The following is a 72,089-nucleotide window of genomic DNA, read 5'->3' on the forward strand; positions in this document are numbered from 1 at the left end:
TATAACTGCTTTCAGCCCCAAAAGACTACAGGCCCCAGAAAGGCACTTTTAGCTGAGTGAAGACTGCTTTGATCCAGATGGAGTGTTGAATACAGAGAACTGGTGCGGTCTGTCCTTCTGCATTTGAGGTGAGGGTGGCCACAGGCCATTCTGCAGGACTTGGCAGGCTGCATTTTATTTCACCCATAGGCCTCCCACTGGTTATCCTTGTGTCCAGGGCCGGCTCCAGGCACCAGCCCACCAAGCTTGTGCTTGGGGCGGCACCTGGAGGGGGGCGGCACGGTGCTCCGGCTCCGGCCGCCGGGGAGAGTGGAGCTACAGTGGGCTCGCCGCCCTCCCCCGGCACTCTGGCCGCTGGGGAGAGCGGAGCCGCGGCGGGCTCGCCGCCCTCCCCCCTGCGCTCCGGCCGGTCGGGGAGAGCGGCCCGCGGCCAGGCTCCGCACCCTCCCCTGCCGCGCTCGGGGGGGGGGGGGGGGGGCGGTGGGAGGCTTTTTTGCCTGGGGCGGCAAAAAAGCCAGAGCCGGCCCTGTTTGTGTCGGAACTTTCTTGCAGACTTTGAACTGATTATGGCCTCAAAACATTGTTTAAACTTTATTGCAATGAAACCAGCTTGTAGTTAAATTCAAACTGACCTTGGTTCAGGTGGGTATATGGTGGGGATCAAGTGAGAATAAATGAAAGAGATGAAGTTTCCAACTCTGACCCCATTTACCACAATGTAATTCTGGGGTAGCCCCACTGGCACTCCTGGATTTCCCCCAGTGGGACAGAGACCAGAATATTAAAAGAACCCTCCAAGTACCTCAGTGTCATCCTCTTTTGAAATTCATGGCGACCTAATTAACATTTCAAAATCGGACCGATTCCTGCAGTCTGTCCAGGTTTATCAACCAGACTCCTGTTCTTATCAGCGCCATGCAGCGTGAATAGCTAGCTCTCCTCTTGGAGCTTGTCTTCTGTCTCTGATGATTTAAAGGCCTAGCTGTCCAAACACCACTGGTTCAACAGTCCAATCTAATCACTGTGGGAGCACAGAGTCCGGGAACCTCTCTCTCTGATAAACATGGGGCATGAATGCTTGCTGTGGCATTTGTTATGGGGGAGAACATATTCTCTACTCTAGCTGGGGTGCACCTGCTTGGATTTACCAAGAGATCCAGGTATGATAATAAAAGTGAACTGAAAAACTATATTCCAAGTGCACAGCATTTTGCATTGTTTGCTGTTTTAAAAGTTTTTTTTTTAAATGGTGTTGAGTCTTTAAAAAAAAACTGTACATCTAACAGCGCAAACGTTTAACTGAAAGTCATTTATGGGGTGTAACTCTGAGGCAAATTAAATTCCTAGCATTCAAGCAAACGCCTCAGCAAGACAGAGCTGAGGAAGCCCTGCCCAAATGGCCCTGGGCTTTCAGCTACAGAAAAAAAATGTTTATTTTGCACAGTGGCAACAAAGACACTACTCTGCCTACAGCGGAAACAAGAGAGAACCATCTATCTCCTAAAGGGATTTCGCCCTCTAATATGGCACAGAAAAGACCCTTAATAAAGGCAATCGGGAATAAAGGCAATCGGGAGGCACGGTGATCAGGCAGTGGTAGCTGAACCTCAAAGGGCCCGATGCTCAGGTTGGATGAGTTGACATGGTTCCCCAACAGAGCTACTCCAGGTTACATCGACTGAGGATCTGACCCAACGTGTTCAGAGATTCCTGATTTTCATAGATTCATAGATTCTAGGACTGGCAGGGACCTCGAGAGGTCATTGAGTCCAGTCCCCTGCCCTCATGGCAGGACTAATTTACCTCTATGTAAAGTGGAAAGGAGAGTCATTCCACCGAAGTAACTGGAGCTAGTGCTAGAACCAGGCCTAGTAACACAGGTACTGCTCCAATTACTTCTATAGTGTTACTCCTCATTTACACCTGTTTCAGGTGACTCATCTTGCATACACTGGTACAAATCAGGAGTAGCTTCAGACATCAGTAGAATTGTACAAGTGAAAAGCTGGTTTAAGTAATAGGAGAATCAGGCCCAATAGTTGGACAAACACCACAAAACCTGAGTACTCATCCAAAACTTCTTCCCACTTAGAGGGCAAGATACTCTACGAGTGCTCACATGTAACCCAGGCGATCCAGGCTTGGTTCCTTCCCTCCACAAATTGACTGTGTGACCTTGGGCAAGTCACTTCTTCTCCCATCTATGGAAAGGAAAAATACATTAAGGACTGTGAGATATTCAGATGCTACAGCAATAAGTACTTAAGACAGAGAAAACTTCTGGGTTCGCTGTTGCCCTGTGGCCCTTTTGCACTAGCTAGGTTATTAATGGTTGTATCGTGCTCTGAGAACCTTGGATAGAAGAGTACAAAGTCTTATTATTATTAAGGTTTAGATTGACACTCAGACGATGCACCACACACTAAAAAGAATTCCCACTTACACCCCTATGCCGGCTACCCAGACTTGGGTCCAGACGTGTAGGACTAAGTTGGACCACTCATGTGCTTACTCCCCCCGAGGAAGCAGGTGAGGAACTGTGACTTAGAGGTGTATATCTAAGGCCATGTCTACACTAGTACCGATGCAGCTGTGCCACTGTAAGATCGCTCATGTAACCATTTTATGCCACTGGGAGAGAGCTCTCCCACTGACATAGCGCTGTGCACACTTCCACTTATGCTGGTGAAACTTATGTCACTAAGGGGTGTGTTTTTTCACACCCCTCCACGACATAAGTTTTGCTGGCATAAATGCTAGTGTAGACATGGCCTCCGACACAATCTGTCCTGGGTCTACTCCCAAGGTGGAGCTGCCTACAGAGCAGCCTTCACTCAGGGCTGTGCCCAGAGTCAGAATCTAGCTCAATTGTTTTAGTAGGAAATAGAAATTCTAGTAAACAGGTGCTTGTGCCTATTCAGAGTGGATGTTTGCTCTTCAGCTTCTGCTCCGGTATCAACCACATGTTGTAACATGTGTGATGTTACAGTACAAATTACCATATTATATTGGAAACGCATTAAATTCTTCCCCATTCCTTCCTCCCAGTAATTAGATGGTGAGTGTCTTATCTGGGACACTTGGAGCAGGATGAAGCGCTACTGAAATAAATTAAAATGCATGCCCCACCTAATAGCCACAGTCTTCAACATAGCAGAATTAGAATGACTTTGCATGTACCTTGTCCGTACAGATTTGTGGTACAGATAAGGAGCTATTTGCCAACAAGCTTTTTCTTAAAAAACGTATTCAAAACAAATATCGTTTCCTTCACTTAGGAGGTGCTATATGCATTGGTAGTGTGCCAGTCTTGTGGAATGAGAAGACTCAACAGAGCTTTAGTTAAAGCACACGGAAAATTGGTTCCTATAAAATACTATTGTTATTTGTATTACAATAGTACAAAAAGGGCACCCACTCAGAACAGGTCCCATAGTAGATGTATGTATAACGCTGACAGACCCCAGTAGTGAGGATCGATCCTGAGACCTCTGAAGCTTAGTGTATGAGCCTCTACTGCATGAGTTAAAAGCCACATGACTCTTAATGAAGGCTGGAGCAGACTCATTAATCTCTAGATAGTCTAGGTGCCACCACAGGGAGACAGAGCACCATACCAAGCCAGCAAGGGTTTCATATGCATACAGGGAGACAGTCTGAGCTCCAAAGAACTTACAGTTTAAATAGACAACAGACAGGAGAAAGGAAGTATTATCCCCATTTTACAGATGGGGAACTGATACCCAGAGAGGTTAAGTAACTTGCCCAAGGTCATCCAGGAAGTCTGTGGGTGAGCCAAGAACTGTAGGTCTCCTGAGATGTAGGCCAGTGCCTTAGCCACAAGAACATCCTTTTACTCTAGAGACAAAAAAAAAAAAAAAAAAAATTAATATGACTGGAGGTTGTACAACATCAAATGGGCTTTTGGACTAGTCTGCTATGCAAGCACTCTAATCAAATAAGCGAAAATGCCTTTATATTTTGGCATTTGATTGTGAAGGGGGAAATCATGATCAGCATTTGTGAAGCTGTCCAATAAATAAATAGTATGAGACAGTGATGCACTCCAGTCTAATCAGCATTGCACAGCTTTGTTAGTTCATGAATTACAGCGACAACCTCTTCTAAGGCTAAGTTTTGAAGTTCTTTCTCAGCATGTACTCGGGCAAAACTCCTAATGAAGTAAACTGCCATTGAAATCAATGGGTCAAATCCCAAGATTCCTACTCGGGTAGATTACCATCGGTAAAAGCCGAGTCAAATCTAATTCAGGATTTGGTCCAAAGGGAACTTTGCCTGAGTAAGGATGTCAGGATACAGACCATGGTGAAATCATTGATGTCACAGAACAGCTTCACAATGGGCCTGATCCTGCACACTGCTGCATGCACTCAGCTTCAGTGGGAGCTGAGACTGCACAGACTCTCAGGTGCTGTTTCAGCTCCCCGCAGGACTGGGTCTGATTAGCAGTCAGCATTGCAGTTTGCTCACTTTGCTGTATTGAAATGATGTGGGATTTTCATCATATTTCTAAAGAAGCTCATGCGGTGCAAAACTCAGGTGTTTCACTTCACAGGGGTCCCTTGCAAATGTTCTCCTTAGTGCTCATCCATGGAGCTTTGCACCCGCTCCCATGTTTCAATCTGAAGGGAAAAAAATCAGTTGAACCTGCCTAGCTTTTCACTGTATTGCCTAGCTTTCCACTGAAACCATACAGAACTGCAAATTGTCCAGGCTTTGGTTGCAAAGCCATAAATCAGCAAGGTTTGCTTAACTGGCCCTCGAAAGATTCATGAATCTTGGTGAACCTTGGAATGAATTTGGTCTGACTGGTAAGTTAATGACAAAACTTAGAACCAGCTGAATTGCAAGGGGCAGCTGTAATCAATGCAGTTTCATGACAGCAAACTATATCCAAGTTCTATACAAATGGGTTTCCCTGTTGCATTTCTCTCCTGATATTTGCTCTGTGCAAAACACAAAGGGTTTAGCTGCTCTTGGATCTAGTTCCACTGATGTTCATGAAGTTATGCCAAGGATGAATTTGGCTCAAATTACTCTTTTACAAACATTTTATGTGCAAGATGCTTACAATCCAGGGCTCATCCTAGAGAGACAAACACCGCATGAATTCTCAAAATCCAAACCTGAACCCGTCTACAAACTTTGAAACTGGCCTTGATATCTATAATGGCAAACCCAGATCCAAACACCACCCAACTTTGGAGTGTTCAAACTACAGGTTGGGATCTGAATTCTGTGGCTTAAATCCATCTCTAATCCAGCTGGCAATTGGCCAACCAAAACCATTTCGGCATAAGAAAATGACACATAAAAGTGACATTTTCTTTTGGCACATTAGTTTCTAATTTTATTTGTAACTTTGCCCCAAGAAGTGATCAGAACTAAGGAGCTTTCCTTTCAGCCTAAAATCTCTTTTTCATGCACTGGCTGTCAGTGCCCCCGAAAAGATTAAATAAGGCATATATAATGTAGATTTAAAGGATTTTCCAGCTGAAGTGCCAAAGCACTTTGAACTGAAGAAGAAAGAGGTTGCTGTGCAAGGACTTCTTGATATGTTGGGAAAGACTATGTGGCATTGTTTTGCACACTGTATTAAAGTAAATATTCCATGTCTTTGGAGTTGCATGCATGGGAAAAGTGCCATTAACTCCTTAGTGTGGTGCCATTAGCACAGTATGTCTGAACAGTGAGATTCTCAAGGAATGCTAGGGAAGGCCAACAGAGTGGGACATGTTCAGGAACATACACCCAGAAAGGGAGGTAAAATACACGACATACACATTAAGAGCAAACTCTGTATAGAAATTCATCCTCACAAGTCATTTGAGTCTCTTTCACTAGCACAGCACTTCTCACTTTCAGCAGCATTTTAGAAACTTAGGACCAGCTTCTCCACCACACTGTGGCTGCATTGGGTCCGGGCAAAGTGTCTGTAAACCTGGTGGATCCAATGGAGGATAACTCCTGCTTAGGAAAACTACCAAAGGCACCTACATTCCTTCTTCTGGCTCCTAGCATATTGGATGTGTCTGGGGTGTCCCTCTGCCCCTGCGATCCCCAGTTGCTATAATGGCAACCGTGAAGGCTGTTGGCAAATGGCACAAAACACAGCAGCCCTAAGGCTGGGCTGTTTCACACTAGCCAGCTAGCCCTGTGGTCGGAGGGGTATGAAGGTGACTTAAAGCTATCTGTGCCTACAGTCCTGAGCTGCAGCAAGCCAGCTTGGAGGCAGCCTACAGTTGGCCAGGTTTCTACTGGATCCTGTGAAGCAGGGTCCTGGCAGTGGGAAATCTGCTTGGGAGGAGGATGTAGGCTTAAAAGTGGAAAGCAGCTGCAACCTGCCTATTGCCAAGGCAGCCAGTGAAATCCCCATAAAGGGTGGGACTGGCTTTGGACAAGGAGTTGTCAGGGTGATGCACTGATTCAGTGCATCCCTTCAGCCGCCACCACTTGATTATAATCCAGAGCTTCACCCATCATCAGAACACCTCAAAGGACAGCAACTGTGTCAACTGTACCTATCTGATCTTCATTGGGGTGATCTCCTTGTATCTCCCTGCATCAGCACTGGGGAATAGGACATAGCATTTCTACTGTACAACTTGAACATAGGAATGACTATAATGGCTAGACCAGTGATCTATTATTGTGTCTCTGACAGTAGCAGCTACCAGGTGCCTCAGAGGAAAATGCAAGAAACTGTGTAGGGGATATTGATGGAGTAACCTGCTTAATAACCTTTCACGCAAGAATTTATTACCTTTTGGCTGGGAAGAAGATCTAATAAATAATAATACTTTGCACTTCTGTCACACTCTTTCTTTCAAGGATCTAGTGGAGCTTAACTGACAGTAATGCCTACAACACCAATGGGAGGTAGAGAAGAGTTATACCCATTTTGCAGATTGGCAAACTGGGGCTCAGAGAATAAATCAATGGCCTATGATCACACCATGGAATTGCTAGAAAGAGAACCCAGGAGTTCCAAATTCCACTTCTCTTTTCCCTCCTACCTGTAGATCACACACTCAAATGAGGTTAGGTGTTATAATGAGGGCTAGATTGTCTTGAGTCCTTAGCACCCAGCAGCCCCCATTGTGGCACTTAGGGCCAGACCCAATGAGCTGAGATCCGCTAAGTCTGGCCTGATTGTGGGTACTGAAGATGTGAAAATTCTGGCCTTTAAAGCAAAACCCAGCCCAAGAGGTACATAAAACAGATACATATAACAAACTGATATGGTGTGTATTTAAAATACATACATATTTAGATTGTTCTAATCTCCTTCGTATGTTCCTTGTCTCTGGGGGACGTAGCAGCACCCTGATAGCTTTGTATGTTGTGCCCAATCCCCTTCCTCCTTTGTCTGTTCCCGGTCTATTTATCTTGTAAGCTCTTTGAGATAGGGACTGTCTTTTGTACAGTGCCTAGTGCAACGGGGCCCAGGTTCTTACTGGGATCTCTGGACACTACTGCAATACAAATCACCAATAGCAAATAATAATAGTTTTAAGGCACCAAGTGCCTGATTTGCAGAGGTGCTGAGCACCTGCAGATCTCATTGACTTTAACTGGCATTGTGGGTGCTCTGCAGTTCTGAAAAATCAGCCCCCCCAAATACCATAGACCCAGTCCTCCTCAATGAATGCAAATTGGGGTTAGCTTCACTGCGGTCAATAGAGTTAGACTGTGCAAGGGAAAGGATCGTGCCTCTTGTGTGAAATGAAATCTCTGGTCCAAACTTGCAAGGCAGGGTGAATTACAACTTGTGCTGGACTGCAATTTCTCACAAGGCACCTGTGAACAGATATTCATATCCTGCTTTTGCTGCGTCATCCCTCTGCTCCCCGCTCCCCCCCAGATCCACCATAGACACTAACTTTCCTTCTCTCCTGACAAAATAATCCACAGATTCATAGATTCTAGGACTGGAAGGGACCTCGAGAGGTCATCGAGTCCAGTCCCCTGCCCGCATGGCAGGACCAAATACTGTCTAGACCATCCCTGATAGACATTTATCTAACCTACTCTTAAATAAAATTCAATAGGACAGTTCGCTCTTGTTCTCTTTTTTGGTGTTGAATTTTTGACAAGCTTTAACTCGGGGCGGGGGGGGGGGGGGGGAGAAAAGAGCAGCCCAGCCCCTGGGTTTCACTGCATCCTGCTGCAGTGCCCATTTTACATGGTACAAAGGTCATTTAGCATAGCATGAAGCCCTCAGCAAGTTGCATAAGGCAATTTCAGCTGATCCATGATGGAATTTCACTCAGCCAAAGTCCTCATTATTATGCATTTTTTACACATTAGGATTTGCCTTTTGTTGGCAGCCGGATCTGTTCACGAGGTGTTAAAAAGTGCAGAGGGGCTTTCTGCTCCACTTTGGCCAGCTAATCCTGCTTTTAAGGATAGGATAACTGTTTCATTCCAGGACTGGCTCAGCTTTAGAACCTGGTGACATCTGTTGACAAGGTTCTCAGAAATCAGTATGAAGCTCTTAAAAGGAAGAAACCCCATAGCTGTCTATTCCAGGATGACTGGGTCCCCTGAAGGGCTGAGGGTTCTCTACAGATTGACTGTAACTTTTCTTTTTAAGTGCTAGCCCCTCGTTTTCTAAATATTTTCTAAGCTGGAAAACCTTTGATGACTCATTTGCCCCTGTTAAAAGCAATCCTCCCGCTTTGATTGATTAGATGTTCCTTTTGTTCAAGAGAAGCAAGCTGCAAACCCTTTTTTTCTTTTAAATTCTTCTAGTTAAATACACAGATACCCACAACTCTGAGCTGAACAATGTCACAGGCAGAGCAGATAACTGCTTCACGCCAATCACTCCTGATTGGTTAGAAAAGACATTTTATTATCATCTTGATCTTTCTCTTTCCTGAAGTAGTAATTAAATCATACTTGAGTCTAGAAAATTGATAGCTTCCCCCCTCCCCATAACTATCATGAGGTACATTATCAGAGATCCTGAGGCATTCTTTGTGGAAAAAAACCTGTTTTTGGTTAATGAAAAATTTCAATAATGATTCTGAAATCTATTTTGATGAAAATATCAATAAACATGTTTTGGAAAATTTGAAAAAAAAACATGGAAAATTGCAGTCATTTTGACAATCTTTTGTTAAAAATGTTTTCCTTGGGTAAAAGCCATTTTTCAATTAAAAACAAAAAACAAAAAAACAGTGTGAGGAAAACTCTGACCAGTGCTATTTGTAAGGAAGGCAAAGGCAAGTAAACAGTGTCATAGAAAGAACAGGAGTACCCGTGGCATCTTAGAGACTAACAAGTGTATTTGAGCATAAGCTTTTGTGGGCTACAGTCCACTTCTTTGGATGCATAGACTGGAACATACAGTCTATGCATCCGATGAAGTGGGCTGTAGCCCACGAAAGCTTATGCTCAAATAAATTTGTTAGTCTCTAAGGGCTACTCTACACTACCCGCCCGGATCGGCGGGTAGAAATCGATCTCTCGGGGATCGATTTATCGCGTCTCATCTAGACGGATAAATCGATCCCCAAATTGACTCGCATACTCTCACCTCGTCAGGAGGAGTAAGCGCTGTCGACGGGGGAGCCGCGGTGGTCGATTTGCTGCCATCCTCACAGCGGGGTAAATCGAATAGGATACGTCGAATTCAGCTACGCTATTCACGTAGCTGAATTTGCGTATCTTAAATTGATCCCCGCCCCCAGTGTAGACCTAGCCTAAGGTGCCACAAGTACTCCTGTTCTTTTTGCGGATACAGACTAACACGGCTGCTACTCTGAAAAGTGTCATAGAAATGAAGTGACTTGCTCAGCTAATATAGGAAGCAAGCAGCAGAACCAGGAATGGTGCTCAGTCTTTGGTTTGAATCCCAAGGCTAACTTTCTTCCCTAATCTGTAGCAAATCAGGAGAAAAGCTATACAGGGCAACTAAGGTCCTGTAATCTTTGACGCAAAACTTCCATTTTTCAAGCAGTAAACAGATACTTTATTAAGTAGTGAAAGAACAATTAGAATTTGCAGTCTACCCAATGGGGGTTAGAGGTGTCTCACCAATGGGCGGCCCAGGGCATGGATTGGGACCTGGCTTGCTCCATGCTCAACTCTGTCCCAGGCCACTACTGCTGTTTCTTGTCAGACTGGCCAGGAAAGGGGGTGGCTCTGACAATGTGGCAATTAGGAGCCCTCGCCTAGTCTACCCCACAGCAGCTCCTGCAGGCTAGGGTGACCGGACAGCAAGGGTGAAAAGTCGGGACAGCAAGAGAGGTGTAATAGGAGCCTATATAAGAAAAAGACCCAAAAATCGGTACAGTCCCTATAAAATTGGGACATTTGGTCACCCTACTGCAGGCCCAGTGGAGATACTTCTGCGGCAGCTAGTGAGGAGCTATGAAAATTCTGAGGAGGGCTAGTGGTCCCCAGTGCCCCGTAGCAAATGATGCTCCTGGCAGTCAAGGAAGCGTGAAATCTAAATTAACATAGGCCTGGTCTACACCTACAACTTATGTCAATGAAGCTACACACCCCATAGCGCCAGTGCTATGCCAACCTAACTCTCGATATAGACACAGCTAAGTCAATGGAAGAATGCTTCCCTTGACCTAGCTCCTGTCACTCAGGGAGGTGGAGTTCCTACAGTGATGGGAAAATGCCTTCTGTTGCTGTAGTCTGTGTAACTCTGAGGTTACAGTGGCATAGCTACAGCATCATAGCTATGCACCTGTAGTGCAGACTGGCCAGAGTGGTAGGGCTCTTTAAGAAGGCTAGATTTTCCCCTAGCACATTTCTTAAGGAGCCTGTTTGAGTTAGACCTATTGTCTTTACATGAGAATAATTTATTACCTTCATACCACAGCCTTAAAGAGTTTACAGTCTAAACAAACAAACCAAAGGGTGGGAGGGGAAACAGAGGCACAGTGAAGTGAAGTGACTTGCCCAAGGTCACAGAGCAGCTCAGTGCCAGAGCCAGGAATAGGACCCAGGTCTCCCTGACTCTCCATCCAATCTTAATCTTAAAAGTATATTTGTATCAGTGGTGTAAGTGAGGAAGGACTGTAAAGGGGCATGACTTATTGCATGCTGGTGGCCAGGTCCTTCAGAGACACTCCAGCACAGATATGTTTAATAAAAACCTGGTCACTTACTAGTTGTTGTAGTCCTAGCTAAGGTGTACATGGGATTTCTCTACTACCTTTCCCTTGATCAGAACATATATTCCTCTACATCTGTGCAGAGTGAGCATAAAACACTGCCAGGTCAAAATGGTAACATTGTCCACCCACTCTTCACTCACTTTACACACATGTATAGCACTGTACAAGGTGCCAGGCAGTGGAAATTCAGGCCCAATATGTGTAGTTTAATAAATATGTTTCTGTTAAAAGGCCATCCTGGTCCAAATCCTGTTTGGGTGAGAGTTTCTCGTGTTCTATACCAAATCGTCTCATCCTTTTTGTAGGAGAAAATCGTGGGTCTGATTCTGATCTTACTTACACCAGTGTAATTCAGGAATATCCCTGGTGACGCCAATGGAATTACAGTGGTGTACGATCAGCGTGAGTGAGAAGCGATTACAGCCTGCTAGGGTTAGTTGCAGTTACCTTTTTACTGAGTCATTGATGGCTTTGTAATAATAGAGCATTTCCCTTGAGATAACTTTCACATCTTGTTTTTCTGGTTTCTCAGGTACGTGTCCAACTATTTATTTTTTTACAATCAAGAACAAACTGGTCCCCCCTCAGTATAATAAAAGCAAAGAAAAATAATGTAAATAGTTACCAATGAAACAAACAAGAAAAGTAAACAGAGAATGACGCCTCTGAATAGTGTTCACCAGGCTAGTAACACTGGGTACCGCACCTGCAGCCTAGCAACCAAAATATGCATCAAAGTCAGTCAATATTATATATTCTTTGCTGGACAACCCCCTCCCACCTCTGTTACAACACACTGCTCTTGCTTCTTTTTTCACAATTCAATTGTTAACTATGCTACACCTGTGAGATCTGAGTCAGTCCTCAGACTGGACACTAAATGATAACCAGATAGCAACGTAGTCATTGTGCTAATACAATCCCAGAAGCACAAACTGATCACTGAACTAACTGTTTTATTGTACCTGTTACAATGAGGAGTCAAGTTCATCCTTGGTGCAATTCCATTGACCTCAATGGAGTCACACCAGAGAGGAATTTGACTCATAATCATCGATATTATTTGCCACTAGTTGTATTTATGAGGTTCAGGTCTGGCGTGGACTCAAGTTTGGGATAAGAATGTCTAGACTCACACAAATGGATAGCTAGTTTTGAGAGACACAATAGTAGCTTCAAATGTAGTTAGAAAAAAGCATTATAATGTAGTTAAAACAAGAAGTAATTCAGGGAAGTTCTGTGGCCTGTGTTATACAGAAGGTCAGATTAGAACAGTGATTTTCAAACTTTTTTCATTTGTGGATCGCTAAAAAATATCAAATGGAGGTGCAAATCCCTTTGAAAATCTTAGACTAAGGGTACATCTACACTTACCGGAGGGTCCGGCGGCAGGCAATCGATGTTCTGGGATCGATTTATCGCGTCTGGTTTAGACGCGATAAATCGATCCCGGAAGTGCTCGCCGTCGACGCCGGTACTCCAGCTCGGTGAGAGGAGTACGCGGAATCGACGGGGGAGCCTCCCTGCCGCGTCTGGACCCGCGGTAAGTTCGGACTAAGTTACTTCGAATTCAGCTACGTTATTAACGTAGCTGAATTTGCGTACCATAGTCCGAAGTGGGGGGTTAGTGGGGACCAGGCCATAGTCTGCCAACCCCCAGGGGTCTGGGGACTACAGGTTGAAAACCACTGGAATTAGATGCTTTCTTCTGGCTTTATAATTTATACAGGATCAAACTCGATGGGAAATCCACAGTATAGCCTTGACAATACCAAAGGGAAGGGGACCCCTAGGGAGGGGCTTGAGTCAAAGTTTAGAGAAGGAATTTGATCCAAATCCTAAATTCAGTGGGCTTTGGATCAGGTTCTTAGGCCCAACTCATGAAATTTGGATCCAGGTCTGGGTCCAGATGTCCCCAACGTTCAAGGAGTCCAGAGCCAGTCCTCTGGTTTGGAGTCACCCCTCTCTGGAAACTTATTCTCTGTTATAGAGAATCATAGTTATATTTTGTATTTTTTGCAGTGTTGTTGTAACAGAGTTGGTCCCAGGATATGAGCAGTCAACTGCATAAATGAAGTCTAAAAGCATTAAATCAAAATGACCTCTCTCTGACAGTTGTATGGCCCTGCCCACATCACCATGGTCTCTGAGCACTTCAATAACTTTAATTCATTTAGCCTCATCGTGGAAGTGTCCTCTCATTGCAGGCTGGGTTGGTGTGGCAGCTCTCCTGCTCCTTTGGCACGTTGTGCCGACAGCCACTCAGGCCCTGTGGTAGTCTCTTCCCAGTAATTGGCTCTCTGGTGAGGTCATTTTTAGTCCTTCTGGGGAAACCTAAGTCCAACAGACCACTGGCCTGGTGGTGGCGTCACACCAGTGGTTTGGCCCAACTTCATGCCGGCCAGTTTTTAGCTCTGGGTTCTCCATGCCCTCCAAGGGCTAGTAGAGGAACCCAGGCCCACCCCATCCAGGGCCCCTTATGAAGCAGATGAGGTTGGTCTGTTCAGACCCTCTTCTGTATTCCTGGGCTACTTCCTACTGTGACCTGCAGCTAGGCGTCTCACAGCCTCTTCCTTGGCTGATTCCTTTGCAGGTCCCAAAACAAAGGTGAGTCAAACTAGTTGAGGAACAAAAGAAATAGAAAGGTTCTGCACCAGGCCCACCTGTGCTGCCTCTTAGGAGTCTCTCGTTAGCTCTAGCCCCAGATGATCATTCCTTGAAAGCTGCTTCAAGGCTGTCTCTGGTTAGGCTTTAGCCCCAGCCAGGCTTATGTTCACAGCGCTAGCTCAAGACGTCTTCTCCCTCTTCCAGTCACCTACTACTGAGCTGGGCTTTTCCTCTTATCTCCTCCTTCCAGGCTTGATACCTTGCACTAGTAATGAGGTGGGGCTGACTGGGCCTCATGAACTCTTCTTGGTCTGTGTGGGGTCACCCCACCACCATATCTCTGTGAGGTAGGGAAGTGCTATTATCCTTATTTTACCGGTGGGGAACCGAGGCACAGAGAGTCTAAGAGACTTGCCCAAGGCCACACAGGAAGTTTGTTGCAGAGCATGGTATTTTGCCCAGGACTCCCAAGTCCCAGGCTAGAGCATCCTTCCTCTCAAATTAATGATGCCAAGGGAACTCTTGTGGAATATCCAGCAATACTTTTTGTGGTGTGGCTTTATTGGAACGAGTGTGCACTGGTGCTGCAGAATTCACAGATAGCAAAGCCACAGATAAGATCTGAAGGCTTTCATTTAAGTGTTTAAATCTGGATGTCGGCATCTAACTCTGAGGACCCATATGTGAACATGTTTGCCTCAGTTCCTTTGAAGTTTCTGGATGGGGTGTATTAGTACTTTTTATTTGTGTTACTGTCACACCTTGCAGCCCTAGTCATAGACCAGGGCTCCTTTGTGCTAAGTGAAGAACAAAAACATAGCCCTCTTTCCAAGAATATACTTGGATCAACTGCTTTGTAAATGCTGACAACAGACAGACATCTTCTGTAAAGCAAACCCACATCAATCAGTGCAGCACACCTCATTGAATTAACTTAAATCGTAGCATGAGGAGAAACATTGTATTTTATTTAAAAATGTGATGAAAAATGAAATTGTGATGAAGCTAACAACTGGACAGCTACAAGAAGATAAACAAACACTGATGTTTTAGATGTGCATGCGGCATAAAAACTGTCCACTCGAGGAGGAGAATGTGGAATTAATCTAGCAATGATTGAAGGATACTAACCTTTTAGTCCCATTGATCTTCAGAATAATGCATTTAATTGAAACAATCTTCCACAGCACACAGTATATGGAGCAGCATAACGGCATAAGTGAATCTCCTATTGAATGTATGTGGCGATAAATGTCATATAAATTGCTTAGTTATTAGGCTGTTGCAGAAACATTGATTGGTACGTGAGGTGCTTTTTCTTTTTGTCCCAGAAATGTCCTTTCTGCTTTTGTACTTCACTTAAAAAAAAGTTTCTTTGTGAGTAGAAAACCACAAATTAAATCAGCCGGCAGTTTTGAGTTTATGCCACAAACTTGATATTATTTAAACATGTCAATTTTCTTTTAAACAGAAAAAAGAAACCCTCCCGGAAAGTTATGAAACGTATCATTTTATGAGATTGGGCTCTGGCGGAGAGAGAAGGGAAAAGAATAGGAGGAAGGAGAGAGATTAATATAGAGAAGGGAGAAGTTTGACAGAGGGAAGAGAAAAGGAAAACAGAAGTAAGGAATAAAAAATGAGAGATGGTTAAAATGGTCAAATTCAGATCCATTTCTGGGGCCTGATTTACCACTGTACCACTATCGTTTCGCACACTATTGATTTTACAGTTCAAGTTGGTGTGTAGTCACATCTGAGTTTCTGTTTCAGCCCATTATGGAGACAGAGCCCACTGACAACATTCAGATCAAACTCTGGATTGGGGTTTTGAGCACCCCCAAAGCCTGGGTGTGTTCAGATGCTGAGTTTTGATGTGAGAACATTTTAAATCAAATATACAGTATATCTGAACTAAGGCTAAATCAAAGTGCCATAGGCATGCCAATCCCAACCTCCACACTCCTGCGTGATACAATCCTAGATATGCTGTTGCTTCCCTTCTTAGCAATTAAAAAAAAAAAAAAAAACGTGCGTGACTGTGTTGCATCCTGTAATGGACTCCTCCTTGCCCTACTCTCACACACCATGGGTTACATGATCTTTGTTAGCTGCTGTGTTTGCTTGTCGCTTTCCTACAAAGTTGGCTCTCCTGCAACCACAGTTCTTGTGTCCCCCACGCTCAAGAGATGGGGTGCCAGAACCCAAGTTCTTCCTCAGTGACCTCTTGCCCATGAGAACATCCATCATCTAGCTTAGGTGCGATGGGGTCCCACAGCAAGGAATGATCCCTTCCCTTTCACTGCTCTGACCTTGCATGGGCTTTATGGCCTTGATCATCATAGGATCTAGGCATGCGCTTAGTTTTAAGCATGCTAGTAAGTCCCACTGGTTTCAATGCAACATTTTTGGTGACCATTTCCCCATTGCCAGTCATTTGTTATTGTTCTCACCCCAGACACTGTGTCCTGGGGGACAGGGTCCTTAAGCACAGTTCCTGGGGCATGGGTTATATATATGGACACCAGAAACTGTGAACCTCAGCTTGCAAAGATACAGGCTTAGATCAACAGGCATGACTACAGCATGCTCAGGTAAGCTGTTTCCCTACGGTAACGTTTGTCTACAGACCATCAGTCTGTCAGTCTGTCAATACACAAAGGAATAGGGGCCGTATTTAGGTCTGGATCAGGATTTGATTTAGGCTGATTGGTCAGGTTCAAAGCTGAACCCATGTGGTGCTCCTGAGAGGAAGGGAAGGAACTGCTGGGGCATTGTACCCAAAAAGCTCCCCAAGGGGGTGCAAAGGGAGGAGCAGAAGTGGGTCTGGCTAGCACCTTGGTGCACTGCCGGTAGTGGCTCTTTCTTTCTCCTTCCTGAACGATTCATCATCTTCCACTGGACAATTTTAATTAGATTAGATCATCTACTCTGCCTTTTTCCAAACCCAGTTTGGATTTGACAGCACCAAAGTCCTGATATCTGTTCTCATGAGATTCCAGCTCTCTAAGGTGCCACAAGTACTCCTGTTCTTTCTGCGGATACAGACTAACACAGCTACTACTCTGAAACCGACATAGTGAGCGGCTACTGCAAGATTTCCTGACATCTACAGTCCAGGAGGTTTTCAGCTACATCCAAACTAGAACCAGAAAATACATCCCTTCTGGTTTGGGATTTGACTTGAAACCAAAAACAAACAGGGTAGATTTAGACTGCCAAAATCCAAAGAGTCTAGACTGGAGGTTCCAGTTTGGTCATATATTTATAAATGAAAAATATTAGATCCTTTGTCAATGGAGATTTAGTGAAAGCAAACTGAAAAATGGCTAATAAAAGTATTACTGAAACATGACTGCCTGCTTCTAGATGATTATTTCAGAGAGCTTAAAAAAGTAATGCTAGTGAAATGTATTTAAACATGAATATCAGTTTGAGACTTCAGTTCTGATCACGCTAGATGACACTTAATAACCATGACCAACCTCTCCTCAAATCATTACCATTCGTATGGCCACAAAAGGCAAACTTGATGAGAGAATGCGGAGCTAGTAGGAGTCTCAGGCTAAGCATACAACGGTGGGATAGCTATAAATGAACCTTTTCAACCATAAATTACATGTGGCCAGTAATTCCCTTTTCTCTCTCCCCTCCTCCCCTCTTCCACTCTGAAAACCTCAGGACAAAGGCTTGCCTCTCTGAAGGATGCCTTTCTGGAGGATTAAGCAGCTTTTGTTGACAAAATACAAATTACAACTCCTTTACTTAGTGTCCCGCCTTCTCAGCTGGGCTCCCGTCCCTGAGGGACAGGCTCTATTACCCCTGTGTAGATGAAGAGCTCAGAATGGGCAGATGTAATTATTAACACCATTCAATGGGGTGTCTTTCTGAATTATCAATTAAAAATCTTGACTGTTTTTCCTTGCACTCAATAGAATGGTGATGCCAGATAATCTATTGCACAGTTCAGCATTATATGCATATTTAAACAGCGTGCTTCTTCGCTTTTTATTCCACGGGCAGTGTGGGGGTGAGGAGGACTCCTGGGAGGCTGCACAAAGAGCCCCTGTCATTCGTTTGAGCCAAAATTCTTTGGGAAAATATTGTCGCCTTCCACCCTTGCAAACAGGTCCTGTAGCGATAGCCAAACAGGCAAGATGTGCCTAATATCTCCTAAAGTGACAAACGAGCATTCGCGAGAGTGCATCGAAATGGCTCTTTTGATGTGGCACCATTAAATGATGTGGTTGCATTAGAGCTTTCATAGGCAACAGACACATGAGCATAGAATAAAAACAAAACTTAAACAATGTGATTAAAATTAAACAGCAATATGCAAGTGGTGCCGAGAGTTGTCATGTCTGGACTGAAGGAGAAGAGGGATAAATCAAGCTGTTGGGGGAAGGGATTGGGTTCATTAGAACAATGATACACAGGGTTCAGAGTTAGAGTTCTGTTAACCATGCCTCTTGAATCTGTATACTTGTACTTACAGTCTTGCAAGACTATTCTTTCTTGGGAGCTTGCTAGAATATACTGCTCCAGTTGCATCTGAAACCCAAAAATACACAATTATGTGAGTATGGGTGTATGCAGGGCCGGCTCTGGCTTTCTGGCCGCCCCAAGCAAAAAAAAAAAAAAAACTGCGGCGTGGCCGGAGCGCGGATGCAGGGGGACTCCCTGCCCTGCAGATGTGCCCCGGCTAGCGGGGGGAGGGGGAGGGAGTGGGGGGAGAGAGAGCAGGGGGGCGGCCAGGGCTTCAGTGGGGCGCTGTCATGCAGCCCCTCCCGCCGTGCCCCCTGCCAGGAGGGAAGGACGCGGGCTGCCCTGCTGGGCTTGCTGCAGCGTGCTCCCGTCCTCTGCGCTGCCGCCCCCTACAGGGCGACTGGAGCGGAACAACAACAACAAAAAAGCAGCCGTGCCGCCCTAGGATTGGGCGGAATGCCGCCTCCTACAAGCTGCTGCCCCAAGCACCAGCTTGCTCGGCTGGTGCCTGGAGCCAGCCCTGGTTTATGTGTGGGGGAAACCTTATCCAAACATTTTAGAATAATTTAAAAAAAAAAAGCGTCAGGCCCAAGCCAGTCATATTGTTCTTAATTCTTGTCTCGTTGACAACAGTTTAATGTGGGCCAGATCCTCATCTGCTGTAAATGGGCCTTATTCTCCATTCACAGTATCTGGCCTATTGACTTCAACAGAATTATTCCTGATTCACACAGGCATAGCATCCGAAGAAGTGGGCTGTAGTCCACGAAAGCTTATGCTCTAATAAATTTGTTAGTCTCTAAGCGCCACAAGTACTCCTGTTCTTCTTTTTACAGGCATAGCTGAGATCAGAATCTGGCCCAGGATGCGTATGCTTGTGTAGGATATTTTATTCTCAACTTATGCATCAGTCAGTGACTAATGGGCATTGTCCATTCCAATCCAGTTAGTGTAAAGAAAATAGAGGTTTTCAAATGATCCTCTGAAAGATGACACTTTCCAGGCAGGGGGAATCGCCACTCACCAGTTTTGCTTTCAAAAACAGAGCAGATCAAAAACCAGCCAGAAATACTGGGAGCAGGGAGGCTGAGCTGAAAATGCAGCATCAGACAAAGAAATAACTGCTGGGCAATTGGAAAGCCTTGTGGGCTGGACATGCGCCTTCAGCCGTTTAGGAGCTTATTTTATTAGCACTTAAGGCCTAGAAGTAGCAACTGAACTCTTGACATGCTGGACTCCTTCCATCCATTGCCTAATACAATCCCAGTTCTCTCCCCTCCGCTTTCCAGAATCATGCTTATTGAATAGTAGGCAATACCTAAACCCCTGTTTTGTTTGTGTTATTCTACCCCAACCTTGTAAAAGCTTGCCGACCATAATAGACGTCTGAGTGCTTTTAAGCTGCATCGCTCAACTCCAAAGACTTTCTCCAAGATGAATAGCAATTGAACTTTATCCAATATTTTTTTTAATGTGGTATGTGCCCTTTACTTACTCCATCATTTATATCTCACTCCATTTAAAATATTCACAGTTTGTTTTCAATACTATCTGGCTGGGCTTCAATCTGGGTTTAACAAATGTTAGATGTTATATTCACTTGCATACTTCAGTTTTTATCCTGGGGGGAAAAAATTGCCTGCACAGTGATTTAAATAATATGTCCATGGCCTTTATTTTTTATTCATTTATTTTTTGTTTTAAATGCCTTCATCTCTTGACCTTATAAGGTGCAGACTGTCTTTCACTGAACTCTAGCTGGGTGGCCTGACTCAGCCAACAGCCCTGCAAGCTCATCCCATTAAAGTCATTATGTTTATTTCTTATTTCAACAAACCAACCTGGATTTCAAGGCAGGAAAAAAAAAAGGGCGGGGGGGGGGGGGAGAATGGCTGGGTGGAAGGATGCACTGCAGGTCCATTTGGCCACCACGCTAACATTTTCATATTTAATGCATGCAAGTTCCATTTGCAGATATGCTGCAAAGCAGGAGCCGTCTGCGTTCCTTGTTGAGAATGTGTTTCTCCGAACTTGTAGGGGCTGTTCTTTTTCTTATGTAATTTGGGAAACATTTATTTGGGTTAAAAAGAGATTAAAAGGGACGGCTGTATCCAAGATGGCTTCACATTATCAACACCACCACCCCATCCTGCAAACTCTGACAGTATTTCTCCTACAGGCAACTGGTCTCATTCTCTTCAGAAGAACATGTGAACAAACATGATGATCATACTTGGCTCTTACTTAGCACTCTTCATTTGTAGATGTCAAAACACTTTCCACAGTAAGGTAAATTGTCATTTCCCTCATTTGATAGGTGAAGAAACTGAGGCATGAAGACTTGTGTTAACTTGGCCCCAAGCCCATTGCCCTAAACACTGGCACACATTAAGGATGACTTCCATGACTCAGGGCAAGGTTTTTTCTTTAAAATTCCACTCACACCCATGGCAACATAGAAATAGTAAATAACAACAATCATCCTACACAGGGCACCATTGGCATGCATGGTGCTTTACAGACATCACAAGACAAGGACCTTGCCTCAAGGGGTTTAATGCCTCAATCTAATGCAGAAAGTGGACACAATGAATAAAAGGTAACAGAGCATCAGGGTGGGAGAAGTGGTAGAAAACAAACAGTGGAAAACGAATATAGCCGGTAGGAGAACTTAATGGGAGAAATTGCTTGGTCCAGTGGATAGGGCACTGCCCTGGGACTCAAGAGACACACCTATGCTTTGTTCACAGCTTTGCCATTGACCAGGGCTGTGACCTTGGGCAAGTCATGTAAACTCTATGTTTGCCTGTCACTTCATCTGTCCTGTCTATTTAAGCCAGTGGTTCTCAAACTTTTGTACTGGTGACCCCTTTCACATAGCAAGCCTCTGAGTGCGACCCCCCTTATAAATTAAAAACACTTTTTAATATATTTGACACCATTATAAATGCTGGCTGCAAAGCGGGGTTTGGGGTGGAGGCTGACAGCTCGTGACCTCCCACGTAATAACCTCTTGACCCCCTGAGGGGTCCCAACCCCCAGTTTGAGAACCCCTGATTTAAGCCATGTAAGCTCTTCAGGGCATGAACCGCCTCTTATAAAGTTGTACAGTACCAAGCACAATGGGCTCTGACCTGGTCAGCCAGTAGGCTGTACAGTAATACAAATGAAAACAATAATACAAATCCTGCTTATGTAATCCACATACCTTCTGGGTGTGGTGTTCTGACCCAACTAGTGGCTGGAGAGAGGGAGAGAGAGCACGTGAGAGCGATTAATGAGTCTGTTCTACAGCCTTAGCTAACAGCCAGATGGCTTTTAGCTCATGCAGTAGAGGCTCATGCACTGAAGTCCCAGGTTCGATCCCACCCACCAATGACCGGGCTCTGTCGGCGTTACACTTACAGCTATGGTAAATTGTGATGGTTGAGCTATGTCCCTCTTCAAACCCCATACTGCTATGTGTCTTTTTTCCTAGGCCAATGATTGTATGCCCCCCTTTGAGTTAAGCAGATCAATAAAAAGAAAGGTCAAGGGGTGACTTGATTACAGTGTATGCGTATCTTCAAGGGGAGAAAATATTGGGTACTAAAAGGCTCTTTAATCTGGCAGAGAAAGGCACAGCCAGAACCAGAGACTGGAAATTAAAGCTAGACACATTCAAAATAGATGTAAGGCACACATTTTTAACAGTGAGCATGATTCATCATGGAACAAACTACCAGAGAAAGTGGAGGATTCTCCATCTCTGAAGTCAAGACTGGATGCCTTTCTGGGAAGAGATGCTTTAGTCAAACACAGGTTATTTGGCTTCATATTGGAGTAACTGGGTGAAATTCTATGTGGCCTGTGATATACAGGAGGTCAGACTAGATGACCTAATGGTGTCTTGTGGCCTTAAAATCGGTGAATTCTCTCTAGCTCTGTATTATTACGTTTTTTGATGTACACAGTCCTACCAGTTGCACAGTGAGAAGTGCCAGCACTGGCCTGACATGTCACACAGGGAGTGTTCTCCTTTTGTTTCTAGTAAATGTTTTTCTCATTTTCTGAATGTTCACAGAGACAAACAAACAAGCCAAGCTAGTGCGACTCACTCACCAGAATTCAAGAACAATGCCAGTCAATGTCTGGAGAAAGGGGTGCATCAGGCCAAAGCACAGAGAGACTGGGAATTGCTTAGCAAACCTTATTAGACTGAGTGGCAAAGAAGCAAATGCAAATGGTTGAACTGGTTAAACTGAGACATCCCTAAATAAATGTCTGTAAAATGGATACACTCTGCCAGATACAAGTGCTGTCAACTGTAGCATGTTTATCACCACTCGGGAGTGGATATAGTCTGAGTTCCTGTTGGCCCCAGTTACAAGAGACGGTCAGGATGAGTTGCAACAGGGAGCTTAGTACTCAAGGGACATATTCCTCACTGGGGGGTTCTCTAGTTGCTGCTTAAAGCATGGTACTTTGTGTTTGTGTGCTCATGTAATGTGGTGGTGTCAAAAGTGAGTGAATCCCTTTAAAGGAAAGAAAAGAGGCCCCCAGATTGGTGAGTGAGTGGGGGAAATGGAAAATCAGGGAGGAGACCTGTTATAGGCAGTGTGTAATGGAAGCTGGGGGAGGCTAAGCCACCCCAAACCTCATGCTGCCAGGGGGGTGTCAGGGGCAGATTATGGCATGGGGCCCCTGGCCAATTTGGGGCCACCAGAAAAATCTCCCCCCCGCCACAGCCCTGGGGCTGGAGGAGCTCTCGCTTCCCTCTGCAGCCGGCACAGAGCTTTTACAGTCTCTGAGCTTCAGTGGTGGTGGTGGGGGGAGGGTGGAAAGGAATGAGTGGGGACAGGGCCTTGGAGGGCAGAGGTGGAGTTGGGGTGGAATGAGGGCAGGGCCCAGGGGAAGCTAGGGTTACCATACGTCCGGATTTTCCCGGACATGTCCGGCTTTTGGGGGCTCAAATCCCCGTCCGGGGGGAAATCCCCAAAAGCCGGGCATGTCCGGGAAAATCGGGAGGTCAGCCGGGCTGGCGGGGAGCCGGTCAGCCGGGCCGGCGGGGAGCCGGGTCAGCCGGGCCCGCGGGGAGCCGGGTCAGCCGGGCCGGCGGGGAGCCGGGCCCGCGGGGAGCCGGGTCAGCCGGGCCCGCGGGGAGCCGGGTCAGCCGGGGAGCCGGGTCAGCCGGGCCGGCGGGGAGCCGGGTCAGCCGGGCCGGCGGGGAGCCGGGTCAGCCGGGCCCGCGGGGAGCCGGGAGCCGGGGGGTGCGCCGGGCCGCCGGGGGCCGGCAGTGCTGGGCGGGCCGGGGGTGGTCGGCCGGGGCCGGCACCCCAGGGCCCGAGCTGACCCAGGCTGGAGACGCCGGGGGGCCAGCCTGGGCCGCGCCTCCTCCCCCCACACCCCCCTTTCCTGCTTCAGGCTTCCCGCGAATCAAATATTCGCGGGAAGCAGGGGAGGGGGCGGAGACTTTGGGGGGCGGGGTTGGGCGGGGCTGGGGGCGGGGCCGGGGCCGTGGAGTGTCCTCCATTTGGAGGCACACAATATGGTAACCCTAGGGAAGCGGCAGAATGGGGTGGGGTCATGGGTGGGGTGGTGGTCATGGGGTGGCACTGCAGTCCTGTCTGGGGCTGAGAGCTCAACCCTGGATGGGGTTGAGCTCTCAGCCCCTCCTCCGTAGCCCCGACTGAGTTCTCAGCCCCTCTGCCCCCACTGCCCTGATTCGGAAGAGGCGGGACAAGGGGCTAGCCTCCCCAATAGGGAGGTTTCAGAGTAGCAGCCGTGTTAGTCTGTATCCGCAAAAAGAAGAACAGGAGTACTTGTGGCACCTTAGAGACTAACAAATTTATTAGAGCATAAGCTTTCGTGGACTACAGCCCACTATGCATCCGAAGAAGTGGGCTGTAGTCCACGAAAGCTTATGCTCTAATAAATTTGTTAGTCTCTAAGGTGCCACAAGTACTCCTGTTCTTCTTTTTCCCAATAGGAAGCTTCACCCACTGCCCATGAGACCTGTGACAATTGCAGCAGGAAGGAGGCAGAGCCCTGTCTCCGTGCAGCAATGGAGCTCTGTTAGAGAAGTTTAGTTTTGGGAACTCAGGACTTGCTGGATCTGGAGAATTGAGTAATTCTAGATGGCTTCTGGTTTGACAGAGGAAGCAGGTAAATGCCCTGATATTTGCCATATCTGATGCTACTGCTGATACCCCTCTCTGATGAGGAAAAGGAAGAATACTCCAAATTGAAAGAAGGTTTTGGTGCCCTTGTCATAGACAGACGGAATATTATATATGAAAGGGTCAAATGTAACAGCAGGTGCCAGGAACAAAGGGAAACAGCTGAGATTTATTACTGCAGTTCATTGTCTTGCTGAACATCGCAAATACGGAATGTTAAAGGAAGAACTAATAAGAGTCAGGATAGATGTTGGTATAAGAGACACCAATTTATCAGCACCGCTTCAGTTAGAGCCAGATCTCTCACTAGAAAAAGTGAGACTGCGAGAAACTATAAAGAAGCGGTAACGTGGCTAAGGGTTTGTCCACACTGATACTTCGTCGGCAAAACTTTTGTCATTCAGGGGTATTAAACCCCTCCCCTCCCACGACAAAAGTTTTACTCACGAAAAGCGCCGGTGTGCACAGTGCTTTGTCAGCAGGACCACTCTCCTGCCGACAAAGCTGCTGCTGCTTGTGGTGGGATAGAAGTTTTTTGTTGGCAGGAGAGCTCTCTCCTGCCGACAAACAGCAGCTACACTGCGAGCCTTTTAGCGGCACAGCTGTAGTGGCACAGTCGTGTTGCTAAAAGCCTTGTAGTGTAGCCACAGCTTTACATGCTAGCAGCATAGGGGAGACTGTGTCAAACATTATTGACGCAGTAAAGAGAGAAGTCATAAATGTAAAAGGAGCAGACAGACCAAATTTACCACATAGGAACAGTGCACTGCTAGAGAATGGGAGAGCAAAGAACCTTAATAGGAGGGAAGCTTGGAAAAGCAGTGGAAGATGTGGCAAGACCCAAACCACTGCTAGCAACAAAGTCCAGCAGAAGAGGTGCCACACAATGGGATATTTTACAATAGCATGCTGGTCACAAAGAGTAGGGGAAACAATCCAAGATAGTGTGTTATCAGATGACAAATGAATCCAAACTTCCAGGAACTATATATCCTCAATAGAACAGACAATATCTTGGCCCACAAGCATGAATCTAAATGGTCAAAACCTTACATCTAAAATTAATACTGAAGCAGCAGTCACTGCAATCCGCATCCCCCCACAAGAGTATAATCAATCCTGGGATAGAGCTCTGCAAACACCAAATACGATTCTATTGGGGCTAGTAACAACATATTGGAGATTGGTGGCCAGTTCCCTGGGAAACTGGAGAAAGGACAAAGTTCTTCGACAAGTAATATATATAATACAAGGACTGACAACTCCCCAATCAGGGTTGCCAGCATACAAAGACTATACCTAGTAGAGAAACTGGAATCTGTTTAATAGCAAAAAGCAAACTGTACAAGAGATGGATTCACATCTCTTCACAGGCCTAGGGTGTATGGGTTAGATCACAGAAACCCCCTTGGGAGCTGCCAACCGATGTGCCAAGACGACTTCTGTCCAGGGTCGGTGGAAGGATGTTTCGCACCCTAGGCGAAACTTCCACCTTGCGCCCCACCGTCCCCAAGCCCCCGCCCTGAGGCGCCGCCCCCCCGCGGCAGCTCCCCACCCTGAGGCACCCCCCTACCCCAGCTCACCCTTCTGCTCCGCCTCCTCCCTGAGCATGCCGTTGCTGCTTCACTTCTCCCACCTCCCAGGCTTGCGGCGCCAATCAGCTTAGGCGCTGCAAGCCTGGGAGGCGGGAGAAGTGAAGCAGCCACGGCGTGCTCGGGGAGGAGGCGGGGTAGGGGTGAGCTGGGGCGGGGAGTTCCCCTGTGTGCTGCCCCCCCCCTTGCTGCAGGCGACCCTCCCCGCGCTCCACTGCCCCAGCTCCCTCCGCCTAAATGCCAGCGGCGACCAGGGCGGGCGAAGATCCAGCCGCCGCGGTCGCTGCCGAAGAAAATGGAGCCCCCCAAATCCTAGTGCCCTAGGCGACCGCCTAGGTTGCCTAAATGGTTGCACCGGCCCTGCTTCTGTCCCTGTTTTCCCTGCCAGCTCAGGACTCCAGCACCCTGTCTTGCTGAGCCAGACACACCCGTTTGCTTCAACACAGACCCAGGGTCTGCATTATTTGCCCCAAAGCTGCAGACTTGACTGAAAGCAGCTTACAGAAGTGTTCTTGTCTTTAACACCCAGATGTCCAACTCCCAATGGGTCTAAACCCCAAATAAATCCGTTTTACCCTGTATAAAGCTTATACAAGGTAAACTCATAAATTGTTTGCCCCCTATAACACTGATAGAGAGATATACACAGCTGTTTGCCCCCCCAGGTATTAATACATACTCTGGGTTAATAAATAAGTAAAAAGTGATTTTATTAAATACAGAAAGTAGGATTTAAGTGGTTCTAACTAGTAACAGACAGAACAAAGTGGTTTACCAAGCAAAATAAAATAAAACACACAAATCTAAGCCTAATACGGTAATACAATTGAGTACATATAATATCTTACCCTGAAAGATGTTTCAATACACTTCTTTTACAGACTGGATGCCTTCCTAGTCTGGGTACAATCCTTTCACCTGGTACAGCCCTTGTTCCAGCTCAGGTGGTAGCTAGGGGATTCCTCATGATGGCTCCTCACTTTGGTTTGTTCCACCCATTTATATAGCTTTGCATAAGGCGGGAATCCTTTGTCCCTCTCTGGGTTCCCATCCCCTCCTTCTCAATGGAAAGACACCTGGTTAAAGATGGATTCCCGTTCAGGTGACATGATCACATGTCACTGCAAGACTTCATTACCCACTTGCTAGCACACACGTATACAGGAAGACTCACAGGTAAAACACAGCCATCTGCAGTCAATTGTCCTGGTTAATGGGGGTCATTAAGATTTCAAACCATCATTAATGGCCCACACTTTGCATAATTACAATAGGCCCTCAGAGTTATATTTCATATTTCTAGTTTCAGATACAAGGGTGGTACATTTATACAAATAGGATGATCACTCTGTAGATTATAAGCTTTGTAATGATACCTTACAAGAGACCTTTTTTATGAAGCATATTCCTGTTACATTAGCATATTTTTATAAAATCATATAGAGTGCAACAGCAAAAAGAAAACTGTACAAGAGATGTATTCACAACTCTTCACAGGCCTAGGGAATCTGTCAGGGGAGTAAAAAATAAAACTGGTTCCACCAGTAATTCCTTTTGCTTTCACAGCCCCATGCCACATTCCCATGCCTTGCTTGGGAAAGTCAAAGAAGAATGAAAGAGAAGGGAAGATATGGGGGTTATTTCTCAGATAGAAGAGCTCACTGACTGGTGTGCGGAGATGGTTTTAGTACCAAAAACCAATGTCAAAATCCAGATTTTTGTGGACCTTACACAACTTAATAAAAGCATGTGCAGAAAAAGACACATGCTTCCTGCAATTGACCAGACATTAGCTCAGTTATCAGAAGCCAAAGTCTTCTCAAAATCATACGCTACAGCAGACTTCTGGCAAATCCGCCCTGCTAAAGAACCTATACCATAAACATATTCATCATCCTCTTTGGAAAGAACTGTTTCAATTGTCTTCCATTTGGCATATCTTCAACCCCAGAACATTTCCAAAAGAGAATCTCTCTTATTGTGTTTGGTTTACCTGGCATCCTTTGGCATGCAGATGATGTGTTGGTATATGACAGAGATAAAAATGAACATGATGTATGACTATATGCAGTTTTGAGATGCTTCCAACAAGCAGGTCTCACTCGGAATGAGAAATGTGAATTTGGAAAGGAACAGATCAAATTTGTAGGACACCGTTCAGAAGCAGGGAATTCAGCTGGATTCAGACAAACTGACGGCACTATTCACCTTACCTGAACCCAAAGATCTTTCTGTTTTAAGAACATTCCGAGGAATGACCAAACATTTTTTGAAATTCTTACCAAATGTAGCTCATTTAAGAAAAGCCTTAACTGATCTTCTTATTGGTCACAATATGTGGATCTGGGGGAGCACACAATGAAAATAAGAATTACTGACATCTCCACCTGTTTTGGCACAATATTCAATAAAATATCCAACGAACAGTAGCAGATGGATCTTAGGAAGCAGCCAGAAGGAGATCAGAGATCTGTTGCCTTCAGATCAAGAAGCCTCACACAAACAGAGCAGTGGTATACTCAAGATGAAAAGGAAGCTCTAGTAGTCACTTGGGCCTATGCGTATGTGTTTGGCTTGAATTTTATCACAGAAACAGACCGCAAGCCTTTAGCGGGTATTATTGGGTTCCAAACCACGGGATGAGCTTCCACCTAGGATTTAAAGATTTCAACAAAGGCTGAGGCAATTTTCTTTCAACACTGAACCTATACCAAGAAAAGCACTAGTAGCAGCAGACTATCTAGAGCCCCAATTGAGCAGCCATCAATGGAAGAAGAAAAGGCTGAAGAGAAAGATGTCAAAGTCTACACTGACCGCGTTGTGGTAGCAATTCTAGCATCTGCCAGCCAACTTCAGCAAATTAGAGATGAACCACTAAAAGACAAGACTTGTCAGAAACTGACTCCGCTCTGCCAAAGAGGGTGGGGGTGGGGTGGCTTCAAAAGAGTCAACTTCCAACAGACATACCAAATTTAGACATACCATATAGGCAGGACTGAAATGACCTTCCCATGGCTGATGGCCTGCTTTTGAAAGGACAATGATTTCTTACACCTATGGTACTTTGGGAAGAGATGCTCTCCAAAATCCATCAGGGAGACCAAGGTATAAACAAGTGCAGGGCATGAGCACAACAACCGGTATGGTGGCACAAGTAGGGAAATTCAGACTTTAGGAGAAGGCAGTGAGATATATAATGAGGAAAAAATATCACCAGAACCATTATTCTCTACAAAGCTACCTGACAGACGTTGGCAGCAGGTAGCCACAGATTATTTTTTTCTGGAAAAAATACACCAACATCATTGTACTCGATTATTTCTCCAGATGTATTGACTTGGCTATATTGATACAGACTTCATCAACACAGGTCATCCAGAAACTAAATGGCAAAATTTCCAAGACATGGAGTTCCTGAAGTCCACATATCTGATAATGGGCCTCAATTTACCTCTGAAACATTCCTGGCATTTGCACAGAACTTTGATTTTGAACTTCATACCAGTGGTCCACGTTACCAGCAGGAAATAGGGAGGTGGAGAAAGGAGTACAGACTTGAAAAAGACTTCTGCAAAAATCAGTGGACCAATGTAAAGCACTCATTGCACATGGGTGAACACTGCTTGTGTCTGGACTATCTCCAGCAGAATGTCTGATGGCAAGATGACTAAGGGCAACTTTATCTGTAACACTGATACAGCTTAAACCTAAGTGGCCCAACCTAAAGGAGTTTTGAAAACAGGATGTTGAAATAACAATTTGGCAGCAACAAAACTTCAATGTTTGGCACATAACAAAAGCACTACCTGAACTCAGACCAGGGAACAAAATTTGGCTCAAAAGCTCCCAGACATTTGGAACTGTTTGGAAATTGGCAGAAACTCCCAGATCCTACCTAGCGAAGACTCCAAAAAGACTTCTCTGGACTGGAGGAATTGTGTTTATCTTCAGTATTTCCCAACACAATGAAGAGAGAATCTGGGACTTGCAGCTGCTCTGTCAAGAAGTGAGCCCTCTCCACAGGCAACTCCATGCACACATTCAACAGAGTGAGAACATAGCCTAGAACATTGATCAGACCCCCCCGCCCCTATGCCCCAAAAGATCTGATCTTTAAATATTGCTCACGACTTTAAATGAAATTGATAAGGGAACATACCAGTGTAAATAGTTTTAAGGAATTTGAAGTTTATTTTGAATTGTTGTGTGTACATACATTGGTTGTTAATTTAATCCTTTATTATAAAGAAAGGGAGATGTGTAGTGGGTATAGAATTCCTGGACCTTCACAGTTAATGGGGGAGACCAGGTTGTGTTGCATCAGGGAGCTTAATAAATATGGAAACTTCCTGGTTGGGGAGTTCTCTGCTTGCTGCTTAAAGCCTGGCTCTTTGTGTTTATGTCCTCACACAGCAAACATCATTTTGGCCCTTGTTGCAGGCAGTCTTGTGATGATATAAAAAGCTCCAACCTTCATATGCAGAGAGCAACTCTTTCCCTGTAGTCTAGGGGAAGGTGGACTAAGCTGCAAGCCCAGAGACGGGGACAGTTCTCATTCTAGCTTTTTCACACATTAGAGTAAATGCTTCTCAGAATTCTTAAGAACCATGGCCTCATGCTCCTAGCGTGTAAGAACCATGATCTTCTCATAGATAACTGATAGCTTGCTTAAGGTGACTTCAGACAGAGCTTGGAATAGCCGGTAGATTTCTAATACAAAATATCACCAAATCTCATCCAATTGGCTACACAGTTTTTCAGAAAGAGTCTGCCAGATTAGGTGCTGTTGAGGCCCACGCTAACACACTATGGCTCTGTCACCCTCTAAGAGTTATGCCACACTTTGCACTAGAGTGTAGTCTCTTTTGGTCAAAGACTGTCATTTACTATGTGTTTGTACAGCATCTAACGTGACAGAACCCTGATCTCAGCTGAAACTTCTAGCAAGAGCTCCAACCGCAGACGCCAAAACTGCTTCACTCACTATACATTTGCAAATGGTGTCAAACAGTACACTTGTTACACACACATTAAGGGATGGGCGGGGAGGGGAGATACAAATATAGAAGACAGGCAGAAAATCCTAATGGTTGGGGAAGGGGGAGTCTAACTCATGATTTCTGAACTTTTGGGGTTGGTAATAGTGACACCCTGAGCTGGCAGAAATCAGTGTATCTCCAGTGTTGTCACTGGTGCTATGTCAATGACGTGCATCAGCTGAGGATCAGAAGCAATAAGGACTAGTTTACAGAGCAAGGGTGGGCAAACTTTTTGGGCCGAGGGCCACATCTGGGTGGGGAAACTGTATGCAGGGCCAGGGAAGGGGGTTGGGATGCGGGAGGGGGTGTGGTGTGCAGGAAGGGGCTCAGGGCAAGGGATTGGGGCAGAGGAGGGGTTTGGGGTGCATGAGGGGGCTCAGGGAAGGGGGTTGGGGTGCAGGAGGGTTGCAGAGTGCAGGAAGGAGCTCAGGGCAGGGGTGCAGGAGGGGTGCAGGGTACAGCAGGGAGCTCTGGGCAGGTGGTTGGGGTGCAGGACAGGTGCGAGGTGCAGGTAGAGGGCTCAGGGCAGGGGGGTTGGGGTGCAGTAGGTGTGTGAGGTGCAGGCAGAGGTGCAGGAGGGGTGCGAGGTGCAGGCAGGGAGCTCAGGGCAGGGGGTTGGGATGCAGGAGGGGTGTGGGGTGTACAAGGGGGCTCAGGGAAGGGCGTTGGGATGCAGAAGGGGTGTGAGGTGCAGGCAGGGAGTTGGGGGGTGGGGTGCAGGAAGGGCTCGGACTCCGGCCCGACGCCATTTAACTAAAGTAGCTCCAGGGTGGCAGCGGCACACACCGCGGCCAGGGCAGGCTCCCTGAACGCCTGCCCTGGCCTGACCTGCGCCGCTCCAGGAAGTGCTGCAGCCCCTGGGGGAGGGGGAGCGGAGGGCTCTGCGTGCACTGCCCTTGCCATGCCTCCAGGTACCTCCCCCAAAGCTCCCATTGGACGCGGTTCTCCGTTTGCGGCCAATGGGAGCTGTGGAGGGCGGTGCCTGTAGGCAAGGGCAATGCATGGAGCCCTCTGCTCCCCCCGCCTGGGGGCCGTAGGGACGTGGTGCCAGCCGCTTCTAAGAGTGGCGCGGGGCCTACGGCGCCACGAGGGGCAATCCCGCGGGCTGGATCCAGCCCGCGGGCCGTAGTTTGGCCACCCCTGTTACAGAAGGTTTGGAAGGCTTAGTCCATTACAGTGGTTATAGCGTTCTGAGGTTCTCTCATGGAAGGCAGTATAAAGTACGTCAAGATCTTGCTGTCTCATAGTCCCACTACGTTAGAATGACACACTTTTTGCTGTAATTACAATACATGATCCATTCCTGTGTAATTTCCCGGGGGAAAACATGTTAAACATTCAACAAGTTGAAATTTTAGTTGGCTCCCAGTGTGTTTCACCTACAGCTATGAAGTTGGCAAAGCAGAAAAGGTGGGCCCGATCCTCCAGTGGTGTAAAGTGACACAGCTTCTTTGAAGTCAATGGAACTATGCTGATTTACACCAGTTGAGAGGCTGATGTATAGACCAGAATGAAGGGGGTAGCAAATGACTAAGGGGGGATATGATTAAGGTCTATAAAATCATGACTGGTGTGGAGAAAGTAAATAAGGAAGTGTTATTTACTCCTACGCATAACACAAGAACTAGGGGTCACCAAATGAAATTAATAGGCAGGAGGTTTAAAACAAACAAAAGGAAATATTTCTTCACACAATTCACAGTCAACCTGTGGAATGTTTTGCCAGAGGATGTTGTGAAGGCCAAGTCTATAACAGGGTTCAAAAAAGTACTAGATAAGTTCATGGAGGATAGGTCCATCAATGGCTATTAGCCAGGATGGACAGGGATGGTGTCCCTAGCCTCCATTTGCCAGAAGCTTGGAATGTGCGACAGGGAATAGATCACTGGATGATTACCTGTTCTGTTCATTCCCTCTAGGGCACTTGGCATTGTTGGAAGACAGGATACTGGGCTAGCTGGACCTTTGGTCTGACCCAGTATGGCCATTCTTATGTCTAGGAATTGGGAGTAATTTAATGGGAGGATCGTCACTGCAAAATTGGTCTGAGGAATTAGAAATTTCAAGGCAATTAGATTTTAAAAAATCATGTGTCAGGCCCTTCAAAATCATGAGATTGGCTTAGAAATAACAAAATATTAAAAATAATAAATGTGGGATTGTTTTTATTTGCCTTTGGGTTTCTGAGCTATTTGGGGTCACATTTTCAAGCTTTCAGTCATAAGAGCTAGAAACTACTTTTTTAACAAAAGCTAAGGTTCTCATGCCTCTCTCTTTATTCTCTCATTGCTTTAAGAAAAACAACAAATATCACAAGACAGTCAATAAAATTGTGAAAGTTGGCAACAGTGCACTGCAGTAATGCATCTGACTAGACATTTGCACATGCTAGTGTTGCTAACTTCTGTGATTTTATCATGAGTGGCCTGTGGTGTTTTTCTGAAGGCCCAAACCTTTGGAGTCAGGCAACTACCAGAGAATCTCAGCTTTCATTTGGCGGTTGGGGGGAGGAGAGGGGAAGTATGTTTCTAGGCCTTGTAGTCAGGAGCACTGCCAGCTTTTCCACTGCCCTAGGCGGTGGAAGGTCCCGCCCTGAAATGCTGCCCCCCCACAGAGGCGGCGGAAGGTCCTGCCACGGAAATACCGCCGCAGTCGCCGCCCCCCAAATTGCATAGCCCTAGGCGACCGCCTAGGTCGCCTAATGGGTTGCGCCGGCCCTGCTTGTGGTTGTGAAGAAAAAACTTGAAAATATGAACCACAAAATCTCAAAAATCAGAAGGCAAATTAATACAATTGGCTTCCTATTGCTTTTTAAAAAGAAATCTCATGATTTTAAGCTAATTTCATGATCTTGGAGGGCCTGACTTTTGATTTTTGAACTTTGGTGGTAGATTATTCAATCATGCAAATACCCATTCTATCTACATGCTCACTAGTAAGGCACGTGCATATTAGATGCACAAGCGCCATTGTGTTACATGGGTGCCTTTGCACAGACTTTTTTTTAAAAATCAGGCCATTAGTGTCAAAGGGACTAGAAAAGTGAAACTAACATTCAAGACCAGTGATGGAAAATGAATTTGCCAATATGGCCAGGCATTGCCACTCCTGTTTTCCCGTGAATGCAACTTTCCAAAGGCTAGAAGGAGTACCTTTGCATTGCAGGTGCAAAAACTTCTCTGTCCTAGCAATTCATACTGTATCATGGAAAGAACAGTTACCTAGCCTAGGACATGGGGGAATCAAGTGACAGACGCTTGGACGATTCAGCTCATATGTTCTCCCATCCAGAACTTCAGTGACTCCCCCCCCCCCCCCCCACATGTAGTTCAATAATTCATTAGAGTCCATGTGTGAACAACTGAGCATGTGCGATCTTGGGACCTTCGAGTGTTGCATTCTGGAAACTGTACTCCCCAGTCAGCTTCGCTCAGAATTTAGACAGCAGACTATTCTATTTACGATTCATCTTAGGCAATTTCCAAACACTTCAATATACTGAATTCTTCCTGGGCGAGACTTTTGATATTTATGGAATCAGATTGGGCAAGGTCAGGCAAACATTATTAGGGTAGCTACATATGCATGTTTTTCATTAGAAAAGAAGAACATCTGCTTTCTTTTCCTATTATTCTATAAATGTCACATGATCCGATACCGGTAATCTCGTGGCTGGAGAGGACATTTGCAATGTGTCACTTTGTTGTACTGCCAGTGTTTTATAGTTCAAAAAATATGACAGAATTAAGTCCTGTATAAACCTCTATTGCAGGGAGAAGGGGGAGGGAGGAAGACAGTGGAATGTTTAGGGATCGTTTTATCCTCCCTCCACTTGTCAAATATTTTTGCGATTGTGGGGGTTGGTTTTATTTTCAGTGTTTTTCAAATTTCAGGGCTGTGTATTGCAGTTCTACACAAGCAAAGATACATTGATTTCAGTGGAAATTTTGCAGTTCATAAGAACTGCAGATTAAGTTAAGGTTACACTTGAAAAGCAAACATATGTTTAAAAGTGTTGTTACAGTTATGGTCATCAAGATAGCCTTAACTCTACCCCCTTACGACTCCGTGTGTGAGAGAGATCCACCATCTTGGATGATGCCAAGTATTGAACAAGGGACCTCCAGAGCTAAAAATAGGAGTGTCTACAGTTTAAACTAGAAAACGAGGCTTGGTAATGAGAGCTGTCACAGACTCTCAGTCTCTGGCACAAAGGGTGGCCTATAACACACAGTGACCAATTTAACCCAAGCCAAGAACTGTCCTTATTCCTGAACATAATACAGCCTCATTACTAACAAGAAGAGCTACAACCATTGGAGGGTATCATTCATAATAGACATATTAAAATGCTAATATACCTAGAGATAATCTCCCATCCTCTCACCACATTAGCTTTCATTCACTGCAAAAATAAAAAATAATCTGACCTACTGTGATTCATAAAGGTATTAAGGCCAAAGCAATGGGCAAAGCCCTTCAAAATTACCAACAGACCTGGCATTATCTGGGGATCTAAGTAAGTGTGTAACTGCACTGCTCCAATAGCAAGCCACTGACCTAATGTCTGAGTGGCCAAACTCCAGCCAGATTACATCTGCCATCATGCAAGATGGTGGCTCAGCAAGAAGGGAAGCTATGGTGCATCTCTGGAAATTGTGCAGGGCTCCATAGTCACTCTCCCTGTAATGATACCCCATGGGCTCCCCGCTTGCTGAACCACTGTGGAGAATCATGGGAGATGTAATCTGCCTGGGGAGCTGGCCCATAGAGGAGAATGGGGGCACGAGATATCTCAACTACAAGTCCCAGGAGGCACCACAGTGAAATTTCTGAATCAAAAATTTTCAGTTTTAAACTGCAAGTTTTCAGCCAAAAATGTTCAGCTTCTGACTCTTTGCCCAAAAGTCAAAATTTTCCATTGGAAGCTCTCCTTCTCCTCCCCTTTTTCCAACCAGTTCTACTTAAAAACCTAGTGAAAGGCATCATCAATCCTCATTTGGATGGCTTTAGCTGTTTAAGATACGATGAGCCAAAAAACCCACAAACTGGGCAATCTCTCCAAAAGCGAAAACACCTCATTCGTTGAAACCTCCTGTCTCAAAGACGCTTTGTCCACATTTCAGAATGAGGAGTCTATTCTATCAGAAGACCAAGCATATAAAATTCCAGGTGGATTGTTATAGTATGAGAAAAATTAGGGTAAAAAAAAAATCAATCTTGTAATGGTCAGCTACTGTAACATCAATCTTAGCTGTTTCCTTCTACAAAACACCCACAGGAAAACAAGCCTGCCACAAACGCTATATTTTGTATCTTAAACAAATCAGCTGAAAGACAGTGTTTTCAGTATTTCAGCCACACAAACTGTATTGATCAGTTATAGAAAGACTGGATACACTATGGTACATTTAAATACAAATTTTACAGGGTATTAAATGGGGCCGCATTCTGCTGGCTTTGGCAGCAGATTCACAGGCATAAATTTATTTATTTTTAAAAAGCTTTTTCATACCTCTGAACACTAATTGAGCTTTCTGCCATGAGGATAAGTAAATGTTTAGTCATCTTGATTAGTAGGGGTGCTATTTTGGCAGTGAGAAAATATGATTTATTATACACCCAAACATATTGTCTACCTATTACTGTGACTTCTCTCCCCATCTGCCTTCTTCCATCAAACCTCTCTCTTATCTCTGGTGCTGGTCCATCTCTCTCCTCCCTTGATAACAGAGTTGCTCTTCTACATTCTGCGCTCCTGTTGGTGAAAATCAGTAGGATTTGAATCGGCCCATAACGTGGCCCTGCTTCCAGTTAAGATGATTTAGCATTTAACAGACAGGCTAGCCAGGACTAGGGTATTTAAACTCTGCATTTGGGGTGAGGTTTCTCTCAGAAGATGGTATAAAAAATGCTCAGTAATATGCTTATTTGAACACCCTAATGGCTCAATTTTCAAAACTTAATGGGATGTTTAAATATTACCTCTGTATCTCAGAATGGTGCTCAGGTTTGTAAAATGAGCTTTTATTCCCCTAGATTTTATATGAACATTGAACAAGATTTGGGCTACCTACTAAAATGCCCCAGCTGAAAACTGGGCTCCCTTGTTGGCGAGTTGACTGGAGTTTAGCCCTCTCTGTTTCTCCCCACTCTTGTCATGCAGGCTAAAACCTGGCCAGATAGATCTTTCATCAACTTCTAGGGCTAAATTCTGACCTCACAGGCAAGGGTTGGTGTGCAATTTCGGACAAAGTTTGGCCTGTCGTTGGCTGTTTTCATCTGTCAATGAAATTTTTACTTTTTGGTAAATATAAGGCTATAAAAAGGATCAGTCTGAAGAGTTAGTCCAATACACACTCCCTGCTTGATATTTTCATATAAAGATTTTTATTTAGCAATGGGGGCCGGGGGGGAAGAGAAGAGAGAGAAGGAGGAGGTTATTTTGACCTATTCTGCACCAAAAATCTTGGCATCAGTTCAGAAAGTGCCTGCGCATTGTAAAACCGACTGAGAACATTATAGTTTACAGTGCTTTGATCTCTGTACAATGCAGTCAATTACAGGGCGGGAATTCTCAAACAGAAGTTTTATTTTGGTTGCTTTCAAATTAATTATTTTTAAGGGTGGGGCTGGAAAGCACCAACCGAAGGAAAGAATTGGTCACTATTTGCACATTTTGCTAAAATGTGAACAAGTGTGTGTGTGTGTCAGAGGGAGACAAACTTCAGAGCGTCAGTGTGGGTACTATGATTATTTAAGTGTTGAGGCTGCGCTGAGTGCTGTAAAGATACTGAAGATGACATATGACCTGTTCTTCCTCTCTTAGATCCATTTTACGTTTTATAATGAAAATACCTAACTCTAATATGTAGATTTCTTTTGTAGATATCAAAGTGTGTCACAAAGGAAATATAATTCTCATTTTACTATGGGGAAACTGAGGCACAGAGCAGTGAAATGACTTGCCCAGGGCCATCCAGCAACCCAGTGGTGCAGCTGCGACCAGAATCCAGCTCTTCTGAATCCCAGCCCAGTGCTCTAGCCACTAGGAAACACTGCCTTACTTCCGTGGCAGTCTTCCTGACCGAAGTGAAAGGATAAGCCTGCCTATTATATGTGGGCAGGGCCGGTGTAACCACTAGACGAACTAGGCGATTGCTTAGGGTGCCAAGATTTGGGGGTGCCAAAAAGCGGTGCCCCAAAATTATTTTTGACACTACAGTAGAAAAGGGGGGAGGGATAGCTCAGTGGTTTGAGTATTGGCCTACTAAACCCAGGGTTGTGAGTTCAATCCTTGAGGGGGTCCCTTAGGGATCTGGGGCAAAATCAGTACTTGGTCCTGCTAGTGAAGGCAGGGGGCTGGACTCTATGACCTTGCAAGGTCCCTTCCAGCTCTAGGAGATAGGATATCTCCATTAATTTTATTTATTTATTTATTTATTTTTTTAGTGGAGTCACATCTTACATGGGGGTTAGGTTCTAAAGTCACCGCGTAAGAGGAAAATTGCGTATAGTGAAAGTTACCATAAAGTACGGTATACACTAGAACAGGGGTCCTCAACCTACGGCATGCATGCCAAAGGTGACACGCAAGCCGATTTTTTTTTAATGGCAGGCTGGGGGTCCCGGCTGCCACTGAGCCTGCTGCCGACCTGGGGTTCTGTTCACTCAGCTGGCAGCGGGCTGAGCAGGGCCAGCAGTGGGCTGGCTCCTGCCAGCCGGGGTCCCAGCGCCAACCCCACTCAGCCTGCTGGGGTCCCAGCCAGCTCCGCTCAGCCTCCTGCTGGCCTGGGTGAATGGTCTGGGGTTCCGTTCACCCAAGGTTCCGTCCGCCGGCCTGGGGTTCCGTTCATCCAGGGTTCCGTCCGCCGGCCTGGGGTTCCGTTCACCCAAGGTTCCGTCCGTCGGCCTGGGGTTCCGTTCACCCAGGCTACAAGGAGGCTGAGCGGATCCAGCGGCCGGGACCTTGGCTGGCAGTGGCTGAGCAGGCTGAGCGGGGCCAGCAGCTGGGACCCTGGCTGGCAGGAGCCAGCGGAAGGAACCCCTGTGTAGGTTTCATGCCTCATCTCTTTTGTGGGGAGAATAGTGCTGAGCATAGGCGCCAACTCCATGGGTGCTCTAGGGCTCAAGCACTCAAACCTCCCCTCCTCCCATAAAAAGAGATGCTCGGACCGTGGCTCCACTCCCCGCTCTGCTCTGAGGCTCCTCCCATGCTTGGCCTCTTTCCCCCCACTCCCAAGGCCCTGCCCACCACTCACACAGGAGGGCGGGGAAAGGAAGAGGCCACGGGGGGGAGAGATCCTAACATAGATCTCTCACAAGCCACCACAAGCCCCCTTCAGACGATCCCTGCTCTTGGAGTGTGGCACAATGGAGGGGGCAGAATGTTTCCCTAAGTTTAAGACAAGGACGACAGAAGGAACTGAGAAACATGGGGCAGCGTTAGCATAGGGGAAGAGGAGGGTGAATTAATGGAGATCACATAGCTGCTTGGGTGAATTTTGCTTAGTGTAAAGCTAGCCAAGTTGCTGGCACATTGATTCACTGGCATTTTCATTTGTTGACCTGGTGAGCTGAATGGGTAAGACAAATCTCCTCTCTACAGACATATGGGCCAATGGGCAGGCCATTCCTGCATCTAGATGACACTTGTAGTCCTTTCTAACCCTATGGCTCTATGTGTGAGAAAGCAGTAGGTCATCTTGGAAAGGACATGATAGGAGTAGATACAGTAATGAATGGTTTAGAGAAGGTAGATCAGGAACTTCTGTTCTCCCTGTCTCATAACATAAGAATAAGAGGGCAGTCGATGAATTAAAAGGTGGTATGTTCAAAACCTATAAAAGGTAATTTTCACCCAACACATAAGTACACTGTGGAACTCGTTGAGATCAATAATTTTGCATTTTACAATGGGTTTAGACATGTATATGGATAACAAGTATATCCAGAGTTGTTATCACTAATAAACATTTTGGAAGGGATATTAAATCTCATGTTTCAGGGCTAATGTCTGTTAGTCTGCACTGTCACTGGGTTAACAGTCTAGGCTGAAGAGAAACAAGAGCTCGAGCCTACACCCTCAGCCATGTCTGCTATCCTGGGTTTAAGACACCCTCAAGCCCTGGATAGTGGTTGTAACGTTGTGCAGTCTATATGGTTTTATAAAAACATGATAATAAGTGAATATAATGTAACTGGGATAGTTTTAGAGAAATATGGTAATAAGTGAATATAACGTAACTGGGATATGCTTCATGCAAAAGGTCTCTTGTAAGGTATCATTACAAAGCTTATAATCTACTGAGTGTGATCATCTGATTTGTACAAATGTACCACTCTTGTATCTGAAACTAGAAATATAAAATATAACTCTGAGGGCCTATTATAATTATGTAAAGTGTGGGCCATTAATGATGGTTTGGAATCTTGATGACTCCCATTAACCAGGACCATTGTCTGCAGATGGCTGTGTTTACCTGTTAGTCTTCCTGTATATGTGTGTGCTGGCAAGTGGGCAATGAAGTCTTGCAGTGACATGTGATCATGTCACCTGACCTGGAATCCATCTTTAACCTGGTGCTTTTCCAGTGAGGGGGGTAGAAACCCAGAGGGTCAAAGGGTTCCCGCCTTATGCAAAAGATATATAAAGGGGTAGAAGAGAACAGAGGGGGAGGAGCCATCATTAAGAATCCCCTAGCTATCACCTGAGCTGCAACAAGAGCTGTACCAGGGGAAAGAATTATGCCCAGGCCTGGAAGGTGTCCAGTCTGAGAAAAAGCTTACTGAAGCATTTCTGAGGGTGAGATTTTCTGTATTCAGTTTGATTAGACATAGACAGAACAAAGTAAGTCACCAAGTAAAATAAAATAAAATGCGCAAATCTCTTACTACTTGGAACCATTTAAATCCTACTGTCTGTATTTAATAAAATCACTTTTTATTTAGTAATTAATTCAGAGTATGTATTAATACCTGGGGGGAGCAAACAGCTGTGCATATCTCTCTATCAGTGTTATAGAGGGCGAACAATTTATGAGTTTACTCTGCATAAGCTTTATACAGGGTAAAACGGATTCATTTGGGTTTAGACCCCATTGGGAGTTGGGCATCTGAGTGCTAAAGACAAGCAAACTTCTGTGAGCTGTTTTCAGGTAAACTTGCAGCTTTGGGACAAGTGATTCAGACCCTGGGTCTGTGTTGGAGCAGACAGGAGTGTCTGGCTCAGCAAGACAGGGTGCTGGAGTCCTGAGCTGGCAGGGAAAACAGGAATAGAAGTAGTCCTGGCACATTGGATGGCAGCTCCCAAGGGGGTTTCTGTGATCCAACCCGTCACAGTGGTTTTCCTGTGTGGATGGAAGAGGGCTAGGGGCATCACTTGTGTGATAGCCCAGGCTAGCGCTGCAGTGAAGACATACCCTTAGAGACCAGGATGAGCAGATTATCCTACATCTCCTTGTGTAGGGTTTGGGTTCGTACACCTTCTTCAGAAATATCTGGTATGGGACACTTCAGAGACAGGATATGGGATTAGATGGACCTTGGGTCTGATTCGATCTGGTGGCTCCTAGGAAACTTAGATAGATCTGTAGAAACAGCATCCAGGAGACAAACATTTTTCTCCCCCGTTCTGCATCTCCCACTCCCAGCCCACCTCACTTATCCTGCATGAAGGGTGATGTTTACGCTGCGGTGGAGGACCAACACAAAGCCCTATTACAATATCTAGCCCCACTTAAGCCTCAGAGGGTTGAAGCAGGACTTAAGTGGTTCCCCTGATGTTAATCCACCCCTTTGCAGAAGGCCAGCATAAGGGAAATGTTCCTCAAGGGAATATTTCAAAGCTGGACACTCTCCCACTTCAACTCCCTCCCCTCCTCATTTTTGAATGTTTCAAGGAGAAATGAAACTTGGACAATTTTTGCACAAAACGTAATGAAGAGAGTCATAACTTTTTCAGAGTCTTTCCACGTAATACCTGATCCCAAACCCATTGAATCCAATGGACTCTGGATCAGGCCCCAAAGCAACCTTAGTGGGATCAACAGCAAATACTAATAAAGTTTAAAAACGCCCCCACAAAACCCAGATAGAACCTGACTGCTGAGACACGCCAGTAATTTATAATGGATCTCGGTCTTTGATCACTATACCATTCTCTTCCCCTCTTCAGCACAGTTGCTGAAGCTCAACCATGCAGGGAGTAAGGTTAAAGAAGGAAGATTTTCATGGTCAGGCAAAGCAGCAAGATACATAATTTTTCCCTCTCTCATTCTTTTTAGCTGAATGTGATGACAGTAAATATACCAAAATACACCAACTTATATGCTTCCCTCCTCTGCAAACATTTTCCCCATGAAGGGTGTGGCAAATGACAGACAATAAATGTTCATATATCCTAGAGGTTATTTAAAGTAGTGGACTCCAAAGTGGAGTGCACGGAAGAGGATCCTTCGGGTGTGCGCGGCAGGAGGAGCGCCGCTTCGGCAGTTCGGGCGGCTTTTTTTGTTGTTGTTGTTGCTTGGGGCAGCAAAAATGGTAGAGCCAGCCCTGCGAAGCGGCAGGGGGTGCGTGCTCAAAATTTTTTTGCTGATAAGGGTGCGCGATCAAAAAAGTTTGGAGACCACTGATCTAAAGGCAGTTTCACATATACAATATGTCAGACAGGACTCTGGCCAAGTTCAATGATACAGATACTTCAAATAGAGACACTAAAAACATTTTAACTATACGGACATCTATATTAGAAATGGGCCTAACTCTCCGCCCTCCCCCATCCCAAACAAAACAAAAACCCATCCAGATCCATCCTCCCCAAAAGCGTTAGGAACATCCACTTGGAAGGCTGCAGTTGGCCACTCTTTCTAAGGGACAAATGTTCCCCCAATCCAAACACCACTGGACTCTGGGATCTTGATCCGGAAATAAACTTTATGACTCTGTTTCATCAAAAGTCAAAATTTAACCCAAACAGGAACCCTGCAATGGATTTGGAGCAAACCTCTATGAGAGGCCACAATGAAACTCTGAATGTGAAATCTTCTGTAACTGGGAGGGAGAGAAGTGTGTGTCAAAATCGCTCTTTAAAAATGAAATAAAAAACAGTCCAAAGAGAGCTAGTTTGCACACTTACAGCTGCTAGGCCAAACAGCTTATACACCTCTACCCTGATATAACGTGACCCGATATAACACGAATTCGGATATAACGCAGTAAAGCAGTGCTCCGGGGGGGGGCAGGGCTGCGCACTCTGGTGGATCAAAGCAAGTTCGATATAATGTGGTTTCACCTATAACGTGGTAAGATTTTTTGGCTCCCGATGACAGCATTATATCGAGATAGAGGGGTACATACAACTAGATGCTCTGGTGCATATAACTGCATTCTGTACAGTTAAGGGCTGGGCCCTCAATATTCATCTTGCACAGGGAGGATGAATAAGCAGGTGGTATACAGATGAATATATATCTAACAAAAAACATATACACCCTAAATAGCAGGCTAACTTTGAAGGAAGGATGATTGTGTGGTTATGGCAGTTTGCTAGGAGTCAGGAGACGTGGGTCCAAGTCTTGGCTTCACCACAGACTTCCTGGGTGACCTTGGGCAAAGTCACAACCTCATTTCCCCTTCATCTCTAAAATGGGGATAACACTATTTTGTAAGCTTTCTAGGGGCTGGGATCATCTCTTCCTTTGTGCAGAATGGGGTCCTGATTTCAGTCAAGGCCTCTAGGTGCTGTCATAATATAAACAATAATAGACATGCACAGGGAGTAGAAGTACTTGGAACGATCCATTCTATTCAGCAAAGTGCTTCTATCACAGACATTTCTAGGGTGCCGATCATTCTGGTATCTAAATCAAGATGCCTAGCCTCTTTCATGGACAAAGCTCTGTTTCATTAACAAACCACCCTCGGGTACCCCAGGAGCATTGCGGCAAAGGCCGCATGAAGAGCTTGGTCTTTAAGCATTAAAGAGTTAAGGACAAAATTATTTTTGAACCAAGCTATGATAAATGGATTTAAGAAAGTGCAGGTCTTGACAGGGACTCTCAGCATCCACAAAAAGCCCCACAGAATCACATTGCTCCCAGGACTGACTAATCTTCTAGCTCCATGCTGAATCAGAACACATTAAAAACCACACTCTCCGACTGCAAGAACATGTATTTTTTTTTGGTTAGACAGGTGAAATGTGTAACATCTGTCAGCATTGTCTGCAAGCATTAGGGAGGAGGAGGAGGACTTTGAGGCTGATTTGCATGGGGCTTATGGTTCAAATAATTCTAAACTGCAAACAGCTGCTGGCAAGTTCTCTCTGATAAAAAAACCCAGCAACAACAAACCCAGCAGGTAGAGAGAGCTGCAAGCAGAACAGAACTTGTATTGCATCAGGCCAAAACAAACTCCAACATAATCCGGTGATGAGCATCAACCTGATAATGAGTCACCTGCAAAGGGAGGATCTCGACTGTCATCACGTGGCTTTATGTAAAATGTGATTAGCTCTAATGCTGGGAGGGGGAAAAAAGCAAACAAATGAGTGCGTTGCCAGTGATTTCAAACACAGCTCCAGTCCAAACCTCTCAGGGAGGAGTTTGCCACATTCATCATCTATCTTATCAGTGCTGTCTTGAACTAAATCTAGGCACAGCCTTTGTGAATGCCAGAGCACATGAACAATGGTGAAATCCTCCAGGATGATAAAAGCAAATTGCAAAGCACATGCTTCTATTGCTACCTTTTTAACCAAGTGTTGAGGCCAGGGATCTGAGGCTGGGCTGAGTGCCAGCATTTTCTGCAATTTAATCACCCAACCCTCAGATCAACAAGCCTGATATGCTAGCCTTATGCCAGTGTCTCCCCCTTATCTCACATTCTTAATTCTTTAACCACTTCAAAACAAAATATCAGGGAGGAACACTTCAGAAAATGTGTTTTCTTTTGTCTCCAGAAAACACTGATGAGAAGAAAAGTCCCTTTGTTTTGTGTAAGGAGGCTTTCAACAGCTGGGCTCTAAGTGCTCTCTTCTGTCCATTCACTTTCCCCAAAGACAAATAGCCCTTTCCTCAGGGAAAGATGAAAACCTAGGAGCTTAGGCGATGGGCAAAGCACCATATAAAAAAACATTAAAGCAACACCAAGGGGCTGAGCAAGACCCAGAACAATAATGAAGCAGAGTTAAGACGTTGAGTGACATGCTCTCCTTCCAAACCCTCCTTAAAGCTCCCCTTTGCCTTGATGCCTACAAAAGAGTTGACAACAGGTAGACCATTGGTGTGCTGCGACCTCCGCCTATCAGGCTGGCCAACATTGTCTCAGTGTTTCCTTGTGCTTCCCCATCTGTAGCCATCTGGTGTCTCTTATTTTATACTTAGATGGTTAGCTGTTTGGGGGCAGGGACTGTCTTTTTGTTCTGGGTTTGTACAGCACCTGGCACAATGGGGGCCTAGTTCATGGGTAGGACTCCTATCCACTACAGGAATACAAATAAATAATAAGAATAATCATCCCTGAAAGCATGGTTTCAAGCAGGAAAGTCACTATATAAACATGGCACCTTTTGTCTCTTTGAGCAGCACCTTACTACCAATGAGCAGTTAGCCATTAAGGGTACGTCTACACTGCAACAAACAAAGCACAAAACCAAACCACATACCACAGGAGCGAGTCTCAGAGCCCAGCTCAACTGACTGGGGCTTGCGCTACAGAACCAAAAAATAGCTGTGTAGATGTTCCTGCTCAGGCTGGAGCCCGGGCTCTCAGACTCCACACCCCCTGCTCCCCTTCCCCCCTCCCCGCCACTCGCTGGGTCTCAGAGCCCGGGCTCCAGCCAAACAGGAATGTCTACACTGCTATTCCTTAGCCCTGTAGCACAACCCTGCGAGCCTGAGTCAATTGAGCCAGGCTCTGAAGCTTGTTGTCATGGTGTTTTGTTTTTCCATGTTGACATACCCAGAGAGACGGTCCATGCAGCTATGGGGGAGCCAGATGGATTCTATGCTTCCTTATGTTTTAACAGCGTTTTTAGTGGCGGGCCTAATTACTGTAACCCATGTTATTATTGTTCTTTATTTCATAATTGGATACATCCTATCCTTGCCCCAAGAAGCTCACAATTTAAATAACAAGTGGACGGAAGGCAGTGGAAAGGTGTAGCCTTATGTACAGCAGCATGTTGCTGGGGGGGGGGGGGGGGGGGGCAAGCAGCAGGTGATTCCAGGAATCAGGATGACAAATGAAGATGGCCTGTTGCAATAAAAAGGAAAGGGCAGATCTTAGCAATGTTTTGGAGGAAGTAGCAGCCGGATTTGGACACAGCTTGGATGTGTGGGAAAAGGCAGCAGGTGGAATCAGAGGCAAGCCCCAGATGACAGGACTGAAGGTCAGGGAGGACAGTGGGGACGTCGATGTTGACATTAAAAGGGGACAGTGGAGAGGGTTTGGGAAGGAAGATCAGGAATCTGGGTTTCACTGTGTTGAGTGTAATTTGACAGCGAGACATCCAGAAAGAGGCACAGTCAGAGAGATGGGCCGAGATGTAGAACTGGATAGATGGAAACAAGCCAATAACGGGCAGGGAGACGGAGAATCATTGATGCTGAGATGGTAGTTGAAACTGTGCATGAAATCACTCAAAGAATAGAAGGTATTAGAAGGAGAGGAGTCTGCAAGGGTAGAGCATTATGGGAAAACACAGACAATGAGAGAGCAGCAGTGGAAAGCTTGCCAGCAAGAGACAATGAAGGAATGTGTGACAGGTTTGGTCACAGAGACGCCCTTGGGACTGTCACCTGATGTGCTGAAATTACCTCTGAGCCCGTTTTCCTTACCGGCTTGGGACTGCAGAACCCTGCCTTGTTGAGCCAGACACGCTAGCCTGCTGCAACACAGACTCAGGGTCTAGGCCACACCCCCCCAAAGCTGCAGACTTTAACCAAAAGCAGCTCAGCAGGTTACCTCTCCAGCATCCAGACACCCAGTTCCCAATGGGATCCAACCCTCCAAAAATTTTTGTTTTACTCTGTATAAAGCTTATACAGGGTAAACTCATAAATTGTCTGCCCTTTATAACACTGATAGAGAGATTTGCACAGCTGTTTGCTCCCCCAGGTATTAATCACTTACTCTGGGTTCATTAATAAACAAAAGTGATTTTATTAAGTGTAAAAAGTAGGATTAAGTGGTTTCAAGTAATAACAGACATGCATCTGATGAAGGGGGTATTCACCCACGAAAGCTTACGCTCCAATACATCTGTTAGTCTTAAAGGTGCCACAGGACTCTCTGTTGCTTTAGACAGAACAAACTAAGTTACCAAACAAAATAAAGCAACAACACGCAAGTTTAAGCCTAATACATTAAGAAACTGATTACAGGTAATATCTCACCCTCAGAGATGTTCCAATAAGCTTTTTTCACAGACTAGACTCCTACCTAAACTGGGTCCAATCCTTTCCCCTGGTACAGTCCTTGTCAGTTCCAGCAGACAACTCAGGTGGTCAGGAGGGGTTTTCTCATGACTGCTAGCCCTTTTGTCCTTCTCCACCCCCTTTTATAGCTTTTGCACAAGGCGGGAGTCCTTTCTCTGTGCTTGGCCCCCACCCCTTCTTCTGAATTGAAAAGTACAAGGATTAAGATGGATTCCAGTATCAGGTGACATGATCACATGTCCTGTGAGACCCAGGCCTCCATTCTTCCTGGGCTGGCCCCCACGTACACAGAAAGGTTTGCAAGTAAACAGAGCCATTTACAGTTAATTGATTCTGAAGAACCCCTAATGGCTTCCACTTAATATGTTTACATCAGTAATACAAATTTATATCTGACGTAGGAATAATACATGCAAACAAATAGGATGAACACACTCAGTAGATTATAAGCTTTGTAATGATACTTACAAGAGACCTTTCGCATGAAGCATATTCTAGTTACATCATATTCACATTCATAAGGATATTTTCATAAAGCATATGGAGTGCAACGTCACAGAATGATCAGATTGGTAGGTGAGGACAGTAATATGGAAGCACAGGGTGTAAAGACGGAGCCGGCTCCAGGCACCAGTGCAGGAAGCAGGTACTTGGGGCGGCCAATGGAAAGGGGCGGCACATCCAGCTCTTTGGTGGCAATTTGGCGGCGGGTCCCTCAGTCCCTCTCGGAGGGAAGGACCGGCCGCCGAATTGCTGCCGAAGCATGAAGGGCTGCTGCCGAAGTGCTGCCGATCGCGGCTTTATCTTTTTTTTCCTTCGCCGCTTGGGATGGCCAAAAAGCTGGAGCCGGCCCTGTGTAAAGGTCTTAAGAAGAATTTTGTGATCAGCAATGTCAAAAGCCACAGAGAGGCCCAGGAGAATGAGATGGGATTAGACACTCTGATTTGGATAGGAAAAAAAAATTGATTTGTTTGGGACCTTGGTGAGAGCAGATTCAGCAGCGCAAGACGGGCTGAATGATATCCCTCACTGGAAGAATGGAATTAAGTTTGACAAGGTCTCTTAGCTAAGGTGGTGCATGATCCAATCCACAGAACTACATGGGATGGGACTCTTTCTGTTGGAGGGTGATCCCTCCTTAGATAACTATAAACTCAGTGAATACCTTAGGGTAGTGCAAGCAAAAATATACAAACAGCATTTGATTTATGGTGATTAGCCCATTACTGAAAATATGTTTTAAGCCATACACAATATAAGCCACAGATGATGGAAGGGACAAAACTTCAAATAAAATAAAAATCTACCAATGAAACCATATAAACTCTGTCGCACCCTGGCCCAGCCCTCTCTCTGGATGGACACCAGTCTGTTTTGAATAGACATGATCCCACACGCCACTACAACCAGATCTGGGCGGAGCTGGGTCACGGCTCCTAACTCTGGGTCTCTCAGGCACGCTCACATGGGCAGCTTAAAACCCTGGAATCAGTGCATCACACCCCAGACTTGCTTAGACAGGTTCCCTCAGAGTTCCACCTTGCTGTGAGCTCTCAGCTTCTCAATCAACCTCTTCCAGGACAAAGTGGCAGGCAAGCAAGGAACCCAGGCTTTGCACAGGAATTTCTTAACCAAATGCACTTTTAAGAAAGCACTAGAGAGTTTAGGGTGACCAGACAGCAAGTGTGAAAAATCGGGACAGGACGTGGGGGGGAATAGGAGCCTATATAAAAAAAAGACCCAAAAATTGGGACTGTCCCTATAAAATCGGGACATCTGGTCACCCTAAGAGAGTTATAGATCTTTGGAAATCAACACAATCCTGAACACACCTCCTTTGGTCTGATCTCACCCCTCCTAGGTTTGGTCAGCCCTTCCTGCCTTCCCTCTTTAGCCTGGTCTTCTTGCATTTGATAGTGGCCTGGCCCCTTGCTCAGAGAAGCACCAACCCTTTAAAATAGCCTCTCTCTCTGCTTTGCCCTTGTGTTTCAGCAAGGGGGAATTCCATGCTGGAGGCCTTCCCCACCCCCCATAGCTTCTGGATAGACAGTCATTCAAAGTGAATGCAGGGGTGCTGGGGTGGCAGCATCCTCTCACTTGAAGTGGTTTCCATCCCTATACAGGGTTTACAGTTTGGTTCAATGTCTCTCAGTACCCCCACTACACAAATTGTTCCAATGTCCCTGAATGAGTGACCCTACTGGTAGAAAACGGATTGCTTCAGTAGGGGAGACTCATTTAGTGTGGACAGGCCTTGATGGCTCTCATTGCTAGTCCTCTCTGAGGTGTCCATGTCCCACATCCCAACATGAGAAGGAGTGTCTAGAACACATTCACCTTGTCAGGGCCACGTTGGCTTTTCACACAAACTGGATGGCTTAATCCATTGTGAAGGTTACAATACCAAGTGACAGTCACAGTGAAGGTTGCAGTCAAAAATGGCCTTTGCAAAACAAAATGGAGTTCCCAGTTTGACACAGACATACCTCTCGTCTGTCACAAACATGAGAGTTTTAAATAGAATTAAATGTTCCTAATAAGTCACTCTGTATCCAGGTTTGATTTCAATCTAAATAAGGAGACTGAACTGTGACGTTGCACTCCATATTTTTTATGGAAATATGCTTATGATATGGATATGACATACTGAGATGTACTTTATGCAAGATGGGTCCTGTAAGATATCATTGGAAAGGTTATAATTTATTGAATGTGATTATCCAATTTGTATGCATGTATCATTTCTGTATCTAAAGTTAGGAATATGGACTATGTAACAATCACAACTGGGTGTGTATTGGTAAGACACCCACTGGACGACAGGCCATCAGATTTGATGAGCCATCAGGAAGGGACAACAAAACCATGAAGAAACTAATTTCTCTCCCTCCTGGGAGGATGTTGTAACTGACACTATTAGGTCATATGATCTTGTCACCTGATACTAAACATTATCTGGGACTTCTTGTAACTTTTTCCAGTGAGGGGGTGTGTGTGTGTCAAATTTGGGAAACAAAAGGATTCCTGCCTTATGTAAATCCTATTTAAGGGTGTCCAGGCTGGCATAACAGGCAGGCTCAGTGGCATCTCAACACATTAGGTGGAATCTTAAGGGAGACAACCCGTCAAACGAACTTTCTTAAATACACCCATATGTCCTTGGAAATAAAAAGAACAGTCATATTGTTTATTAAAAACGCAGGCTGCAGCATGGTAGAAAAACAATTAAACATTACCTCTTCATCTAATCCTTGTATTTTATAGTACCTCTGTCTCTGGCACCGGTGAGACTATTATGGACACGGTGGAGCCACCATCACTTGCAATGGTTAAATCAAAACTGGCTATCTTTCTAAAAGGTATGCTCTAGTTCTAAGTTACAGGTTTGATGCAGAAATTATTGGGGAGGTTCTATGGTCTGCGTTAGGCAGGAGATCAGGGGTCTCAAACTCAAATGACCATGAGGGCCACATGAGGGCTAGTTCATTGGCCCGAGGGCCGCATCACTGACACCCCCCCCTCTCTGCCCCCGGCCCTGCCCCACTCCAGCTCTTCCATGAGGCCCCGACTCTTCCCACCCCTTCCCTGCCCCCATTCCAACCCCGTCCCGGAAGTCCCCACCCCAACTCCACCCCCTTCCTGCCCCCAGAGGATGGATGAGGGGTGTGGCGGGGACTCAGGGCAGGGAGTTGAGGTGCAGCAGGGGGCTCAGGGCAGGAGGTTGGGGTGAGGGGTGCAGCAGGGGGCTCAGGGCAGGGAGTTGAGGTGCAGCAGGGGGCTCAGGGCAGGAGGTTGGGGTGAGGGGTGCAGCAGGGGGCTCAGGGCAGGGGTTTGAGGTGCAGCAGGGGGCTCAGGGCAGGGAGTTGGGGTGCAGGCAGGGGGCTCAGGGCAGGGGTTTGAGGTGCAGCAGGGGGCTCAGGGCAGGGAGTTGGGGGGAGGGGTGCAGGAGGGCTTCGGGCTCCGGGGTGGCAGCGGCGCACACCAGGGTCGGGGTCAGGGCCAGGGCAGGCTGCCGGTTCCTCCCCCCCGGCCGCAAGAACGTGATGCCAGCCAGCGCAGGGCTCAAGGGGGGTAATCCCGCGGGTGTACTTTGCCCACCCCTGGCCTAGACGTAGGCCAGGGAGGCGGGCGCTGGTCGCTCGACGGGCCGCAGGAAATAGCCCCGCATGCCACGTGTTTGAGACCCCTGGGCTAGATGAACATAATGATTCCTTTTGGCCTTAAAATCTATAAATTACTGGAATACTGTGACCCAGTTTGCATGTCTACACTTCAAAAAGGATTTTGAAAAACTCAAGAAGGTTCAGATAAGAGCTACAAGAATAATTTGAGGACTGGAAATCATGCCTTATAGTGAGGCATGTCTTTCTGAACACACTAAAACTGTTTTACTAAAAATAAAAAAAAAATAAAAATTAAGGGAACCTAATCTACATGATGGACTTGTGGTGTGTAATATTATATTCTTATACTTTAGTAATCAATGTCCCTCTGAAACACTTGTGTATATTTAGAAGTGATCAATTGATTTTTAAATTTTGTATTTATTTTTTTTAAAAAGGTGAGAGGTTATTCCCTTGTTGAGGAAGTTGTTTTCGAAGTTTCATCTTACAGAATTTTTTTTTTTATGGCTGACTTATAAAAAAGCCCTAAAATACTATGTTTATGACCTAAGTGCTGAGGCAGGCTTTAACTAAACTACAGCAACACTAGCAGGCTTAACATACAAGGTCTTTGTCTGGGAAGATGTATATATTTACAAGATGGCTAAGATGCTGAGTTTTCAAATGTAGCTGCTGAGCATGTGCAGTAATTAGTTTTTATAAATTTGTTACTATGCTTTTAGTGTTACAGACTCATAATATACAAACCACTTGTATTGTGCCATGGCAAAGAAGCTCTTATAGCATATAGTTATTGCTCTGAAGGAGCCGTTAGGGTGTGCACTGCATATGACTGTGCGTGAACAAACAGCACACTAAACTTGGCTAAATCTTAATGGGTCCATTGACATGGTATCAAGGGTGACCCCACAGCATGTTCAAATTACATTAAAAAAAAAAAAAAGTAAAGTGAATTTAGAGCTTGTAAAAAGCTGGTTTGACAGCACAGAAAAGTCCTCTGTTTACCTCCAGAACAGAGATTACATGGACAGAGGCAGTGCAAACATAACCCCCACTAGTGAATGTGTTACAGGTTCCCCTCTGTGCAGTCCCGAGAGGAGATACGTTTTACAGCCCCTCCCTACAAAGCTGTAGCTTTATTCTGGAGGTCCCTGATTCAATCCCTGGTGTGTCGGCTAAAAGGGCAGCTCTCAAACTTCCCCAACAATGTCTTCCAAACCCTGACCCAGAGAAATCTTTGTAAGGGCCAAATTATATTATTCCATACCTGGTAAATCAAAACCACCATGGGAGTGATATACCTATTGCAACAAGAGACCTGGGGCAAATTAGATAGGCGCTTGCAATGTGAGGTGGCAACAAAAAAGAAAAAACAATCCCCCAAACCTATTGCAAAATAATGCTAAAGAGCTGCAGTCCAATAACGGCAAAGTCAGTCTGACATACATCTACCAAAGCAAAGGAAGGAAGAGCGCAAGCTGTCACTGTATGCATCTTAAGTACAGGTTTCCAAACTAGAGCCAGGAAAATCCAGGAAATCTCCAGTTCTTCCTTTTTGCTCATGCAAAATTTGCAAGATCTCCCAAGGGAAGCAATGGAAAGGGCCTCTTTTCCCTATTACTGGGTCCTTTGAATATGGACAACATCAAAGACTGCAGTAATTAGTTTTGCACTGGCCGCGGGATGGATTAGATGCCTGCTAGCCAACTCCCCCAGTAATAAACAGATGGGTCAACTTCCCCAAAGCAGTCAGGCTTAGCAGAGATTCTAGAGAAAGGCTTCCTAGGACAGGGGAGAAGATGGATGGATGGAGGAGGGAAATGGGCTTGTGGAGGTCATAAGTAGAGCTGGGGAAAATTTTTCAGACAAAGTTTATTCGCTGAAAAATGCAGTTTTGGTTGACCTAAAACTATACAGAAATTCAATGAATAGTTTGGGGCAAAACATTGTTTTTCTGGACTTAGATGCCAGTCATAAAATAGCAAAGGGCCAGGGGGAGGAGGAAAGTGCCATACTTGTAACCATTAGGGCACTAATCCATGATGCAGGAGAACCAGGTTCAATTCCCCCCTCTGCCTGAAGTGGAAAAGGAATTTGAACACAGATCTCTCTCTAGCTCACTGACTGTGAATTGCCACAGTGACTGACAATGAATAGTCACCGGGCCAGAGACAATGAGAATGACTACAGACTGATGGTTAGGGTATTTCCCTAGGAAGTTGGAGACACAAGTTAAAGTCCATTCTCTAATGACTATACAAAGTGGAATAGCTTCAACAGGAGAGACCCTACCCAGAATATGCCATAACCCAGTTCTTAGAGAACTCTCCTGAAAAGAGGGAGACCCCTGTTTAAATCCCTTCTCTACATCAGGCAAAGGAAGGAACTGAACCTGGGTTTCTCCCACATCCCCATGTGAGTGTCCTAAACTCTTGGGCTAAAGGTTATAAGGAAAGCTCCCCCTCCTCTGGCCACTTTATCAATCTAGCCCTTTAATAATGCCGGGAAACAAAACATTTAGGGCTGAACAACATGTTTAGTTGGATCCGACATGGACTTTTTCAATTTGCCAGGTTTTTAAAAAAAATGATCTTTGGATTTAGTTCAACCCAAACTATTTTTTTTTTAATTTTTGAGAACTGCTAGCAAACAAAAAGAAAAAAAAAAAAGAAATAATTTACCCAGCTCTATTCATAAGCTCCCCTGGGCCAACATGTAGATGCTTACCTAGTTGCACACGCATGCACAGTGGGTCTGCATTGTACTTCAGCACTGTTGACTTTTGGACTCAACCCAATTCCCATTGAAGTCAGCAGAAAGGCTCCCATTGACTTCAATCGGAATTGGGTCAGGTCCATAGGGAAGCATTGTACTGCAACATACAGTTTTCAAGCTGCCATTCAATTGTTTTCAATCAAAGCTAAGATCTTTATTTCAGATCAAATAAAACTCCCAGTTTTCTGTGAGGGCTAGGCCAAGCCCACCTTCAAATGACAAATGGTTTGGTGATGCCCTGGTTAATTAGATGTGGCTCAACATTCTTTAAAATAGGGGAAGTGTTTCTTTGTTTTATCACTTTCCTATAACTCAAATGGCTGAAGGAATTTCCCTCAAGCTTTAAAAAAAAAAAAAAAAAAAAAACCCACTCCACCTTTGGGTAGAGACCAAGCATGGAAATATTCAGCCCAGGTAGTCAAGATTTTTGGAAAGCTACAAGTGAATAAATATAGAGAGAAACTGTTTATAACCTTGGGTCAGATCCTCAGCTGGGAGAAACATGCACTGTTCCAATAGAACAACACAGATTGACACCAGCAGAAGTTCTGGTACAGCAGCTGCCTGAGACTGGTCCTGGGGACTCGCTTTGCTTCACAGTTCTGAGCGTGATCACTTGTAAGAAGGTGATTGCTATTCACTCTCCATCCTGGGAGGCGGCTGGCTTCTGGTCATGCTTACGTTGGTGTAAACTGGGAGGAACTTAAATGGTGTAAGTGAGGAATCAGATATGCTGTGCTGTGAAACTGCTGAGAGTTCAGAATCAACCCTCTTTACTTATATAGTAAGAGTGGAGGTGAATACTGGAGTCTTTTCTCCTCTCCCCCAAAACTAAATTTCCTCTGATTCTTTGATCCACTTGGTTGTTTATTTTAGATTTGGTTGCTGCAAAAAGGAGGAGATTTAAAAGCTTCTAACATTTTCAAGCATGTTTTACTTTGTAGCTCAGATTCTGATCTCACTTAACCTGGTGTTAATCTGGAGTAACTCCATTCAAGTCAATGAAGTTATTCTGGAAACAGAGAAACAAATCGGGCCCTGTATGTTTTGTTTGGAAGCAGTGGCAGAGCTAAACAGCAGGCATTACACCCATTTGCTTAATGAAAACCCTCTTTCTTACTTACAAACTAATCACAGGCTTCTTTCACAAGTAATTGCTTCTAAAACGTACAGTATCGGCTTTCTAATTAAAAGGCGAACTACAGCAGTAATTTTATATTCTGGCTCCGTTTGGCTTTGATTGCATCAGCAGCAGGTAACAAGGGTGGATGAACAACATTTCACTGTTTGGTAAAATAATTAATGTCATAGCTCAACATTTCAATTAATCCTTTCAGTGCTGCTGAAAAACATGTGGGCCTGTGTGTCCTACCCATTCATAATCAAACTATTTTACATAGTGGTCTCTCATACAAACTGTGCCCCTAGACAGTGAGCAAATTAAATAAATTTCAATCATAAATAGCAGAAGAAGAGAGGAATTCAAAGGTACAGACAAGGGAGAAAAACATATGTTTTCAGGTGAGATCTGAAAGTAGATGGCTTCCAGCCCTTTTCCACTGCTCTGGTAGCACAAGGGACTGTAACACTGCCCTACCAGACAGCTGAGGATTCCCCTGGTGTAGGGAAATCTTGTAGTGGCTTAGATCTAGCATAGCTGTGCTTTGTCATGGATGTCGCATTGTATTATTTCTGTTCCCTAGGGGAACGTCAGGGGTGTCTGGAACATCCCAGCACCTGGCAATCCCCAGTTGGTATAAAGCCCACAGAGGACTGTTAACAGCTAGCATATGTTAGAATAGCCCTAAGGTTGCCCTAAGTTGCACTGGGGGGCTGCAGTTGGCTGTACCTGAAGTTGAAAACTGAGGCCAGAGAATCAGTGAGGTGGAGAGTTACAGGAGAATTATTCCAGACATCAGAAACTGCAAAGGTGAATTCTCTTCCACTAGTAGCACAGAGGCTGTATGAAAGGACACAGAGGTGCTCAGTGCTAGCTGAGAGGAGAGGGTGAAGATAGGAGCAGAGAGGGGCAAAGTCTGTGGTGTAAGCCAAGGCAAGTCCATGGAGGCTTCTTGTTTTGTTTTTTAAAATGGGGTCAAATCTGCTCAGTTACACTGGATGTAAATCCAGGGCAATTCCAAATGAAGCCATCAGAAACACTCTAGATTTACACCAGTGTAGCAGAGCAGAAGTTGACCCAGGGAGAGCAGTTTTGAACTGAATTCTGAAATGCAAAGGAAGCCAGTGGAGCTATATGAAGCTTGGGCAAGGGGTTGGGGGCGGAGAGAAGGTTTTCATTATACAGTATTATTCATTATGCGTTGATTGCCAATGGTGAGCTGAGACAGAGACAGTACAGTTTATATACACAGTGCCGGTTCTGCTACCCCCTATTCACTCTGAGTAGTGTGGTGATCAGTGATCATGCAGTGCTTGAGGTGCTTGGAAGAGATTTGCTTTATTCCATGTCGGGTATCAAATGGCTGTGTGGCATAACGAAAGCTTCCCACTGCCCCACTAGACTCTCTGTCCGGGAAGCTCAATCCTTAAAGGCACAGTCCCCAATACTACAAGTAGTACCATAGTCTATCCTACTGATATTGATAGGACTGCTTCTGAAGAAAGCTACTCCTCAGTGTGAACAAGAATGGCAGCATCAGACCCTGAAGGACAAAGCACCAAATGGTTCAGTTTTCTGTTGGGGGTACAGAGGAGACAGTCACATAAAGAGAGTTCCAGAACTTCTCAGTCAGGAAGTTGCATGTTTTCTGAACTAATGATTAATGTTGGAACTAATCATACACATTGTACAGATATCTCATTAATATCCATGAAAATTACATTATTGCATTAAAATAAGGGATAACTTTAAATAAAATAAGGGGGGAAGGATAGCTCAGTGGTTTGAGCATTGGCCTGCTTAACCCAGGGTTGTGAGTTCAGTCCTTGAGGGGGCCACTTAAGGATCTAGGACAAAATCAGTACTTGGTCCTGTTAGTGAAGGCAGGGGGCTGGACTTGATGACCTTTCAAGGTCCCTTCCAGTTGTAGGAGATAGGATATCTCCATTCATTTTTTTTTTAAATAGCAGGTGAATATTTGAGCCCCACTAGATGCATACATTTTATAACTAGAAGGAACTATTAGATCATCTAGACTGAACTCCTGAATATCACAAGGCCATAAAATTTCACCCAGTTATCCCAGTATTGAGCCCACAAACTTGTATTTGACTAAAGCACCTCTTCCAGAAAGGCAGCCAATCTATGAGAGATTCAGAAGGTACAACTTCCCTTGGTAGTTTGTTTCATTGGTTAATCATACCCACTGTTAAAAAAGTTGTGCTGGATTTCTCTCGGTGGAGTAGAAGGAAAAACATTTGTGAATAGTTTTGATTTGACTTTGACTGTGTTCACTCCCCTTTTTATTTGCTTTTTGTGAACACTCATGTGAGTGCAGTTCATTCAGATAAATGGTCACAAAAATGTGACATTTGGACTTGGGGCTGAAATTCGCTTTTAAGAATGAATTGAAATTGGCTTTATCTGGGAAGCAAAGGTAGTTTAGGACATCAAATCAGGAAACCAACACCATGATCCGACATAGCTCACTAGTTTACCTTTTTGGCATGGTAGTGAGCACCCCTGCCTGCCTGCCTGCCGTATGGGAGACTGAGGGGTTGATTGCCTGACCAGGAAGAGATGATTTTTGGTTGTAGAAAGGATGGTCTTGCAATTAAGGCACAGACTTAGAAGGAATGGGTTCTATTCCTGCCTTGGCCCCAGTCTTCCTGTTTACCTTGGACAAATCACATGATCTCGCTGTGCTACAGTTACCCCATGTATAAAACGGGAGATACAAATTCCCTACCTCATCTGGATGTTGTGAGGATCAATTCATTGTTTATGAGACATCCAGATTTATAATTGTTATTAAAGATAATGTTAAAATTATATAATACACAGGCTGAGAAAAGAGTGTCTGTACATCTGGATATAGTGCTTGGATCAGGGCCGGCTCCAGGCACCAGCACAGCAAGCAGGTGCTTGGGGCAGCCAAGGGGAAGGGGCAGCACGTCCGGCTCTTCGCCGGCAGGTCCCTCGGTCCCTCTCGGAGGAAAGGACCTGCCACTGAAGAAGAAAGTGGCACGGTGGAGCTGCCGCGGAAGTGCCACCAATCGCGATCGTGACTTCTCCCCGCCCCCGCCACCGCTTGGGGTGGCAAAAACCCTGGAGCCGTCCCTGGCTTGGATTATCCACAAATACAAAGTTTGTTTTTAAAGGTCATATGGTACGTATAGTACATAATAAACTACAGTCATTGAGTATCCAGACAGTTACAAAACAGCTTGGATAATAAATATTCGCACCAAGCAGATTGCAAGCAGTCCATATGCTGACATTTGTCCACATGAGACATTCACTGAACAGTTCTGGAGAGAGAACAAGTTCACAAAACCTGCGGGCTATTCACAGATAATTAACACACAGAGGAAAAGGCTGAACTCCCCGAGTAAATTGTTTGCTGCAAACTGCTCACCCAGTTCTAATCCCAATACAAGGCTACTTTCATATTGCATTCATAGGCCATCAGCCTTGCTCAGTGTCTGTCAGCACAAGGGATTTCTGTCTGTGAACAAAAGTCTTTACACATTCTGGCTCAAAATGTGTGCACTGTCCTTTCAAAGCCCAGAAAATCTCTCTCCTTGTGCCAAGATGCATTTCCAAAGTCACTACACATCCTCTCCTCAGCCAAGCTGCACTGAGCTCCTGAACTGCGGTTGTGGAGTTATAAAGAAAGTTGCTCTAAAGGGGGAATAAGGACAGGTTTTACTTGCACTGGGCCAGACCATGCCAGCTTTACTCATGTTGAGCAATGCTTTACTCCAAGAGTAAGGGATTAGGCAAGGTGAATACAGCTGGCAGAATCTGGCTCAGTTACGCTACGTTAGATCCAGCATCATTCCATTGGACTTCGGTGAAGCGACTCCAGATTTACGCTGGCATAACAGAGCAGGATCTGGCCCATTTGCTGATCAGAAATAATAAGACCTAGCTCATATCTGGTGTCTTTCATCTGTAGATCTCAAAACACTTTGCAAAGAAGATTAGTATCATAACCCCATTTTACAGGTGGGGAAACTGAGGCACAGAGGGGTGAAGCGACTTACCCAAGCAGGACTAGAAACCAGGTCTCTTGAGTCCAGTCCATTGCTCTAGCCAGTAAACCACATTGTCTTTCATATTAGTACATCTATACCAGTGGTCACCAACCGGTAGATCACGATCGACTGGTTGATTGTGGAGCCTCTGACAGTCGATTTCAGTCTAGGGTTGCCAACCTTTCTGCATCCAAACCAGGAGATTGGCCGCTAACAGTCGGGTAGCACAGCGGGCCTAAGGCAGGCTCCCTGCGTGCCCTGGCCCCGCGCTGCTCCTGGAAGCGGCTGGCATGTCCGGCAGCAGCTCCTTGGGTGTGGAAGGGGCAGAGGGTCTCCACACGCTGCCCTGGCCTGCAGATACCGCCCCCGCAGCTCCCATTGGCTGGGAATGGGGAACCACGACCAATGGGAGCTGCAGGGGCAGTGCCTGAGGATGGGGGCAGCACGCGGAGCCATCTGCTCCTCCCCCCCAGGTGCTGCTGCCGGACATGTCAGCCACTTACAAGAACAGCGTCGGACCAGGGCAAGCAGGGAGCCTGCCTTAGCCCCACGGCGCCGCTGCCTGGGAGCTGGCTGAGGTAAGTAGTGCCCGGCCAGAGCCTGCACTCCTGTACCCCCTCCTGCACCCCAACCCCAGCCCTAAGGCCCCCACACCCAAACTCCCTCTCAGAGCCCACACCCTGCATCCCCTCTTGCACCCCAACCTCCTGCCCCAGCCCTGAGCCCCCTTCTACACCCAAACTCCCTCCAAGAGCCCACACCGTGAACCCCCTCCTGCACCCCACCTCCTGCCCCAGGCTCAGCCTGGAACCCCTCCCACACGCCAAACCCCTCGGCCCCAGCCCAGAGCCCGCACCCCTTCCCGCACCCCAACTCCCTGTTCCAGCCAGGTGAAAATGAGTGAGGGTGGAGGGAGAACGAGTGATGGAGGGAGGGGGATGGGGGATGGAGTGAGTGGAGCAGGGCCTTGGAGAAGGGGCAGAGCAGGGGCGGGGCGGGGCAGGGCATGGGGGGCAAGGGTGTGTTTGGGTTTGTGTGATTATGTTATTTCTACATTTTCTTTGAGGTAGATCCTGGGTTGCAGTTACATTCAAAAAGTGATCTTGTGCTTAAAAAGGTTGGAGACCACTGATCATTACCTATATCTCATAGTGTGATAGTACGAGAGGGGAGTATTTACACCATGCTAACATTTTTGCATTACACCGCACTCACATCTCATCATGTCACTTTATAGCTAATAAAGTGTAACTTGCTAGTGCTTAGTAGTGTGTAAACACATTACTGGTTGCAGAACTGGTGTTTTTGCTTTAGTGCTATATGCTGCAAAGTAAAGTGATCATCTGCTGCTCATCATCTGTTGAGCAGCCTGTGTGAAAGGAATTTGGTGGCATTAATCTAGCGCCTAGGAAAGGTGTCCACTTAACCTTGGCAGACTTGTTGGCTGTCTCAACAGAGAGCGAGGTCAAGGATTAAATTGGACACGGGACTAGATCATGACTCTCCTGGATCTACACATGGATGGGATCCTCTGTGTATGGCTCTTTCTCTGCGGTGTGAAAGAGGTTATTGATTAGCTGCTTCTGCAGCACCGTCCACCCTCTGTGGGGTCAGGGACCCATGCACGGGAAGGGGAAGGTGGTGGGGCGGGAGGGAATAGGACTGGCTGAAAACAGAGCCAGGCCAGACACAAATTTCCCTCATCAGCTCCATGCTTGATCAGCATTAGACTTCCCCGGGCATCCCCTCCATGCTGTGCAAACCTTCCTCAGGTGGGGGGCTGGAGCAGGGAGTAGAGCTCAGCTCCGTTAGAGCCACACTAGCAGGTTTCTGGATGGGTATAAAGTGCCATTAAATGGATGTGGAGGCAAAAGGCCTCTGTCCAGGTGGCCCTGTGCCTCCACTAGATCAAGTGGGTCTTGGGTATTCTGTAGGTGCTGGGAGGCCAAACCTCTGGGCCCACTGTATGTAGGGGGAAAATCCCACCTCCACAATGGAGAGATCTGGGGGGAAATATAGGAAGGGAATTTGAGAGTTTTCCTCCTCCACTCACCACCTCCCATGGGATTTTCCTGTAGGTGAGGGTGGTCTAGCCACGGAGAGTATTTATCCTTCCTCCTGAGGCCCCTCTAGATAAGGGTCTATTTGGGCGTATTGATACATAGGAGCATAGGCGCTTACCCTCCCATTGCTTATTCTGAGGAGACACAGAGGAATTCAGTGTCCACATTGTCCACCTGGCACTTTCCATGATTGCCAAACTCACTGAAGGGAACCCCCCCCCCACCTCATCCTTCAAAATCGATTCTGAAACACAGGAAATAGTAAGTATTGAGCTCTTTCGTATGGAGAACTCGGCTACCTCCTCAGAGAAGTCAGTGAATCTAAACTCGCCCTGTCCCTGCATAATCACCACAAACTCTCACTCTCGATCATGATTTCACATGTGGGAGTATAGGTGCCAGCCATGTTTCATAATCCACTGTCCTTAAAGAATTCTATCATACACCAGGGATGGGAACAGTGAGACGCCTCTGAGGTGTGATGTGCCTGGTATCTAAGTAGGAAAATGCCTCAAACAGCTCTTCAATGATTAGAACGAAGAAGCCTCAATGAAACCATTTGTGTACAAAACACATGTGACTACCGGCTAATGAAATATCATCACTAATGAGGTTTCTCACTGTGGATATTTATAAAGTAATTATTAAAGAGGTAGCCACTGTTACTGCTATTCTGTTCCCCACTCCTTACCTTTCCTCCCTAGGTTCAGACCATAATCCAGCTGTTTACACCACTCTGAAATTGCCATGCAAGGCACTGTGAAGAAGAATCAAAATTAGGTTTATGATAGTTTAATATTTCTTAATTTTCTTCTTCATTTAAAAAGATTAGAACTGTCCTTGTGTGTCCTCCACTGTTTATCCTCTTCTTCCCACACACCATTATTTTAAATCAGCCACAGATTTTTTTAAAACATATAGAAGTGATGATCACCAGGGCATGAACTTCTTTTGCTGCCCTCTATGCTGTATTTGAGACCTAGGCGTGAAATGTTTCAACAGCGAAATATGGATCATTGGCATCATATTAATATAGCATTTTTAGTGGGCAAAAGCCCCTCTGATTTAAATCACTGGACAGACCAAATTTAGTGAAGCCTTACAAAGGGCTATAAGGAATTGCTGCACCAGATGAGACTATTATTCCACCGAATCTCTGGCAGCGGCCAATATTGGACTTTTCAGAGAAAGGCAAAAGCAAGTCAGTGGGAAATTCTTGAATATACAATGGGAGTTTGGCGAGTGACGTCAGTGAGAGGAGGAGATCCAAAACTACCCAGAGAAAACATACTACCTGGCCTATTCTACAATGGTAGAGTGTTGCATCATGGAACGGGCCACCCAAATACCTCGAGAAAACCTACTTCAATATGGACATAAATCCCCCTCCGACTGCACATCCTTAGTTATCACCTACCACCCCACATTGGAACCCATGTGGGGATATCATCAAACAACTACAACCCATACTCTATGGAGACCACATCCTGAAAGAAATCTTTCCTGAACCTCCTTTTCTGACCTTCCAACAACCCCCCAGTCTCTCCAAGCTCATCATCAGAAGCAAGCTCCTCACAGACCAGGACATACCAACTCAAACCAGCACCAGACACAAACGCTGCAGACATCTCTCCACTGCTACAATGATCAATGCCCCACCCCCACAACACACCTTTCAAGATCCATGGGTCCTACACACAGTTATCACAAAATTTGGTGTATCTTATCTAGTGCACTAAATGCCCCAATAACTAAGTGAGTGAAACCCAACAATCACTACACTCTCATATGAACTCACACAGAAAAATGCTAAGACAAAAACACCCTACCACCCGTGTCTGAACACTTGTCACAAAACAATCACTTTATATCTGACCTCTCAGTCCTCATCCTCAAAGGAAATCTGCACAAAAAATGAGCCTGGGAGTTTAAATTTATAACTTTGTTAGGCTTTGTCTACCATAGCACTTTTGTCGGTAAAACTTTTGTTGGTTAGGGGTGTGAAAAACCACACATGGACCGACATAAGCTTCGCTGGCAAAAGTGGTGATGTGGACAGCACTCTGTCGGTAGGAGAGTCTCTCCTACCGACATAGCTAATGCCAGTCATTGGGGGTGGTTTAATTATGTTGGCAGGAGAGCTCTCTCCCACCAGCAAAGAGCGGCTACACCGGAGACCTTACAGCGTCACAGCTGTATCGGTACAGCTGTGCCGCTGTAAGGTTTGTAGTGTAGACAGAGTCTAAGACACTAAAAATCATGGACTGAATAGGGACACTGTATTTATGGCTTATTACAACAATCTATAACCCACTAACAACCCCCTCCGTGGCCCTCCCTCCTTTCCTTTTCCCTTATGACAGGAAAGGTCTTAAGGGGCCATTTCACCTTGAAAAGTTCCCTTGAAATGTGTTAACTACTTCTGTTAAACAATCTGTTCCACCTTGTATTTAGCTATGACACTGAGCATGTCCCAGGCCTAAAGAAGAGCTCTGTGTAGCTCAAACGGTTGTCTCTCTCACCAACAGAAATTAGCCCAATAAAAGATATTACTTCACTCACCTTGTCTCTCGAATATCCTGGGACCAACACGGCTACACCATCACTTAACTCATGTTAGATATTTAGGTGCCAGTTCTGCACTCAGATGCACACATTCAACTGAAGCCAATAGGAATTGGATCTGTTTGTCTGAGATTGCAAATTTTGCCCTGACACAAACCCAGAAACCAAACATATAGTAGGTGTCTAGTTTGCATCTGCAAAATACACATGTGCGTGAACAATAAAAAGGTAGCAGGCTGTGATTTTCGGGGTTCAACCCAGACCAAAAAAGGGTTGTGTCACCACCTGCCCTGGAACCCTGACACCAACAGCCAGCAGACAAGCATGCAGTTCCTGTGTGTGTGTGTGTGTGTGTGTGTGTGCGAGCTGCAGCCCTGGGTCAAACTCTAACCCCAGCAGCCTGCCTACCACAGAACAGCCCCACTCCACCAGTCTTGGTTACTGCTTGCAGGGTGACCCCAACACACTTCCAGTCCTGTATTTTCCCCAAACGGTCTGCCCTGAAGTGTCCAGCCCTCTCCTGGAACACTCAGAGAAGTAACAAGGATTGCTGCTCCTCTAAAGAGACAAAAAGCACAGCTTATTACTTTAACTGCCGTTAACAAACACTTCAATTCAACACAGCACTGGGGAGGTTTAGATTAAAAGTAAAATACGTTTATTAACAAAAATGAGAAGTTCTAGGTGAACTCAAGTACAAGGGAGAAAGTAAAAAATGGCTGCAAACAAATAAAAGTAAAGTACACTTTCTAGTGTACACTTTCACGTTGTTTTAATGCATACATTTCATAGAACCATAGAAGATTAGGGTTGGAAAAGTCCAACTAGTCCAACCCCAACTAAATCATCCCAGCCAGGGCTTTGTCAAGCTAGGCCTTAAAAACCTCTAAGGCTGGAGATTCCACCACCTCCCTAGGTAACCCATTCCAGTGCTTCACCACCCTCCTATTGAAATAGATTTTCCTAATATCCAACCTAGACTTCCCCCACTGCAACTTGAGACCATTGCTCCTTGTTCTGTCATCTGCAACCACTGAGAATAGCAGAGCTCCATCCTCTTTGGAACCCCCCTTCAGGTAGTTGAAGGCTGCTATCAAATCCCCCCTCATTCTTTTTTTCTGCAGACTAAATAACCCCAGTTCCCTCAGCCTCTCTTCATAAGTCATGTGCTCCCACCCCCTAATAATTAGTGGTTCAGACCCCTGCAAGAGCCTCTCTCCCCCGCACTCACTGGTTAGCTGGCTTTATTTACCTTTTATGTAAATGTACCTTCATTGTCTGACCAGCCTGCTTGTCAGGCAGAGACAAATATCCATTCTTTTCTGTAGGGCAGAATGGGCTTATGCAGTACTTGCCAAACACAAATGTAGCACATATCCATACCTCATACATATTCCATACATACATCACACAAGAATACTAATGATCAGTGAATTATTAGTTTTCCAGTGATATATGATATGCCACTTTTTGGATATATATCATCACAACAGTGTGTTATGTGCAGAGAGTATGTCAGGCCCGACAAAAGATGCTAACAGAGTACTGAACCACAAATGGGCCTCAGTGTCACACAGCTCATCACATCCAAGTGCCTGTTCACAAGTGTATGTACCTCTGTCTGTGTGGGAATATGCTCTGGGTAAGACATAGGCTCCTGTGGTTGAAAAAAGGGCCCTTTAATGTCATTTTAATATGATTTTTGCTTTTACGGCCTGTTCTTGAGAGGAGTGGAGTGCTCTTTGGCACTGAACCCAGTGAGAGCTGAGGGCTCTCAGCATTTGCAAGAAGTGGCTCAACACCTTGCCAGACTGGTCCCTTAGTGTATACAGTGTATAAAGCAAGTCGGCTAATGATTATGTCCTTTAACATGCATTTTAAAAGTCTCTTGCCAAAACCTAATTTCTTAACTTCACTAAGCACAAAAAACCCACCCATTTTGAGCTATATCCAAAATGCCGATTATAAAAGTAATAACAGGGTATTAGAGGCTGCAATTATAATTATGAGGCACAATATACGTCTCCATGGAATATACTGCACTCCCAGCAACCAGGTCTGCTTACTAAACAACATGGAGGTGATTCATCCTAAGGACCATGCAATGCATTTTCTTCACTGCCTCCTTGTAACACTGGTGCCATAAGTAAACTAGTTTGCAGAGCTCCTCTCTTTAGAGCTTGTGGCATAGTCAGCATGCATTCCAGATTGCTTAATTCAGTTTGTGAGTTAGGCACTCTATAGTACGGCTGGATTGCTCAGTCTGAAAGCTAAAGAGCCAGGGTGAGGTACAGGTGTGGGTCCAGCTTCCTGAATCAAGCGTTCCCCTTGTGCATACTGTGCCAGAACTCTGTCTCTTTTCTGTTGCAAGGGATAGTACAGACCCAATCCCACAAACTCATTTCCCAGCCACTTGGCCTCCATCAGCATGGGTGCTTCTTCAGACTGTGATCCTAATTCAGCAAATAGCCTTTTTAATGGGCTTGACTTTCCTTTTGCATTCTTTACACTGTGACAGTTCCTTTGATTTACAAGGGCGTAAGTGAGAGGAAAATCAGTCCATACGTGTGTAATGAGCTAAACCAATCCAACCAGATCTGAACACACCCAAATTTGGTGGGAGGGATGTTGAAATCCATCAAGTTTTGTGGCTTGGACCCCTATTTAACGTTTATCTACTGATTAGGCCTTAATTTTTAACAGAAGACTTAGCTGCAGAAGACTTACCTGGCCAGTAGAGGATTACTCTTGTGTAGGGAATCTATGAGTGGCACAAGGCTAATGTAGTAGCTCCTACACCACCTCTGTTCCTGGTTACCATAGCCCGGGGCAGAGCTACAACCTGACAATTCTCAACTCCTGGATCAGGATCCTGGGGGCCTTTGACAACAAAGCTGCTCTTACTTATGCTGGAGAGTGGCCTACCACCAGGAAGATGGAATCAGAACTGGGGTGATTTTGAGTCACATTTCATGATCCCCCTCCTGAGTTGTAGCAAGGCTTCCTGGATGCAGCTTGGTATCTGGATCAATAAGAATCAACTGCTTAATTTTCAGTGATAAAGCAGATGTAGAGACTGAAGATGATTCATAACTGCAGCACATTAATGGGTTTGTTTGCTTTCCTTAAGAAGGGGCTAAGAAGTAGGAGCTTGTAAAGTCTAGAGAGATGACCGTGCTCAGGGTGACCAGACAGCAAGTGTGAAAAATCTGGACAGGGGGTGGGGGGTAATAGGAGCCTATACAAGAAGAAGAGCCAAAAATAGGGACTGTCCCTATAAAATCGGGACATCTGGTCACCCTAACCGTGCTGCTCCTTGCCAGATTTGCTATGGGGTAGGTGGAAAGTGCTTTCAGAAACAGAGTGAGACAATAAAAGTTTAGAAAATGAAAAAATTGTACTCGCATGTGACATTTCAAAGTTAATCCTATTGCTGCAAATTAGTTTTGTCATCTGTAAGAATGCATCAAGATGTTAGCAATGCCCACAGGAACTGTAATAATATAGCAAAATAAGTAACTGTTTTATTATACTTTCACCTGAAACTAATTTTCCCCACTTCTGCAATCATCCAGTCTATTGTTCTCCAGGGGGATGTTTATATCTTCCTTCAAATTTATAGGGATTTCATCTGAGATTTAAAAAAAAGCAAAAAAAAGAAAAAAAAAAGCTCTAAAAACGGTTGAATGCAGTTTCAGGCTAAAGAAAAATCTTACTATACACCACAGGCACTGTGTGGTCTAAATCCCTTCTGAAGTGATAATCCTCCTTGGAGTCAGCTTGAAACAGTGGTCATTTTCAAAATGACTCTTACTAAAGCCCTTTTTTGGAGTGTCAACTTCAGATTTAGGAGTTTACCTCCAAAAGGTAACACCAGGAAATTAAATTATATATACACACCAATAAAAGATAGTCTCTCACAACCTGTATTTGGCTGGATGGAAGTGAAAAGCAAGTCAATGAAAGATGCATGTGTAAGTCAGTGAAAAAATAATTTTTAAATTAAGACCATGTGTTACGATATTCCTCTGTGCTACAAATTAGAGGCCTAAGTGTTTGCAGGATTATTGGTGGGTATACATCTTACTAATGTGAGTTCATAGAAAATAAACTTAGAGAGGAAGGATGGTCCAGTGGTTTGACTGGTAGTCTGGGACTAGGATGATCTGGATTCAGTTCCCTGTGGTACCACAGACTTCTTACGTGACCTAGGGCAAGTCACTTAAGGTCTGTCTAAGCTGGAGGTGTAAAGTCTAGCTCGAGGCGACATACCCGCTCTAGCTCTGATAGAGCTAGCATGCCAGAAATAATGCGTAGCTGCGTCAGCAGGAGGGTCGAGCTGCCCTGAGCATGTAACCATCCAAGACAGTAGGTATGTACTCAGGGTGGCTACACTCTATATTTAGCACGCTAGCTTGAACAGAGCTAGCACAAGTAAGTCTCCTCAAGCTGGAATTTATACCTTCCAACTCAAAGTGTGGATACAGACTTAGTCTTTCTCTGCCTGAGTTCCCCACCTGTAAAATAAGCAGGGTACCTCCCTACCTCACAAGGGCATTGCGAAGATAAAAATTACCAGCGATTCGCATGCTACAGTAATGAGGGCCGAAGAGTTGGATTCCATGGGACTGAGCATTGTGCCCAGTAATAAGTAGTTGCAAAGGATGTCATGTGGGCTTAATTTCAAATTTTCTGCCTTTGATGATGCTATAGTTAATTAACATTATGTACAGCTAGGTCTACACTACCACTTCTGTTGGTGTAACTTTTATTGCTCAGGGGTGTGAATAAACCTCCCCCCTGAGCGACATAAGTTACATCAACCTAAGTGCCGGTGTGGACAGCGCTATGTCAGAGGGAGAGCTTCTCCCACCGACACAGCTGCCGCCGCCGCTTGTTGGGGGTGGATTAATTAAGTCAATGGGAGAGCTCTCTGCTGTCAGCTTAGAGAGGCTCCACTAGCGAGTTTATAGTGGCACAGCTGGGTCGGTGCAGCTACACCGCTGCAAGCTCTCTAGTGTAGCCGTAGCCTAATAAAAACACCTTTAATAAGAATGGCAGGAGGTCTAGATCCTCCATGTTTGCTGGGCTATCAAACAGTAAACAGTGTATTTCCCAAGATTTTTGCTGAAGTTGTCTCACAAAACATAGGCTTCTCAAGAGAAAGCTATATTAAAAACATGTCTGAATAGCTCAATATAATAAGCAAGTTTAGAGAACCTGGACTGAAAGCAACTGTAAAGTACACAGGTAGGGCCCAATCCACAGCCCACTAACACCAAGAAAGTACATGTTAAACTTTTCCATGGCCCACACTGCCCGATTGGTTAAGGGTAAAATTTTCAAAAGTGCCGAAGTCTCATTTTCAGAAACGACTTAGGAGCCTAAAACTACGTCTACACTGTACACTCCTTTCAGAGGTCTGTAGAGTATATACACTACATGCTGCCCTAGCATGGGTATAAATACCAGTGTAGATGGTGTGGAATTGCTAAGGTGAGTAAAGAGATGCCTGAACCATTAGAGTATGTACCCTACATGTCTCTCTACATGCCCAAGCAAGGCCTCCCCTGTCTACACTGTTAAAAATAGCAATGTAGTGTCCTGCTGTCTCCCTGCCACTGGGAAAAGCTCCAGCAGCAGGGAAAGGCGCTGGCAGAGGGGAAGACAGCAGGGAAAGGCTCTGGCTCCCCCGTGCTTATAGCAATGTGCACACCATGGATATAGCCTGCTTTTCACTGCAGTGTGTAGCTGGACATACCCTAGATCAGTGGTCTCCAACCTTTTTAAGCCCAAGATCACTTTTTGAATCTAAGGGCAACCCAGGATCTATCCCGCCCCTTCCCTGAGACCCCACCCCCTTTCCCCAAACCCCATCCCACTCACTCCACCACCCCTTCCCCCATTGCTCAATCTCCCCAACCTTCACTCACTTTCACCGGGCTGGGGTAGGGGGTTGGGGTTCAGGAGGCGATGCAGGCTCTGGGCTGGGGCCAAGGGATTTGCAGTGTGGGGGGGGGCTCTGGGCTGAGTCTGGGGCAGGGGTACAGGAGGGACTATGGGGTTCTGGCTCCAGGAGGGGGCTCTGGGTGGGGCTGGCTCTGGGAGGGGACTCATGGTTCGGGATTGGGGTGCGGCCTTCTGCCGGGCAGCACTTACCTCTGGCGGCTCCCAGTTGGCAGCGGGCACAGCAAGGCTAGGGCAGGTTTCTGGCCTACCCCGGTCCCACACCACTCCCGGAAGGGGATGGGGGGCACGTGGCTCCGCACACTGCCCCTCTCTCCAAGCACCACCCCCGCAGTTCTCCTGCCCAATGGGAGCTGTGGGGGTGGTGCTTGCAGGGAGGAGCAGCGCACAGAGGGAGACCTCTGGCCCCCTGCCCCCAGGGATAGGTGCCAACTTTACGCGGCGCCAGTGGGTGCTCAACCCTCCTCCGGCCCCATTCCAACCCCTTCACCAAAGTCCCCACCCCAACTCTGCCCCTCCCTGCCCCATTGGACTCCTTCCCCAAATCTCTGTCCCTGCCTCTTCCCCGAGTGTGCCGCGTTCCCCCTCCTCCCCTTCCCTCCCAGTGCTGTTTCACAGCGGAAAGCACTGGGAACTAGGGGGAGAAGTGGAGCTGCGGGGCACTCAGGGGAGGAGGAGGCGGAGGTGAGCTGGGGCAGGGAGGGGAGATTTTTCTCCGTGGGTACTCCAGCCCCGGAGCACCCACAGAGATGGCACCTATGCCCCCAGGGCCACGCTGGCTGCTTCCGGGAGTGGCGTGGGGCCGGGGTAGGCAGTCCGCCTTAGCGGCAGACACGCTGCACCGCTGGAGATTGCGATCGACTGAGAGATCCTCTAGGATCGACCAGTCAGTTGCGATTGACTGGTTGGTGACCACTGCCCTAGATGCTACCTCCAGTGGTGTGTTGTGTAGACCTAGCCTAAGTTTTAGTGGAACTTACCTCCTTAGCATCCAAGTCACTTTAAAAATGGGGCTTAGGAGTCTAAGTCACCCTAAGTGCATTATGGATTTTTTGCTTTCCTCAGAAGTCTTAGATGTTAGCCACTGCTAGGGGATATGGCACTAGTGGCTGGACAGATTAATGGTATGATCCTGTTTGGGATCATTGACTCATGGCTAATACCAATGAACCATTATGTGAATATTACAATATGCTGCTTCCATTATTATGATTTGTGCCCCTTTTGCTGGTAAAGATGGAGAAAGTAGCTCCACCCAAGCAATAAAAAGCAAAAATGTTTTTAAAATGCTTCTCAGTCTTGACAAGCTAAGTGCAATAAAATACAGAGTTACAGTATGAGATTAGCTGCCAGTAAGTTCCAACAAGGAGCCTATTTATCAAACCTGTCTATGTGCCCGAGGATGGGAGCAAGGGCAGCATGGGAGATGGATTTGTTCTATGATGACACATGCTCCTGAGGGGGGGTCATACACAAAATCATTTGTTTAAACATCTAATACGTTAGCTGATATCATTCCTGACACGTTTTAAGCACTTAAGTCAGGAATGGAGGAAGAAAAATGGAATTTGTCTATCTTGGGTCCTTAGAGGGGCCCCATTACCATAATACCTAAGGGCAATATTTTCAATAGTCAACAATAACATCTTTCTGCAGACACACTGCATAGAGTGACTCGACTCCAGCGCTTCTACTATCAGGCAAGATTGAAGGCAAAACAGGGAAAGAGAGAGAAACATCGCCATATGGACTGATATCCACAGGAGAGTGGAGGTTTTACAACTCTGTCGCAAGTGTGAAAGATAGACGGCGTTGGTCGACAACCTCCCTATCAGAGATGGCACTCGAAGAAGAAGAATACTTTCAAAAGTGACATAGGTACTTAGAAGCCTAAATCAAATAGAAAGTTAGTGGGTCTTGGGCTCCAAAGCACCCAAGTCATTCACTTTTGAA

This window comes from Chrysemys picta, chromosome 5 (assembly GCF_011386835.1).
Source record: "Chrysemys picta bellii isolate R12L10 chromosome 5, ASM1138683v2, whole genome shotgun sequence".
Lineage (NCBI taxonomy): Eukaryota > Metazoa > Chordata > Testudines > Emydidae > Chrysemys > Chrysemys picta.